The 72,089-nt window shown below is 46.5% G+C and overlaps 1 protein-coding gene across 1 annotated transcript; it reads right to left on the bottom strand.

Annotated features, from left to right (window-relative positions):
• Window positions 1-36,368: 36,368 nt before the first annotated feature.
• Window positions 36,369-63,664, bottom strand: Hhipl2 (HHIP like 2). The gene is made up of 9 exons (XM_051148376.1): window positions 63,279-63,664; window positions 51,509-52,161; window positions 49,213-49,356; window positions 47,362-47,693; window positions 45,575-45,701; window positions 45,186-45,328; window positions 39,495-39,576; window positions 38,282-38,364; window positions 36,369-36,655 (listed from the first exon to the last, which is right to left on the bottom strand). Exons 1-9 carry the CDS (start codon window positions 63,597-63,599, stop codon window positions 36,369-36,371), a joined length of 2,172 nt encoding a protein of 723 aa, XP_051004333.1. The 5' UTR covers window positions 63,600-63,664.
• Window positions 63,665-72,089: the final 8,425 nt, after the last annotated feature.

Here is a 72,089-nt window from a genome sequence, read left to right as displayed (position 1 = left end):
AGCCATGGCCCACCCTGGACTGAGGATTTCCCTGGTTAGAGCCAGAGCCTTAGGGCTTGATAAGGTCAGTAATGTGTGTGGCTCAGACAGAAATACACTGGAAGAAGACTTCTGTGGTAGCTAATCTCATTCTCAGGTTGATTAGCCTGGCCTCAGGGCGTGCCTGTATGAGATTATCTTAATAGGCTGGATTGAGCTGTGAACACCTGCCCACTGTGGGTGGCGATTCCAGACCTCTAAACTATAAAAAGAAGAAAATGAGCACAGCATGCACTGTCCTCTGCTTCCTGACTGCAGCAGCCATCTTTCCTTGCCACTGCTGTCACTGTGCCTTCTCTGTCTGGTGCCACGTCTTCCCTGCTATTGTGAACTGTATCCCTCTGAACTGTGAGCTAAGATGAGTGTTCTCTCCCTTAAGATGCTTTTGCCAGGGCATTGTATCACAGCAACAAGAACACAGCCCACATCTCTTCAGAACAGTCACCGTTGGGCAACAGCCAATGGAACAGCCAAGGTGCTTATCTAGCCGAGAACAGCCCCAACCCAGCCCAGATGCCTTCACTCCATGTCGAAAGTTCTAAAACACCTGAGTGATTGTGTGTGTGTGTGTGTGTGTATATGTGTGTATGTGTGTGTGTATGTATAGGTCTGTGTGTGTGTGTGTGTGTGTGTGTGTGTGTGTGTGTGTGTGTGTGTGTGTGTGTGTAAGGGAAAATCTAGAAAGGATCTGTTACTCAGATCTTCCCACCCGTGAGCTGTCTTCATTCGGTGTGGTTTGACCCTGCATGACCTCCCAAGGGGAGTCATATACACAAATAAAATCAAAAGAAAGCATGTATGCTCTGAAGAATCTTTCCTCTTTGTGCTTGTACAGTCGATGCATTTGCTAATGTATTTGCATTTCTTGTTTTATCTCATTACGCTGGTTTTGCAGTTCGTTTGCTCTGCCTGAGTCCACACCAATTTATTCTGACAAGAGAAGCTGCTGGAACGTGCTGTTGGTGATAGGAAACTGTATCTGGACCACAGATGGATAATCAGGTTTTAAAAGTTAAAAAGATGAAAAGGTTCCACATCAGGACCCAGAACAAAAGCTCTGGTTTCCACAGGAATGTCGCATTCCTGTTCCGGGCTTGAACGCCTGGTCCCTAAAACCGGTCAAGATGATTCTTCACACTTTTTTGTTTGTTTGCTTGCTTGCTTGTTTGTTTGGGTTGCTTTGAAATAAAATTTTCTTTGCATTTCTTTGGGAAAAAGAGTAAACACTGAGTGAAGAGTGAAAGGTCTGCAATTAATGAGCTGCAGCTAAACTCTGAAAGCTCCAGTCTGACAGACCAGAGAGCTCATCTAAGTTAAATTGCTACTCAGCAAGGAGAAGCGGTCTGCAGTCTGCTGCTATGAAAAGTCAGAGGGGCTCAGGGCTGGGGAGAGAAAGTGAGGAAAACCGCTTGCTGGAATATGTACACCCGAAAGGAGCACATTCAGTCTATGAGTAGAAAAATTCTTAGGCTCAAACAAAGAACTGGGACCTTAAGTGGTTGTCAGCCTTTCCAGAGATGGCTCGCCACACACATCAGAGGGCAAGGCTGAAAGCAAGGTAGAGAGCAAGGTGATAGCCAGACCTCCTTTCTCTGTAGTGCAGCAGGACTCACTGCATCAACGGAGAGAGCATGTCCCAGACTGCTTGCTGATGACTGCTTCAATCAGATGAGCATCCATCCCCACTTGGGTGGCTCCACTGTCACAGAGGCCAATTCTGGTACTGGCCATCAGGCGGAGGCTCAGCATCAAATATCAGAGGTCTAAAGATCCTGCCGTCCAGTAGTCCTAGGGAAGGCTTCATTCAGCCTGAGATCCGAGAGGAACCGAGGCTCCATGCCTGGCTCCTGGGAAATTAGGCACATCACCCTCTGCACAGTGAGATGTTCATAAACAAAACAGCACCAACAAACTCTCAGTCCAGAGTTTTACTGTGGTGTCTTTGCGCAGGTAATGATTATTATGCCACCAGCCAAACAAATGAATGTCATCTCCACCACCTTCAGAAGTGGAGCCATTCAAATACCTAGCCCAGCAGTTCTCAACCTGTCATCCCAGTACTCAGGAGGCTGAGATAGGAGGAGTTCAAGGCCAGCCTGGGATATACAATGAGTACAATGCTTGGAGTATGTAGTGAGACCCATCCTTAACAATAATAACAGATACATATGTGTGTATCACATACATACATACACATACATACACATATATCATGTTATTATATATCATATATGTTATATGCTAGAGGATAGATAGATAGATAGATAGATAGATAGATAGATAGATAGATAGATGGATAGATAGATAGATAGATAAGCATTGGGGGGGGGAAGACCCAGTCAAGTACACAGGCAGGGAGAGAGAGAGAAAGAAGAAACACAGGAAGAGAGAAAGAGAGAAGAAAAGCAGAGAGCAGGGGAACCAAACTGTCTGGGTTATATAGGGAAGTACAGCCCCTGGGCTGCAAAGTTCAGAGTAGAGGGTGGGGTACTCCAGACACATCCTGTAACAGGTTGAGACTGAGGAATGCTGGGAGAACCTGGAGGTCAGGACCACCTTGGTCAGAAAGGCACCTCAGCCTCTTGTCCCAAGTCTGAAGCCTGACATATATCATATATAACCTGCCCGGTAAAGATTTGTGCTATGTGATCAGCTAATAAATTCTGTTGCATGTTTGTGTGCCTCCCTTGAACAAGCTTAATTTGTGTTAGAATTTATTCACGTTACATTCCAATTGTAATCCTCTTTCTCTTATCCTGCTTCCACCCTCCCTCCTTTTTCTGCTTTATTCCCCTCCCCTAGACTTCTGACAGATGGGGTCCTCCTCCCCCACCTCTGACCCCAGCCTATCAGATCTCATCTGGTTACCCTGCACCCCTTTCCTCTGTGTTCCCACAGGGCCTCTCCACCAAGGGGCAGAGATCAAATCTCGGGTATCAGAGTTCATGTCAGAGGCAGTATCCTGCTCTCCTCTACCCCAACCCCCCTTCTCCATGTGGAGAATGATCTGTCCATTGGCTACATCTAAACAGGGAGTCTAGATTCTCTGCTTGCAGTTTCCTTGGTTGATGCATCAGTTTGTACAAGCTCCTGGGTACAGAACTGCCAGCTTTGATAGTCTCCTTGTGGAGTTCCTGATAACTGCCCCGCCCTGCCCCACCCCATCCCCATCCTTCCATCCCCAACTCTTCCAAAAAACTTGCAGCTCTTAGCCCAGAGTGTGCTGTGAGTCCTAGTATCTATCCCAATCCCCCATTGGATAGAGTTTTTCAGAGGACATCTGTGTTGGGCTAATATCCACTTATAAGTGAGTATACACCATGCATGTCCTTCTGGGTCTGCGTTACCTCACTCAGGATGATCATTTCTAGTTCCATCCATTTGCCTGCAAATTCCAAGATTTCCCTGGTTTTTAATAGCTGAGTAGTATTCCATTGGGTAAATGTTTCCACAGTTTCTTTATCCATTCTTCAGTTGAGAAACATCTAGGTTGTTTCCATATTCTGGATAATACAAATAAGGCTGCTATGAACATAGTTGAGCAAATGTCCTTGTCATATGGTGGACCATCTTTCGAGTATATCTCCAGGAGTGGTAGAGCTGGGTCTTGAGGTAGCACTATTCCCAATTTTCTGAGAAAGCACCAGATTGATTTCCAAAGTGGTTGTACCAGTTTTCACTCCCACCAACAATGGAAGAGTGTTCCTCTTTCTCCACATCCTTGCCAGCATGTGCTGTCACTTGGGTTTTTGATCTTAGCCATTCTGACAGGTATAAGATGGAATCTGAGTCATTTTTGATTTGCATTTCCCTGATGAGTAGGGACATTGAGCATTTCTTTAAGTGTTTCTCAACTTAATTTGTGATTAGATGGTGTCATCAATAGAATTGTTAGCGTTAGACCTAGGTGAGACGGCACATGCCTATAATCCCAGAAGCTAAGGGTTTTCAAGGCTATCTTGCACTACACAATGAAAACATCCATTTCCTGAGCCCAACTCCCAGACTTGATATCACACAATTTAAAACATAATTTATAAAACCACAGGTATAATTTTACTCCTAAAGTTCATAAAGAAGATGAATGCCCAAGGTTATATGCCTGTCTGTGTCTGACATAGGAAACAGTCATAAATGTGAGGAGTTTTCTAATTCTTTCTATAATATTCTTATTCATTCTTTCAAATGTTTCATTTATTTCACAATGTATTTTGCTCAAACATATCCAGCATTACCTCCCTCTAGCTCCCTCTGGAGCACCCACCCGGCTCAATGTCCTATTTGCTTATTGCTATTAATAATACCCTGAGTACAAGTACCATGCCCATATGCACATGGGTGTGCAACCATCCACTAGGGTAAGTATGACCTGTTACCTGCCACATTCCCAAAGGAGAGTGACCCTTCTCCCTCCACACCCCACCATCCCACCCCTCACGCCCTGCAACCATCAACTGCCAAGAACTCCTTTACAGTAGATAAAGCCTTGAGGACCCCTCTTTCTACCCATGCTAGAATTTTGACTGAAGATACTAACACCCAGAGATTAGTGCAAGTCTCTCCTGTAATATAACAGGGATTTATGGGACAAACTATCAGGTAGCCCTCATCCTTCAGAGCCTTATGGCCCGGGATAGAGCTGAGGGGCAGAGACTGTCACAGAGGTGAAGCCAATGACCAGATTGCACATATGTCCCCTCCAGGGAAAGCAGGTCCAAGCTGTAAATAGATATCAAATAGGGCTGTCAATCCTGAGGTTCTGGCTGGCAAGAAAGGAGAGTAGTGGGGAAAGAAGGAATGTCACTCAAGCAGCAAGCAGCGTGCCCAGGCTGATAGGAGCATCCTGTTAGTCAGCAGCATGCGTGGCCAGCATGAGCCAGGTTCACATCTACACGGACGAGGAGAACACAAATGCTTTGCTGGTTGTTCAGCTCTGGAAATCTGCTCATTTAAATACCTTTAAACACTGTTTTTAAGCCAGAGGCTCAACTCTTTAACATGGAATTAAAAGGTAGTGATTTCCTTCTCAACCCCCTGCCTGCCAGCAAGCCTTCTTCACCCATCACAGATCTGTCTTCAGAGGGTCCAAAGAAGACAAAGCCATGGTTGTCTCAGGTGATTTCCCTAGAGTTTCCTGAATTGACCAAAATTCAAAAATTAGGGCAGAAAAAATCAAGCAAACCTCTTTTCCAGACGAGTCTGCACTTCCCAGTTTTAAAATCACCTAGTCAGTTCCCATCGGGCCACCTCCACTTGGCCTGTATTAGCCCAAAGACACTTTCTCCTGAAGTGTTTTTGTTCTTTTGAGGCAGGGTCTCATGTGACCCAGCATGCCCTTGAACTTGGAATCCTCCTGCCTCTACCACCTACATGCCTGGGGTTACAGAGACTACAGGATACATCCAGGGCTTTGTCTGTTATTAGACAAACACCCTACCAACTGAGCTATATCCCCAGCCTTCCACAGAGCTTTCCTAATAGAGCCTGATGGCTGATTTGTCTGTCTCTGTTTATTTGTTCGGAGCCATCAAAACAGAAGTTATATATGTTTTAAGTGTATTTATTAGGTGCTATGAAATATTCAAGTCTAAATGTCACTTTAACTCCTGAACTAAAGAGGAAGATGCAGCTCCCTGTGTCTCCTCAGGATAGGTGCACAATCGAGCTGACTGTTGTGGGGAGCCCAGCTGGACACATGGGGTGACTCAAGTCAGGCAGGCAGAGTGCGGTCCTCAACGCTTGCAACACATTGGTTCTTACAAGTGGGCTCTTCTTCCCAGCGCACCCTTGTCCTCACACCAGTCACCCCGTTGTCACCCCCTCTCTCCCCCAAGCTCTCCTCTCTTCCTCTGGAAAGTTGGTCCCAGCAGAACCTGGATTACTTCTCTAGGTCAGTCTAAGAAAGGTTCTGCAGTGCTAGAAAGGAAGCCACTCCTCGCTCTTTGTCACCTTCACAGGGCTCGGAGCCCATCAGCACAAAGCCACACACACGAGCTCCTTGCTGACAAACACCTTCCACCCGTCTGCAGCGCCACTGAGGCCTCATTTGCATTTTTAATTATTTTAAAGCAATCATTTATTAAGAGAGGAGCATTAACGTGTCTGCATAAGCTTGCAAGTACTACCTCTATTGTGCAGACCCATTAACCAGGGAGCTCGACACAGCAGCTAAGTGACCATGGAGGGCTTATGTGTTAGATGCCGCACTAAGGACCCTCCCAACCCTCCTCGCCTTTGACCTACAGTTTTGCCTTTTCTTCTATTGAGGCTGAAATAGAGGTTCCAGACAGCTTGGATGCAAATTCAAGGTCATGCTGGTCACCTGCAGGGTGACAGAGCCAGGCTGCTGGCCCAGGGCCATCTTGGTGCAAAGCCTAGGTTCTTTGCCCTGCTCCACATCCAGCCCCAGCCTTAGTGAGAACACAGTGAAGAAGGGAACGCGGTTCCAAGCTCACCGAGTCAGCTAGCTAAATCTCCTCGGAAATAACTCATAGCTCAGGGCATTTGGTCAGAAGAGAGTTGGCTCTTTTTATGACTTTTTCCCCCTGGCAGACATTTGGGCTGTCCTCTCAGAGTGCCTTTCTCTTTTCTTAATCCACATTTTCCCTGAGGGCATCACACACGTTAATAACATCTCCACTTGTACCTCACCAAGACAGGAGTCAAAATGCTCTCAGCTTTGTTGTTCAGCACCCACCGTCTGCTCTCCTCTACTCAACCACCCACACCAGTTAGTTAGCTAGTTCCCTAGCTAGTTAATTAGATAGTTAAGTTGCTAGTTCCACCAGTTAGTTAGCTAGTTACCCTACCTAGCTAGTTAGTTAGATAGTTAAGTTGCTAGTTCCATACTTGATGATAAATACAGAGAAAAGTGTAATCACATAGTATGTAAAGAATGCATAGCATTTCTGAGAAGAATTCTCTCCGTGAAGATAGGAACCGGGTTGGCATTTAAAGGTTTTTAATTAAAATAACAAATGGGGCCTGCTATACGTGGTCAGCATTAGCATGCTCCCGGCTTCCACTTCAGCTTAGCTGTCACTCTATAAACCTGCAGACTGGGTAAAACATGGCTCAACAACCCTCTACATAGAAAACCCTGACCTTTGTCCCCACCTCTTGTCCTTGCTCCCTCTCTGGCTCACTTGTCTTATTACCCTTCAGCAGTATGCCAGCCATCGCAACCCCCAGACCTGACCATTGTTGCTCTGGATCGAGACGCTTCTGTGGATCCCCAAGGTGTTGGAGTATCCCCACCAGAGTCCCTGAGACCTCCTCTAACACCCTGCCTTTCACTCTCCCTCCTGACCAAATCCTGCGAAGAAAAGCAGGTGACAGTCCACCCAACACCCAGAGCTTGCAATCTCTGGGTCTCCCAGGCACTGCTCACAGTTAGCCTGCCTCATCCCCACAGACAAACTCAGGGGTTTCATTCCTCAGAGGCCTTGGACTCTGATATTCCATTCTACAGCCCTATTCTATGGTCTTCATCTCATTTATTCCTGCACCTGACCTCTGACCTCACAGAGCTCAATCCCCTCCTCGGCTGGCTCCTCCATCTATACCTGGCCCCAGTGCTCTGCAGACAAAAGCCTGGCAACTCCCAGGATTGGCTCCTCTCCTTGTTCCTGGCTTGGCTTAGGCACTTGTGTTTAGTCAGCACCTGCTGTTGTTCCTAACCCCACCCCCACCCCACCCCCACCCAGTAACCTCTCCAAGTCCATCCACTTCCTTTATTGATGAAACTGGGGATCCAGAGTGAGCCTCATCTTTTCTACAACTAACTACACTTAGATGTAGCCTGTTAGTCTATTATGGCTACCAGAACAGACTAGCACAAGGCTGTGTGGCTGGTAAGTCCAAGATCAAGGTTCTGGGCAGGTTCCATGTCTGGGAAGGCCTGATCATTAGGCCTTCCTTCAGTGTGTGCACAGAGCGGGGATGGTGGTGGGCAGTCTACCTGATTCACTTTCTGTAAGGACACCAATACTGCTGGATCAGGGCCCCATCCTTATGACTCCATTCAACTTGAAACCACTCCTTATGCTCATTATAGCCACCCTGGGGTTAGAGCTGCAATGTATAGATGCTGGGAAACATATAGAGCAGTCCACAACGTGAAGTCACAGCATCCTTGCTTCTTTAGGTCTAAACTTGGAGTACTTGGAGTCATTTTTTTTTCCTTATCAGTATTCAGCCTTCTACCTAAGACCTTGCCCCCCCACCTCCCCCTCAAACCCATCCCCCCACGCCCACCCCATGCCACCCCACTCCACCACCCCGTCTCCTTGCATGCATCCCTTCCAGAACCCTGCCTCACTAGTTACATTGACCCTCTTTCTCTTCGGGGGAAGGAAAATATAATCCAATGCCAGACCTCGAAGAGTTTAAAATCTGCCTGGAGAGGCAAAGTGAAGAGACATTGAGCAAAATATTAAAGCAGATGCAGAACAGCCTAATACACCCACGCGCATCTCCCACCCAGTCATAAAACGCCAGCCTTGGCCTCTTCCACACAGCTGCAAGGTCATCTGATCCTCCTGTCCCAGGCAGTCGTCCAACCAAACGGACCAAGAAGGAGAGCTGTCGGGCCTTATATTAAAAACCCTCCAGAGAAAAATTCCAACAAGATTTCCCTCCTGGATTGGCAGAGGCCCTGCCTTGAGGAGCATTCGGAAAGGATATGTTTTGAGGTCGAGCCAACCCTTTCAATTTTCTCCTATTTCTTAAAATGCTTCATTCAGAAAGACCACAGGCAATCAACCAAAATTACTTTCTGGAAATGAGTAATGTGAAACTCTGGGAAAGTACGGTTATCCCCAAGACTACCCAAGCTCCAATAACTCAATTTCTTCCCAAGGACTTGATGGCCCTTGAGTGATAACCTACAAAAGTTGGATCACCTTAGACTGGCTGATAAGGGAAGGTTGAACTTCTGGGAGGGGCGCGCGCGCGCGCGCGCGCACATACACACACACACACACACACACACACACACACACTCACACACGGCATTGCCTTCACCAGGTCTCTGAAGTCCCTCCCTTCCTCTTCTTTTCCACTTCTCCCAGGAGGCATAGCTGAGGCTTTAGGATTCGCCTGCTCTGGGTAACGAAAGCCATCCAGTCTCAGCGACTGACAGAGGCTGTGCACAAACTCTTGAGTCCACGGAGAGTCGATCAAACCATATTGAGGGATCACAGGGCTGTTGCTCTTAATGTGGCTCTCGCCTATGACATCTCAGCCACTGGAGCCCAAGAGGGAGGACAGCATGGATCCAGCCACATTCCCAAGAAAACCCTGCAATAGCCATTAGCAAAGCTCCTGCTGATAAATATTTCCCTATGATGAAGACAAAACTTCGTGTCTAAGATATATAGCCCCAAGATTTTCCACAACTTGAACAGTATTTCTTCTTGGAAGGATTTAGTCACTAAAATGCCTTGAAGAAGACTTGAAGTAAGCAGTGTGCTAATAAAGGAAGGGAAAGAGGTTAAGGATAACACTGAAGATGCAGACCTGCCTCCACGCCTGATGACGCAACAACAAGCAAGTCCAAGGCCGCAAAGCAGAAACAAGAAGTGGGAGTACAGTGAGGCTGGTTTGAAGTGATGGTGCATATTTTTATGGCATTCTTCCTGCTGCATACTCATAAAGTGAACTGCACTTTAAATTAAAAAAAACAAAACAAACAAACAAACAACACAAAAAAAAACTCCAGGCCAGCTAGGGCTACAGAGTAAGACCCTGTATCAACAAATAAATAAATTAATTAATTAAATAAAACAAAGTATCTTAGTTCATTCATTTCAAATCCTTAGCTTCTGCCATCAATGTTAAGAGATAGCACAGCACAGAAGAAAAGAGCACCCTATAGAAAGAGACTTCACATTTCAATACATAAGAAACCAATGCCCATGAAAGAATACAATTTAATGTTTAAGAAAATTGCTAGGGGATAACAATTGAGATATAATCTGAATACATTATTTAAATAAAAACAGTAAAAAGAAAGTTGCTGATTGTTAATAGTAAATATTAATCATTGAGAACAAAAAGAAAGAAACTAAAAGCCCAGAGAGGTGAAGTGACTCTTTCAAGATCTATAGCTTTTAAATAGACCAAATTCCAACTTCAGTCCTCTAGTTCCAAAATACTATTTATTCTCTGGAAAGGGTTACGATAGGTTGTGCACAGTTTGTGTTTATCCAGGGCTTATCTCTCTTCCTAGACTATTTTTTTTCCAAATTGCAAAATCCCATGCTTCTCTTTAACAAACTCCACATCATATTTAAAATGCCCCAGCAGTCTCCCAAGCCGTGCTTGCTCAGGTCTTCATAGTGAACACACGTGACTCTACAGAAGTATTTGCATGCATGACTACTCAAAAAGAGCAACGCTCAAAGAAACTGCTAGTGTAACAAGTAGCATTTGGTCATTTTGCTGATAACTCGATATTTAATTAGGAATGTGCATTTTGCTCTAGTTAATGATGCTTTGCTTGTTTTGTTTTGTTTTGTTTTGTTTGGTTTTTGTTTTGTTTTGTTTTTTTTGTTTTTAAGAAAAATGGCTGTTTTATAGACTATTCAAGTCAAATCCCATTTCTGGAAAGAGTTTCAAGTGAAATATTTTTTTGCTGTCAAAATGGGCAGTGAGAGGCATGGGGAGATGCTCAGGTGGCAAAGCTCCTGACGCACAAACATAAAGACTGAAGTGTGAGCCCCAGCCCCTGTGTACAAAGCCAAGCTATACGGGGTACACCTACAACTCCCATGCTGGGCAAGGCGGAGAGAGAGCTGGCTACTCTCCAGAGATCACTAGCTGGTCATCTCAGCCAAAGTGATGAGCTCCAGATTCAGCAAGAAACCCCACCACCCAAAAACAAAGTTTAAAAAAATGGCAGAAGACAGCCAACATCAACCTCCATCTTCACACCCATGCATGCACACCCACACACACATATGTGCATACCACACAAGCACGCAAAATACATAACTACCAGTTTCCAAACGTTCACATGAAGTCCTGCGGTTTATGATGTACCTGTTAAAGATTATGGTTCTAGGGCTGGGGTGTTGGGAGGTGAAGCCCAGTTGGCAGAGCACTTGCCTAGCATGTACAACGCTCCCCATAGGCCAAGCGTGAGTGCGGTGATCCATACTTAGGATCCTAGCACTTTGAAGGAGGTATGAGGACCAGAAGTTTAAGATCACTGGAGAAGGTAGCAAGAGGCCTGCTGTCTGCTATGCGTGATAACGTGTGACTATCTGCTGCTCCATGCTGTGTAGGACACACAGTAGGGAAAGTGCTGCCAGCATCATTTGGAGTCCTGTCATCAGTATCTCCCTTTGGAAGCATCACTGAGGCCATTTAAATCTCCAGTGGTGTCCCCATTTGATGGTATGATGATTCTTGACGGTAACATGGTTTATTCCAATAGTCCTTGATGACCTCAATAGCCCATTATGATTCTATCACGCTTTCATTTGCCCAAGGCCTGAACTTTTATATCATGTTGGTCTGTGCTACATTTTAGGGAATGGAAGGTATAAAGTAGATTCAATAAAGGTGCCCCTCCTATTTGTTTTTTGTTTGGTTTGGTCTGGGTTTTCAAGACAGGGTTTCTTTGTGTAGCCTTAGAGGTCCTGGATCTCACTCTGTAGACCAGGCTGGGCTCCAACTCAGAGTTCTGCTTGCCTCTGCCTCCCAAGTGCTGGGATTAAATGCATGCGCTACCACCGCCCGGCCGTCCCTCCTATTTGTCTTGAACTATTTGTCACAGACTTTCACAGTTGCCTCTAAACTCTGTAGTTGTGAAACTTGAGCCTGTATGTGCCAACCAAGTCCTTCATAATATTGTTTTAAAAGGGAGGGGGATTGACCGTCCCTGAATAGATGAGCCCTGTAATACAGTTCTACGTGCAAGGACCTTGTTTAACAGCCTATATATGTATATGTTAAAAAAAAAAAAAAAAAGAAGAAGAAGAAGAAGAAAGAAAGAAAAGAAAAGAAAGATGATGAGCATCAAAGAGCCTCCTTATGTACATGGCTTCAAAGGTGGCAAAATAGCCACTGGGCACAATGTCCTTGTTCCTGCCACAAACAGAATCTGCCTAAAACAGGGCAACTTAGATGCAGGCAGAGTCAACAGCCACACTCTGCCAAGTCAGGGTAAGCAAGTCCTCAATAGTTCCTGGCCTACGAACAAGTCTGGCAGAGATATTAGGCCAGAAAGATGAAGATGAGGCTCCAGCGTTATAAAGTGTATTGAGTGACTGGTCAGGCAGTAAACTGTCTTCAGTCAATTTGTATACTTTGGAAGCTGCTAACCCACACTGCTGGTTCACTCAGGAATTTAAGTTTTATAACTTCTCAAATCTCTGAGGGGCATTGAAAACAAGATAATATAGTTTTACAACCAAGTTTAGTTGGTTAGAGGACAAGATCGTTTTAGACCAAGATAAAGAAGTTAAGCTATTAGAGTTGAGATAGGATAGATATTGAATCTCATTCAGAAATTTAGACCCAACAAGACAGGAAAAACACTTACGTCAAACTAGATGAACGCAGATGGCCAAGTCACTGTGAATGTAACATGTATAGAACTCATTATTCTCATGATTGTTACATGCTTCTCCCTGCTGTATGTAGTTTGTTTTATACATGTGTAATAAAATTAAAGTATTAAAGAAAAGAAAAATAATAATAAAATAAAATAAAATCCAATAAACAGTCTCTATATCTTGATCACACCCTACCACCTCCAGCTTCCTCTAGACACCCTTTAACACGTCACCACTCATCTTCACACCTGACCCTTTTTGTAACCAATTTGACTGATCTTGTGAGTTTGACCTTATCCGTATCTTGTGCAGGTAGCCACAGCTGTAGTGGCGTGCAGAACGCAGCATTTCATAGCACTCCTACTTCTCCTCCTCCTCTTCTTCTTCCTCCTCCACTTCCTCTTCCTCTTTCTTCTCCTCTTCTAGTCTTAAACTCTTCCATCACCCTCTTTCACAACGTCCCTAATCCTTGGTTAAGGGAGTTGTTGATAGATTTGTCGTACTGAGGGCTGAGTGATCTGATGTAATATATAGATGATATATGATCAATAGTCCCTTGTTCTCAGGATTTGACCAATTATGAGTCTCCACATTGCTGCCTACTGGATCTATGATCCTTCACAATATTCTTATCTTACACTGTCTCTCCCTTAATTTATACATAAGGGACTTCCCAAAAGTTCATCATAGTGGTTTTGTTTTTATTGTCATAATGTTTATTTTTATTGCCAAAATTGTTTATTTTCATTGTAATAATGGTTTGGTTTCATTCCCTAGGAAGTTATGTCAATCCTTTTGATCTACCATAACAAAATATTTTAAAAACTAGATGGCTTGTGAGCAACAGAAATCAGAATCAGGGATGAAAGTCAGTGATAAAGCACTTATCCAGCACTACAAATGAAATTTAAAAAGAAATGAGAATTCTATTTTCACATTTGTAGAAGGCAACCTGTTTAAGATCTAGGCATCAATGAGTCTGGAGCCTGCTGAAGGTGCTCACAGCCTACATTGTGTCTTCTCTTGGTAACACAGACAAATGAGCCCCATCTAGATTCTTTCATAAGGGTGCTAAGGCCATTTGTAAGGGATCCAACTCACCTCTCCAAACCTCCTTCTCTTGGAACCTTAAGCTTGGCATCTGGGAGTCAACAAATGAATTGGGAAGAGACACACGCGTTTAGCCCAGGGAAGTGACTTGCGTGGTCTTATCCTCATATGGAGCCCCCACTTCGTACCAGCAATCAGGCCGACAGGACAAGGACACTCCCAACAAATGAAACAATTCAAACAGAAGAATGACAACACATGCCTAGAAACACAGGCACATGCAATAAATTGCTTGCTAAAATCAGGGGCATTATCCAGCTGTTTCCAGGGGTTTGTCTTTGCTTATCCTCTGGTTTAAAGTGTCAATTCTCTCAAAAACTTTGTGACTTCCGAGGTCCAAATTATATACTCTCATGGGCTGCTGCACACACTCCTGCTTATCTTTTTTATATATATTTTATTAATTTATTCATATTACATCTCAATTGTTATCCCATCCCTTGTCTCCTCCCATTCTTCCCTCCCTCCCATTTTCTCCTTACTCCCCTCCCCTATGACTGTGACTGAGGGGGACCTCCTCCCCCTGTATATGCTCATAGGGTATCAAGTCTCTTCTTGGTAGCCTGCTATCCTTCCTCTGAGTGCCACCAGGCCTCCCCATCCAGGGGATGTGGTCAAATATGGGGCACCAGAGTTTGTGTGAAAGACAGACCCCACTTTTTAACCACACCACGTTGCATCTGCTTTTTATTTACCTCCCTTATGCTCTTCCCACCACAGCCCTACTCTGTGATGGTCCCTACTTCCAAGTGTGGGCCAAACACCTGTCACACGCCCAGGACAGCATGATGAACACTTTGACCACAGGAAGCTGACCTGTGCACTGTTAGGAAGATGGAACAAAGTTCCCAGGAGGGCAGGGAGCCACACCTATGCTGAAGATTCTGATTGGCTGATTAGAATTTGTTGACTGTAGATGCTACAGTGTTACAGGTCCACAGCCAAATTGTCTTGGGCTGTCTTCAGTCCTTTCAATATCTGTTCATCGACTACCTATGCCTCTGACCTAACATCCCTGTGAGCATCAGGTCGAAGACTTTTGGAATGCATTAGCTTAACAGACCATTAGCTACCACTGACCCAAAAACTAACAAAGTTATTAGATAATTTCTGAGGTATGTAACAGAAATTCCTCCACTACGATCTGCCTTCCTGCTATTTCTACCAACAGTTGTGAAATGCCTTGACTTTTGATTTTCCTTCATGTGGTAGCTACAAAAACTCTGTGACACCCTTCCCATGTGCATGACATTTGAAATCACCTGAGTCTATGTTCCTGGGCCATGGCCACTCCTAATTGGCCCAAGAATAAAATCTTACTCCCCTGAGGCGAGACCCGTCACTACAGTTTGCAGCAGCACCCCACTGTGGCAGCGCCCCTTCCAGTTGTAATGAGCAGACATCACCAGTTGGAGACATAACTTTGTGGCAGAGTGCTTGCCCAGCACACACAAAGCTCTGTGTTCAATCCCCAGCACCTCAAAAAAGGATGGAAATAGAAGAAGGCAAGGAGATCAGCATCCTATTGGGGTACAGTGTTATCCATCTCCTTCTGTGAGGCCCCCTCAGCCACCCCTTTACCCAGGCAGCATCTGTTTATCTTCTCTTTCCCTCCACAAGCCTGGGAATAATGCCTTGGCTATCTTCTACTGACCACTGCACAGTCTTTCCGTGTGCCACCCTCTAAATAGAATTCCATTGCAGGACTATTAGGTGTTCCATAGCAGTCTACTTCCCACATGTGCCTCGGTGCCAAAAACTCTTGTTTGCTTCATGCTTGTTGCAAAATAATAAAACCTAAATTGAAAAAGAAAAAAGAAAAAATCTAAATTGTAGGCAGAATATACCATTTGTCAGGCATTTTGTTAAGACACAGTGAAAATATAAATGATGGATGAACAAATGAAAATATAAATTAAGCTATATAGTATCCAATATGTCCATAATTGCAGTAATCCGTTTTATATTACAAGTATCATAAATATACAATACAAAGACTATGACTTTCAAAAAGTTTGTATACCATAATATGCATTTTGCATGACAATTTTAATGAAGCTCATTCATCCGTCTGTCATGATAAAAGGATTCACATAAGATGGTTCTGTCTTTAGGAATTATTTTTAAGACCGTCAACTAACATTTTTCACAGATAGAAAAAAGAACACCTCAATATTGAATATTTATTGACAGAATGCCAGGTGCGCGGTCTTTTCTGTGGTATACACTAGATTTAACATAAACTCAGCCACTTTGAATGGCCCCATGTAAAAGGATCATAGAATTCTTTCTCCCAAAAGAGGCAGTGAGCCCAACAGGACATGTTTGGGATGTAGGCTGCATCTAACGCAAGGAAAAGACTACGATCCATTCTAACTAGTGAACCTTTTGCACTTTATGTTCTTGTTTTCCATCACACATGCTCACCAGTGACCCCGTGAGCCCTCCCTGTCCTGGGGGCGCCTGGGAGCTCAGACACACACTTGTGCGTCACTGACTCCTGGCCCTGCTACCAGGAGCCCTGGTCCTTCTGGGCAATCCAATTCAGGACCTGTAATTGGGGGGAGGGGGAGGGCAGGGGAGAAGTGCCAAGCCCACATGATTTACCCAGGCCCTATTCAGCCTCAACCCTGGCCCCACAGTGATGGAGTGACCTCACAGAAATGGACAGGTTTACTCTGGTTCCATCCTCAGTGGCCACTCTGAAACTACATAAGGAGAACAGATGGAGCTGTAACCTCAAATGAATATTCATAAAAGGAAATCAATTAGCCACCTTCTGTGCCACCTGCCCTCTCAACCCGCCTTAGCCCGCAGCTGTGAGAGACAGGGCGGTTCATACCCATGTCACCTCGAAGGCATTCACAGAGGCCAACAGCCCAGTGCCAACCTGGAGTTTTGGCATGCCTGACCTGAAAAGATGGAACGTTTCGTTGGTTTTGACCTTTAAAGCAAGAACCAATGCCACAGCAAAGTGGCACATGGCAACGGAAACCGCAAGATCTTCCAAGCCGAGCTGCTGAGCCTCAGAGCCTCCCCCGGGTTCTGAGGACCCCTACTCTTGGCCTTCCTCACCTCACCCACAGGGTGAGAATAACATCCCATTAGGTGGGGCTGATAATACCAAATCTGAATGCCTTGTGCCACCAGAAATGAACAATCATTGCTTCCTCCTGCCCAGCTAGGAGCGAGTCCTCATACACAGCATGAAAACAAGTTCAGGACTCTTCAAAATGGCTTACTGGGTAAAGGCTCTTGCTGCCAAGCCTGACAACCTAAGTTTGATCCTTGGAACTTACATAATGGAAGAAGGGAACTGACTCCTGAATATTGCCCTCTGACCTTCACATATACTCTGTCGATCACATGTGTTCATATAGATATACATGAACACACATGCACATATATATACATACATATATACATAAACACATATGTGTATACATACATACATACACACACACACACACATATATATAAAATAAAAAACTGTTTCAAGGTGGGTGAGACAGCTCAGTGGGTAAAGCACCTGCAGTGAAAAAGCTTGACAACACAAGTTCAATCCCCAGAACCCACATAAAGGTATGTGTGGGTACACACTCCACAAACTTCGTGTGTACTCACACATATGCCATACGCAGACAATAATAAGTGCTTTTAAAAAGTTGTTTCAACCCATTCTGTGCTAACGGACAAAGATATGGGATTCCTAGAGAGATCTGTAACTTTCCAAAGAGCTGAGGCATGTTTAAAGAATTGATGCTGCCATATTTCTTGGCTGTCAGTTGTTTTAGTAATAAAGCTCTCTTCTGTATATCCATCCGCCTAGAGAGCTAGCGTGGACCAAGCCACCCGGGCTTGCCTAGCATCACAGTTACAGACTGTCCTTGAAAGGGGGCTTTGCCGAACAGCAGAAATGAATGGAGCCGCAGCGTCAAGGTCAGTGATGGAAAACCCCATTTGCACAGGGGCTTCAATTTTACCTCAGATGACAGCAGGCTCCCTTTTCCATATGCTCCTTCATGTACTGCTGTGTCTCTCCTCCTATAACTCAGGCCCCCACTCCCAGTGAGAGGCAAATAAATCAGTTACAGCTCTGCTGCCCCAGGCTCATAGTTCTATAATGTGTGTGCATAAGTGTATGTGTGTCTATGTGTATGTGTAAGTGTATGTGTACGGATGTGTGTATGTGTGTACGCACATGTATGTGTAAGTGCATGTGTATGTGCACGTGTGTGAGTATCTTCCACTTGTTTGCTGATGTCTGCAGAGGCCAGAAAAAGGCACACCAGAGCCCTTGGAGCTGGAGTTACAGGTGGTCATGAGCTACCCAATGTGGGTGCTGGGAACCCAATTCAGGCCCTCTAGCAGACCAACAATGCTCTGAACTGCTGAGTCAACTCTTTAGCCTCCTGAGCTCATGATTCTCCATCCCCTGCTCCCAGCCTTGGCATAAACCATCCTAACATGGGGACTCCCAACTTCCAGCTTTTAATCTAATCCCCTCAGTGTAGAGAACAGTGAGGTTAGGGAACCTGACAGTAAAAAGAAAAGAAAAAAAACAACAACAACAAAAAACAGTCCTGTGGAAAAAAAACTGCTTCTGGGGACTGGAGTGTGAACCAGTAATAGAACACTTGCTTAACCAAGCACAGGGCCCTGAGTTCAAGCCACCACACTGTAAAAGAAAAGCAAACCACATCTACCCTTCAGTGTTTTCAGTTTGTACTCAGGCTGTCTCATTTTTTGTCTTCTTTCTTTCTTTGCCCACTCTGTCCATCAGGGTGTATGTATGAAAATGCAGCAGGTGGAAAGAAGAGTCTGTGACTGACTCCCACCAGGGGACAACCCTTAACTCCTGACTCAAGCCTGCAGAAAGAGAATTGCAGTATTCTAATCAAGAGCTCCAGGACAGCTCTTCTGTGCTGAACCATGACAGGAAGCAATTTGTTGGAGTCACCTGGGCCCCTTTTTGCCTTTCACACTGTCACCAGCTCAAACCCTACGAGCAAGGACAGATCACAGACACCCTGGGGCCCCCTAAGTTCTGGATTCTGTTTTCATGTCATTTCTCACCCTCCTCTTGAGGAAGAACAAAGCTTGGCTGAGTGTTGCATGTGACACACCTGCCCTCCCACTCACCCAGGGAGGCTCTCCTAAAGCCTCATAAATAGAAACTGGATGCTGAAGAAAAGGGGGCAGAAAAAGAAACTCTACTGGTCTCCATTAAGGCATATCCAACCCGTGGCCCACAGGCTGTATACACCCCACAATATCTAGGAAAGACTATCAAGGCAAAATCAAAAACATTATGGGAAATTTTCTGCAGTTTTTTAAAACTCAATTGTGTAGTTCTCAAGTGTGAATTTCATCAATTCCATGTCATGGTGACAAAAGTGGTAGACACGAAGCTGTACACCACTAAAACCCCTAATGTGTCTACCTTGTGTTAGAAGTGGGAACAAACAGCAAAATCTTCCCTCAAACCTGCCGTTATAAAGGCGGGCAGTTTAGAAGAGAGAGGGAAAGATGGGGAAAAAGGAAAGTTTGCCTCATAAAACTACCGCGTCTGGTGGAAACCCAGGTGGGTCTTTGCTCAAGTTCCTGCCCATACGCCTCCATCATAGCCTGGGGCTTTAATAAAGAGTCCTAAAAAAGAAAATGTACTGCCTTCTCCCCACACCTGGCATTCTGGAAGCTGCCCTTCCCTTTACCCACTAGGGCCATACAACTTGAGCTCTGTACCCTTCTTTCCCACCTCCTGTCTGCCAGCCACGTGGTACCCCAGCTTCCTCCCTCTCTCCTGCCTTTAGTTCACAGCCTGTATGATCGCTGCCTCTATCTACCCAGCCTCAATCTGCTCCTCCCCAATGGCCTTAAGAACCACTGCTATTTAAATTGCATGAAACAGTCCATTAGGCTGTCCAGCTGCTGTGTGCGGACCTGGTAGCTGGCTCTCTTTGCAATACATTTTCCTATCATTGTTGTTCTAGAGAAACCCTGAAGAAAGTCATGAGATGATTAAGACAAATAAGAGAAAGCAAGCAAAACGCCCATGCCTCCTACACCAGAGACACAAGCTCCTTGCAGGCCAGGCTTCTCATATGACCACCAGAGCCTGGCCCAATCGGAAGGCCTTTGAAAGGCTGGGGATTTCGTGAGGCAAAGATGGATGAGGCCCCTGTGATCAGTTTGAAGGTCAGCGAGTCATGCTGTCCAGCTTTCAATCCATGGGGTGTGACATCTTGGCAGATATGAAAATCTCCATTATTTTCTTTTTGATAGCTACCCTGGATGGATTGCAGCCTACCTCACTATATATATTTGGGTCCTGACAGTCCTGGAGAGCGGCTTTCCCTACACAATGGAGGCATTCTCCATCTCAGCCAGTGATCCAAAGCTGGGACAGGGCTGACATTCAGGCCCAGCAGGAAGGCACTCAACCATTGCTGGGGAAAGGGGGCACTTGTTCTGATCTGAAGGTTCAGGAGAAGCAAGCATCCTGCCACCCTCTCTCTGCTGGCTGCTTTGGATGCTGGCCACTTTCAGCACTGCTGAGCTTCAGACACCAGCCCAACTGTGATGAAGAATGACCACACACACACACACACACACACACACACACACACACACACACACACACACACACCCATCATCCCTCCCTGTCTGTCACTCAGGGAAACAAAACTAAAGGCTAGACATGGTGGCATAAGCCCATAATTCTAGCACTCTGAAGAATGAGGTAGAATGGTCACAGGTTCCAGGCCAGCATGAGCTACAGAGGGAAATCTTGCTTGTGGGGAGAGGCCACAAAAAAAAGAAGAGGGAGGAAGAGGAAGCTAGGACATAAATTCTAATCCATATTCCACACGCAAAATCACCCACAGATTTTCTCCAAAAGATAATTGGCTCCCTACCGTGACCCCAGGTACCGCGGATTGCACATTGGCAGCCGATGTGCTCAAGCTTTTTTCCATGTACTATGTATCCTTGACCAAGGGTCTTCCCTTCTCCTTTCCTACACGTGGGCTGACCTCAAGGAGCTAGTAGCCACCACCCTCCCCACCCTCCCCACCATCCCCAGAGGAAGCCCCTCCTGACTCAGCCTAGACTTAGAAACCTAACTGCTCTTGCCCACTACATCTGTCTGGGGTGTCCTTTCCCTGTCCTTGCCTTTTTACCCAACAAGAAATTTCCTCTGTGAGTTTGAGGCTGGACTAGTCTACAGAGCAAGTTCCAAGCCAGGCCCTACATAGTGAAGCCTTGTCTCAAAATAAATAAATATGAGAGAGAGGATGAGAGAGAGAGAGAGAGAGAGAGAGAGAGAGAGAGAGAGAATGAGAGAGGGGGAGGAAGAAGTAAAGAAGGAAGAGGAAGGAGAAAGGAAGGAAAGAAAAGAAGGGAAGAAGGAAGGGAGGGAAGGAAATGGGAAGGAAATATTAATTCCTGCTTCTGCCTGGAGAGATGACTCGATGGGTGAGAATATGGACTGTTCCTGCAGAGGACCAGAGTTCAGTTCCCAGAAACCACACCCATTGGCTCACAAGAGCCTGCATCTCCAATTCTAGGAGATCTGGCACTCTCATCTGGCCTCCACAAGAAGAGTGCTAATGGGTACAAACCCACAGTTCACACACACACACACACCCACAGTTCACACACACACACACACACACACACACACACACACACACACACACACACTTTTAAAAGCTTTACAAACTACTCCTTTAAAAGGCCACATAAAGGAAACCGTTGTCAACTGTTCTGCAAGGGCAGATTTGACAGGAAACACCCTTTTAACACAAGGAGTGTCAAGAATGTGCAGAGAGGAGCAGGGGTGAGCACAGTAGGGCTTCAGATTCTGACTTCATGATGACGGTGCTGTCCTCAAATGTCTGGCCTCCGTCTTCATCCTGAGGACCCAGCCCTGTAGGCAGCGCTATGAGCCCCAGATCAAGCCCTACCCTGCTGGCAACTCCTGGACAGAAACACCCCTAATATCACAATCTGGGGGCCGGTGCCCGCAAAGCCCTTCATCAGACATTTTTCCCGTTGGGTTACAGTGGCACTCTGTTACCCCAGTAGAGCACGGAATATGTTTCCTACCCCTCCAGAGCTCCAACAGACACAGAGGGGAAAATAGTCGGATGGAGGACCTCCTCAAAGTGGGAGTGCCATAGAGAAGGCTGTAGGCTCTCCTACCCTGTCTAAAAGTCACTATGCACCAAGCCCAAGGGCAGCCAACTCTTTCTCATAGTCACCTTTGAATTTATGGCTACGAGCCTGGCTGCTTTTCAAGCATTTCTCTTGGCAGAGACAGATCCCTGCAGGTAGATGATCTTACTATGTCCATAGGAAAGAGGCTGCTAAACTTGCACCCGACTTGACTGAGCCCCTCTGTTTCACACCCCATTTGCTCCTGCTTATTGGTTGAAAATGGAAGAGGCAGACCAAGACTGAAGTATCAGAACCACCATTTACTAACTCTGTACGCTTAATCTTGACCTTGCTAAACTGCAATCCTTGATCTGAGAAACAGAGATTTAAAAAAATAAAAAATAAAAATAAAAAAAGCGCGTTGCTTGGAAAACTAATGCCCAGAAGGTTCTCTCTATAAGTGCCTGGCCAGGTTCCTGCAAAAGAGCTCAATTGTACATCTTGTTATTTATTTCAACTTCCCCAAATGTAGGTGCTGTTTGTGTATAAGAGAAAATTGGAGTCAAGTTTTAAAAATCCTGAGTTAAGCTAATTGACGCCTGGTGTGACAGCAAAGTGCCTACAGGCCTAGCACTCTCCGAAGGTGGAGGCAGGGAAATTAGATAGCTCCAGCTGGCCTGGAACGCACAGGGACCTTGAGTGCTGAGATTAAATGCCTGCTCCATTGCACTCAGAAGAACTCAGAACTTTTAACTTGTCAATATATTATCTGTGATGTTCCAAGAAGTGCCCGTCTTCAGGCTTTTCAGGCCACCGCCAGCACAGCCTTAGCACCACAGAGCATCACTAGGAGGCAGTGGGTGATGACGGCCTTCAGAAAATGTTGCTTAAAATGAAGAAGAATGTATCACTTCCGTGTCAGTTTCCCAGATAGCCTTTGCTCTGGAGTCTGCATGGCCCTTTTCCCCACCTTGAGAAGAACCATCACTAAGAATTAAACCCAAATCACATCCCTGCTTCAAGACAAAAGGCCCGCTTACCCCCACTCTCCCTTCTTTCTAGCATAGACCCCAGCATTACCCATGCCAGCCACCCTCACTATTCTCATTGCTGAGAAAGACACCTAAAAGAAGCAACGCAAGAGAGAAATAGTGTCTTTGGGATCGTGGTATGAGTGGTGTGAGGCTAAAGCCCATCACGGAGGCATAATGGGTCCCCGGTAAAATCAGGTCTCCCAGAAATCTGCCTCCCGCAGATAGGCTCCACCTCCCAAAAGGCCCACAACCTCCCAAAACAGCGCCACCATCTGGCAAGCAAATGTTTAAACATGTGAACCTGTGGGGATCATTCCAGCTCAAAACCCAGCGGCCCATTTTCTGGAAAGACTTGAACCAAAAAAATAAAATAAAATAAGCGCGCAGGGAAGATTTGTTTGGCAGTCTATCAGGTTTGTCTGCCTGCGTCTATGCACCCTTCAAATTTACACTCAATAGGGGTTCTTGTGCCTACTGTGGCTGTAGAACTTTTAAGCATTTTGACTAACTTCGCATGCTCCTATCATGGGAGCAAACTGACGACTCCCATTGCTTTCTGCCAAAGAAAGAAACTGAGAACAAGGACATTCGAGCCAGAACAGAAACAATGGTCAGAGTTGTTCCTGGCCTCCACCCCCACCCCCAGACTGAATTCTGTGATCCTGGCTTCACTTCCTCACGTCCTGGCAGACTGCAAAACAAGCTGATTCTGCTTGCAAGGGGTTTTCAGACTGCCAAGGGAAGGAATTAACGGGCATAACGGGCATGGCCGGCAGGCCTTCCAACTCGACCTGGCGTGAGGAGGCACTTCAGACACTTTTGCCCAACAAAGCCTCACCTAGAGTCCTGCCTAGCAGCTCTGTGCTTCGGTTTTCGGATTATATCCGAGGACAGTTTATCCCTGCATGCAGATGAGGAAGTCAGCGGACTCCCCTTCACACCTGTCTCCTGGACCTTGTGGCACACTTAATCCTGCTGCTAAAGTCAAATGCAAAACACAAGAACTAACCCAGAAGCAGAAAGACTCAAATGGTATATACTCACTTATATCTGCATACTAACCCAAGGGGCATGCCCATGAAAGCCTTCACTTACCAGGAAACTGAGACAGAGGGGAAGACATCCTATTGGGACTCTAGATGAGAGAAGCATGGGAGAATAGCAAAGTAGAAGGATCCAGAAGGTCCTAGAAACCTACAAGTAGAACATTATGATAGGCAGATTTGGGCCCTGGTGTCCTGCTCAAACTAAGGCACCAGCCAAGGACAATACAGGGGGTAAACTTTAAAGCCCTACCCAGATCTAGCCAATGGGCAGAACATTCTCCACAGTTGAGTGGAGAGTGGGGTCTGACTTTCACATGAACTCTGGTGCCTCATATTTGACCATGTCCCCTGGAGGGGGAGACCTGGTGGCACTCAGAGGAAGACAGCAGGTTACCAAGAAGAGACTTGATACCCTATGAGCATATACAGGGGGAGGAAATCCCCCTCAGGAACAGTCATAGGGGAGGGGAATAAGGGGAAAATGGGAGGGAGGGAAGAGTGGGAGGATACAAGGGATGGGATAACCATTGAGATGTAACAAGAAAAAATTAATAAAAATAAAATTTAATTTAATTAAAAAAAAAAAACACAAGAACAGCAACTCGGAGGGGTGGCCATGCTGGAGACAAGGAGCTGTGAGAGAAAGAGTTAACTTCCCCTCGACTGTTCCCTGCTACTTCCAGCTGCGGTCCTCTCCTCTTCGGAACACCTGGCTGCAGCCACCTGTCTCAGTGAGGCAGCTGATTAGTGCTTCAGAGCAAAGAGCCATCTTCTGGGGGCCAGCCAGATGGCTCAGAGGGTACACGTGTGCGCTTCCAGGTGTGGCCATTGGAGTTCAATTCCCGAGACCCATGTGATAGCAATAAATGACACTGGTGGGCTATCCTCTGACCTCCACATGTGTGCTTTGTACCCACACATAAACTCACACAAATAGACAGATAAGTAAATAAATACATAAATGTAAAGAAATATTGTTTAATTTCTTTAAAGAACCACTTGCTGAGAGTCACACACTGAGAAGCTTGTGTGGAATTATGACCTCACACCACCTCTGGGAGTTGCAGCTCTCCATTGGCCAGAGATAAAAAACCAAGACCAATAGGTTAAAACATACACAGGAATGCCCAGGGACAGCACTCATCACCCAGGTGAGGCCAGAGGTGACTGAGAATGACACAGCTAATCTGAACTAGATGGCACGAGGTTCAGTCATTGTCATGGGGCTGTCCCAGAGCCTGTTATTCCACCGGACATGAGAGGTATGCTCCTGGCTCTGTCATGATCTTGTGTACCTAAATGCTCACTCACACAATTCTTGCTGGCACATAGCAAGCATTTGGATGACGAGAAGCAATCTCTGTAAGACTCTCAGGATTACGTTAGGCCTCTGTAGAAGCAGGCATGTGTATTAGTCACTTTTCTTTTGCTGTGATAAAATTCCATGACCAAGGCAACTCATAGAAAGCTTATTTGGACTTACAGTACCAGGGGCATAAGGAGGCATGGTAGCAAGCAGCAGGCTTGGTGACAGGAACAGGAATCCAAGGGCTCACCTCTTCAAACCACAAGCGCAAAGCAGCAGAGAGCAAACGGGAAGTAGGCAAGGCAGGTTTCCTCTTAGAGCCCACTTCTAGTGTTCTACTTCCTCCAACAGGCCACACCCCCTATACCTTCCCAAACAGTTCCATCACCTGGAGATCAAGTGTTGAAATTTCTAAGCCTCTGGGGCACATTTTCATTCAAACCATATCTCGTCAACTGCCTCATATGTACAATAAACTAGACAGTCAATCAAAGCCTCACATCCGTTCGCTTTTCCCCAGTCAGGGCCTCTGGATAGCCAGGCCTTATCCTCAGACTCCACATCAGCGTTCCTGAGCATTCTTCGCCCATCTCTGACGTGTGAGTAATTCATTGCTATGTCTGTCTCTTCTGGTCAACAGGAACCGTCTGGACCTGATGCAGGGCTTAAGCTTCACGCTTCTCCAGCGCATCACATCCCTAGCCTATCGCTGGTCTGAACATCAGTGACCATCGTTAAAGGCCAATCATATAACCAACCTGAACAGCATTGCCCGGATCTTCAATGTAGCCTTCTAATGGTTGAACGTAAGCTGTTAAAATAGACATCAAAATATGTACAGCCATCTCCCTGCTTCCCTTAGCACGAGGCCTTAGACGCAGCACTCCAGGTCTCATTTCTTCCTCCCACACTTATCTATTGATTTTACACACTGTGGTTGTACTGCAGGAAACATAAGCCTCCATGTCATCCCTGCATGTCTGGCCCCTGTGCCTCAGGTTCTGGGCTACGGATACATGATAAAGCATCTTCATCCTCTGCTGCTTCCTATTAATGCAAGCAGCCAGAGAGACCTGCTCATCTCTGTGGGTGGAGAACTAGACATGAAAACAGAAAACTAGCTCCCAGCCCAGGTGGTTCCCGGGGCTCTGCGCTACCCAAAGCACACTGCCATGTGTCCACAAAAATCTACATTCAAAGCTGGAGAGAGGCGGAAGGTGAGGCCCAGAGCCACCACTGCTGCCGTTTGTTGTTCCAACTCAGTGCCCATGTCTGTACTGCGCAGGGGTCCTAGTGCCACCCACAGGCCACGTGCAGCCTCAGGAAGAAGACACTGGCCACCAAGTGGATGGTGTGGGCTGGGAGGATACATGTGACAGTAAGCTGAGGTGGAGGCCAAAGCTGTAGGTACAGGCTGATGGTAAGATATGAGGCCCTGGAACTCCTTTATTTGTCCTTCCAGAAAGAGTAGGCAAAGCTCAAAGCGTAGCTCCCCTATTATAAGCTGTGAAACTTGAGACAGCTCCTTCACTCTCTCCAGCTCTTTCTTTATCTGTAACTGGAAGCTGGTGGCCCCTTGTCACAGGACTGCCATGAGGATTAGGCTAACAAGTATATATAAATGTGTTGGGGCAAGACCTAACAAGATGTGGTAAAACGTATCATCATCATCACCATCATCATCATCTGACCAGGGGACACGCCACTCCATCCACTCTCATTCACCCGACTCTCAGCCATTTCTTCAGTGAACACCTGTTGTGTACACCTTGACCTCTGTGTGGCCCAAGTCAAACTCTTTCACAGCCCCGCTGTGTCTTCTGAGAAGTCCTCCTGGCTGTCGCCTGTCACCAGCAGGTATGCCCACCCCTCCTTAATCCCCAGAGCACTCCCTGTTTTCCCTCTTACAACATTCTATACTTTCTAACTCAAGCCATTCTTCCAAGCTCCCTCAAGAGAAAAGCAGTGGCCAAGCCATAGTCGTGTTTCCCACAGCACAGGGGAACCAGGAGAGGAGAGCCAGGCTGCTCACTAAAGCCTGCTTGAGAAAGATAGACAGGAGGCTCTCAGTCAGCAAGGCATTGTGTTACGGCAAAGATATTTACAATTTTTTTTTAGAATGTGCGTCTGTGTGCGTGCGTGCGTGCGTGCGTGCATGCGTGCGTGCGTGCATGTGTGTGTAGGTCAGAAGACAACTTGTAGGAGCTGTTCTCTCTCTCTCCACCATGTAGGTTCCAGGGACTAAACTCTCAAGCCATCAGTTTGGCATCTTTACCTGCTAAATTATCTTGCCACCCTCTAGAATTATTTTAGTCAAGCAAGCAAACAAACAAAAAATCCTGTCACTGTAAACACAATTGAAAGAAAGAGGAAGGCCCCAACCCCAGTACTCTCCTCAGCCTTGAAAACCTCTCTCCCACCTGTGATCCAGGGTAGGCAGGTGAATATAAGTCATCAAACCTCCAGAGAACGCGCCCGCACCCAACTGCCGCCCTGATGGGTCCTTCCTGCCTCATAAAGTCTCCTGTTGTCCTCCTTAAAATGTCCCCAGCACCGCCAAAGCCAACCATCTCATCCCACACTTTGCAGTGACCTGTGAGTGTTCTCACCCCCTGCTCCACCCCCACTCTCTGCCCATCTGACACCTCAGTAGAGAGGCAGGCCCTGCCTTCCAAAGGCCAACTGTCCTGCCTCAGGACTATTCCTTTCAGATCTCGATCTATTCATTTAATCTCTTCTACACTAATTAAGTTTGTTTGAGAAGAACTCGCTTCTCAGATCATATGTGTGAGAGGGTCCATAGAGTAGAGGGCCTGTTTTCCTGAAGGCAAGGCCCCCACTTTTGGTCCTGCTCAGATCATCCTCGGTGCCCTGAGGTAACATGGTGTAAAGTGGGTATCCACAGATGAGAGAAACATCAGAAAGATGGTGGCAACAGCCCAGGATGTGGGACTCAAACGCCCACATGGATGTCACTTATTAGTTGATTTCTACATGAGAGTGGGCGACTTGGGCACTCCTCGCTCAACCAGGCATAAAAAAAGGAACTCTGATTCTTAGAACAGAGGTCTTTTGGGACCACGGCTAATGTGGCACGACCTGGAAAACAGCAATCCATACACACACACACACACACACACACACACACACACACACACACATACATGTTCGTGGTAGCTACAGCTGGAAGCTGCACTGTTGGGTGTAGCTGAGAGGCACAGGCATCATCAACTTGTACAGACTTGCGTTATGATCATCCACAAGGCAGCACTTGTCACCCGCAGAACATGAAGTGTATGCTGTTGTAGAATGCAAATTTACTGATCCAGTTATTCAGGTATATAAATCCCATTTATAGTTTGCTGTACTGACTTACTGCTTTCACTTGTCTGTGAGCAGTGGGTCTCTCCAGAGACTCCAGGGAACAGAGCATGGCATGCACCCAAAGGTCACCCACACTTTTAGGGAGCAAACTTCTTTGTTTTGGAACACTGTCTTCTAGGCATAGCATGGCAGTCACATGCCAGAGCTCATAGCCATTGTGATGACCTGCACAGGACAAGGCCATCAGCCTCTCAGGAGAGAAGAGGGCTCCAGAGGCTCAACTCCTCCTCAAGAAGCTATGAGCAGCTAATGGCTTCTGGGGTAGGGAAAAGTCTTTCTTCAGTGTACAGCCACTACCAAGTTGCCTGTGCTCCAGCAAATAACCTTTCATCCACACTTCTGTAAGCAATCCCAGTGAAGCAGTCCCTAGGGCAACAATAGCAACAACAACAACAAGACATGAAAGTTCAAGGGGAATATATTGGGAAGAATGAGGGGACCAATAATATTGGGAGGGAGACAAGAGAGGGTGAGTATAGTCAAAATGCTTTAAATACATGTGTGGAAATATAATGAACCCCGTTACTATATAAAATTCACATATGCTAGTAATAGTCATTAGTCATTTCCTACCACCCTTCTGTCTACTTAGCCCACCATCTTTCTCCATACTTTTCTTTCAGTCAAATCTCTGCCACAGTGACCTTCACTGAGGCCAGTATTTAACACTCCCAAAATATCAGATTCTGCTCAGCAGCATTTTCCAGCAACATAGCTCTCAATATTGGGGGGACTTTTTCTGAAACATTTCAAATTGCTACCCAGCCCCTTTTTTTCTTGAGTCTTTTGCTCAGCTCCCAGGCAAGGAAGCAGAGACCAACTATCAGAAACAACCCAATCGTGTTACAACTGCACTTTGACAAAACAGCCACAAGCTGGAATCCCAGCCCCAGGACTGACAGAGAAAACAGGCCTGGGTGATAGGGTCATTCCCTCTGAACCATCACTTCTGACAACAGTCACCTGGGCACCAGATGGCTCAGATTCACCTGTGAGGCCAGGCCTGCTGCGTGACTTCATTTAATTATGTGTTTTGATCATTTGGAGTCTGCCCTCAGAGCCTCTGGCAGCAAACATCCTTTCCACCAGTTCAAGAATAAAAAAATGGACCTGCTGTGGCCATGTTTGCTTCACTGGGCTGCTGGCTTATTTTAAGAACGAAACCTTTCCTGTCACTCTATTTTTCTCTCTCAGGAGTATGTGTACTCCAAGATTGACAGGAATAATTTGTAGCCAGGGCAGGCATCCTTTTATGTGGTGATCTAGCGCCACCTAGTGACTACTCATTTAACAGCAGCCAAGAGGACAGCAGGATCCTCTTGGGAAAACAGTTTTCTCCGAGGTAAGTTTTATGTGAAGTTTTCTCTACTTATTCACCAGGCACACTTTGCCTGGCAGCCTTGTGCTTTTTTATCTTTAATGTAAATAAACTAAGACTCATGTTACCAACAAGGAAGCCTAGCGGGCTTTTTATTTGCCAGTCCTGCCTCACCCTTTCTCTTTGGCAGCTGTCATGTATAAATGATGAGTTCATGACAGACAAGCTAATGCTGTCTCCAGGTGTCCCAAGCACAGATGTGAAGAAAGATGGCCCTCCCAAGGGACCTGATGCAATCGTCTTGTCTTTATTTAACCTTTCAGACCAAAGTCTCTAAACTTGGAGTGCAAGATTACCATCTCGGTACCAGGTGACCATAGCCTGTCACATCCAAGAGGTAGAAAATGTTTCCATGGTAGCCTAGAATAGATAGGCTGGCCCATGCAGGAAGCACAAGCTGGTAGCCCTCAGTTGCAGCTCCAGAGCCCCAGCCCCTGACAGGCGTTTAGAAACTGGGATTTCTTGCCCTTGGCACCACCAGGACAAAGCAGTCTGTGGGACTGACTGTTGGCCTGTCGTTCACTCAGGAGATACCAGTAGCATCCCCTATCTCACCACGTGTGTGGAAGCAGCTTTGGCCACAGCAATGGAACTATGGGCCGGAGTCCCATGGTCTCTGTCCCTTCCTGTGCCTTCTGTTGTCACTGTTTGTACAAGTGACCCCCTCCTCCAGCAGGATGGCTCCACCTACAGTTTGCAGGAACAACTAATAATAAAAGAATTTCATGACCCATGGTTCACTAGGACCTATACAAATGGCTCCATGAGCATCTTCATCATCTTCCATCCCAAAAGCATTTCGATTAGAGGGGACAGTGAAACACAGGTGACATGAAAAGGTGCAATATAATAAGGGTTAAAGAGGTCAGGGAGTGAATTAGCCAGAAAGATAGGTACATAAAAACACCTCATGAAATCCCACTAATATAAAAAGTATATATTTGTATATATATTTAAAATCTTTAAATTAGTGGGATTTCAAGAATATATATGAAGTATATATAAGATATGTGTATGTATGAACATATAAGAATGTATATACAAATATATATGCATGTATATTATATATATAAAACAAACATACCCTGCATGAGTGAATAGTGCGGCTCCCAGAAGACATCATTTATAAATGAAGGTCTCTGTTCTGGGCAGGCCATCCCTCCCTATGAGGTGTTGGCTAAGGAGGCCCCAGGGGCACCCAGAACAACACGGGTTAAGACCATCGCTCTTGGCTGCTCGCCAGAACTAGCCGGCAACCCTGTTGCTGAAGACACCGTTCGCTTTCGATGCAGAACGCAGAGAAGGCGACCTTGAGCTGACTGGGAAACTGCTGGCTAGCCTACACCGTGCCAGCGGTGCTATGCAGGCCTCGGGAGGAGAGGCGGCGCCAGAAATCTCATACATTAGTGAACCTTGCAGGCAACAGCGCTGACCTGGTGGCTGAACGTGCCCACTGGAATATAACAGCACAACAGCTAAGCAGGTAACCAGCCACTTCCTGATTGGATGCGAGGCCTGCTCCACAAAGAGGGATTTCATGCCTGGTGCCGTAAGGCTGGCCCAAAGCTCGTGACTGAGGAGATCATAGGCCCTGTAGAGGGGTGGGGATGGGGTACTCACTGCTGGGTTTTTTGTTTTATTTTGTTTTGCTAAATGGTCATACTCTCAAACTACCCTCTAAATGTGCTCGTGCCCGTAGATTTGTGCTGCTCTCAACTTTAGTCAGAGACGCTTCCTTTTGCAGCAGATCATGGTTCATGTAGAAACATACAACAGGTCAAAGTGCTAAGTATAAATATCTGAGTGCTCAGCTGTGGACAGTTCATTTATACCAACCTCCTCCCATGAACCAATGCTGGGGTGGGGGTGGGGCTTCGCAGAAGGGGCAGACAGAATGTAAGAGCTGGCCACTGGAAGGAAAGCTGTGTAGCATTGACTTTGAGGCACGGCATGGCTGTTGCATGCATCAAATCTCATTAGTTGTGATTACCTGTCCAAACTTAAGCCAGTCAAAATAACAGCATGGATAGGGAAGGGGTCCCCAAGGCCCCACCACCCATATGGGAGAGGTTATGGGATAGCTGCTGAGAGAGGAGGCATCATTCTCCTGGGGGACGTGGCCACTGACAGGTCACTCATGCCCTAGTGGATGGCCCCACCCCCATGTGCATACTGGCACCACTAATTGGGTTCAAGGGGTAGTCGATAACAAAAAATAAAAATAGAAGACTTGAAGCTGGCAGGGAGAGTGGTCAAGGCACTGTAGAGAGCTGGAGGCAGTAGGTGAGCGGGTGTAAGCAACAGTTGCATACGTGTATGAAACTCCCCGAGAATAATGTGTCACTTAAAATAAATAAACAAACAAAATATGCAACTGGAAAGGGACTCCTACGATGTTAGCTAAACTGGGGGTGCTTCTAGAGAAATACACATGGTTGCCAGGCATCCTCACTATGTTTTAGAAGTGACGCGGGAAAAAGAAAAATCCTGGAATGCAACGAAAGCAAAAAGAAGAAGGCAGGAGACGGGAGGGGGCGGGGGGGCGGGGGGGATTTACCGGTGAGCTAGGGAAAGTTCTTGGCCTCTCTGGCAGCCCGGAGGTTTCCAGAGCTGCAGTTACGCGGATTTGCCGGAGGGAGGCGCTGTGGAGCCGCCCTAACGGCAGCTGGGAGGAGGAGCCGCTGAGCCTCCCACAGTCGGCCTTGGCCACGTGGCACCGGGACCCGGACACCGCCCTGCGCTGTGGCCGACACGTGGCAGTCTCAGTCTGCCAGCCCAGCCTTGGTCCAAAGTACTGTCCTCCTCAAGGGCCAAGGCGTGGGAGGGACTCCCGACTGCTTTCCTGGTTAGAGCCGTTCTTAACCAGGATGCAGAATGCTCTATGAGCAGAGGCACTTGGGTTAGAGGACCAAGACTCTTTCCTGAACTCATGAATTTTTACCCAGATTCTCGGGGCCAGGGCTTGATAATTGACTGTACTCCGGAGACACCGACTGAAGGCCACTTGAAGCATAACTGGACAGAATTGAGATGTGTACAAACACACCTCCGCTTAGAAAACTTAGACCCCACCCCACCCAGATCTAGCCAATGGACAGGACATTCTCCACAGTTGAGTAGAGAGTGGGGTCTGACTTTCACACGTACTCTGGTGCCTCATATTTGACCATGTCCCCTGGATGGGGAGACCTGGTGGCACTCAGAGGAAGGACAGCAGGCTACCAAGAAGAGACTTGATACCCTATGAGCATATACAGGGGAAGGAAGTCCCCCTCAGTCACAGTCATAGGAGAGGGGAGTAAGGGAAAAATGGGAGGGAGGGAGGAATGGGAGGATACAAGGGAGGGGATAACCACTGAGATGTAATATGAATAAATTAATAAAATAAAATTAAAAAGAAAAAAAAACTTAGACACAAAGACGAAAAGGACTGTAAACCGTATTGTCTGGAAGGTTTAACTGCTTAGACTGTTTGAACATGCTGGATGAAATAAAAGTTATAACTATAATTAATTTCCCCTATTTCGTCAGTGCGGTTTTAGCTTGTCAGAATGTAATGCTATCCAAGGTGGCTCTGAAACTCTGTGAACACTTTTACCAAACGGAGAAGAGAAAAAAGAAAGTTCCCAAGAACACTTTAATGCATTTTCAGGAGCCACGGCAATCGTAAGCACAGCTGTAACTGACACACCCGAGCACACCTCTCTTTCCCTTCTCCTGTTAGCACCAATGCTTTAAGCTGTGATTTTAAAACCTCTTCATAATAAACCCCAGCTCTGCTTCATAGTGTCCTGTCCAAGCAGCCTGGCTTCACCTGAGGGGTCTCTAACCAGAACTCCGCGAGGCTGCTGTGGGTGGCATGGCAGCGCGGAGCCACCATGCCCTACACCAGCGTCACCACAGCTGTCGTGACCAGCTTTTCCTTCTGCCGCCGCCCCGCCCCCACCTCACCCCACCCCATCCCACCAGTTGGTCTGCAAGCACCTGTGCACGTGTTTTCGTTTTCTTTCCTTTCTGGGCCTTTCGACTCCATAAATTACATGGAAGCTGGCCTCACTGTGCATTTTAGGTTTTTAGCAGTCTTAAGACCTCTGTTCCATGAAAGCTTACTGCTTGGCTAGTTCTTCCAGAACTCTGGGCCAGGAGAACTCTTCTGCCCCTCCCCCAGCTTCCCAGAGTTTCAGAGTACCCATTCACTCCTGCTCTCTAGACCCACCCACCATCCTGCCATTCAAAAGAGTTCAGAAAGGGGCTACAAATGACCCAAGTTCAGTTCTCAGCACCTGTAACTCTGACAGCAGGGGCTCTGACTGCATCTTCTGGTGTCCATGGGCATTGTATTCAACACATACGGGTAGACACACATGCCCATAATTAAAAATAAAAGTAAAAAATAATTTTTTAAGTAGTTCAGAATGCCTAATATCTGGTGAATGTGGTCTGTATTTTGATAATACGAATTCTTAACGCTTAGTTTAAACACTACCAACCTAGACTTCTGCTGGTTTTGTTGCCTGCTTTGAACAGAGACTGCATGGGCAGGATGAAACAGCATCAGCTCAGATGTTCACTTCAGGGGTCTGAGCCAATTCTTCCGAACAGATCCAAGACCTTCAGCCATCTTCGAACCAAAGGGCACAGGGTTTGAATTCCTTCCATCTTTAAGAGGAAGTGGTGAGCAGGTGATGTGCATGCCTGCAATCTTAGCACTCTGGAGGCAGAGACAGGCAGATCTCTGCGAGTTCAAGGCGAGCCTGGTCTACTAAGCAGGACCAGAGCAGCCAAGGCTACACAGAGAAACCCTGTCTTGAAAAAACAAACAGAAAGAGGAGGCGGGGGAGGGGAGGAAGGAAGAGGAATAGGAGGCTGTCATCTGAAAATTAAGAAGATTAATTAAGAGCTACACCCTAAAGTCTGCAGAGTTACTAAGGAAGGGGGTAGGGATGAACCTATGGTGGGGGAGACGGGATAAACAACCCCTGAAAATGGACTTCCAGAACTGATGGGTCAAACTGTGAATCTTCCATAAAGATGAAACAGCAAGAACCAGAGAGGCTCAAGGGTGTAGATCGAGTGAGTGTACCTACAGGAAAGAAAAGCGCAATGTGTTTCTGTCAGGAAAAAAAAACAAAAACAAAACTGGGCAGTGCCCATTCAGCCCCACTAGAGAAGTGCCCACTTCACCCCCAGAGCCCTTCGCTGCCCCGGTGGCTTTGTTCTCTTTACACCCACAGTGTGCTAGAACTTACTCATGATTTGGAGAACTGTCAGAACCTCACTTCCTCTCTAGGTTGTTGTTGTTGTTGTTGTTGTTGTTGTTGTTGTTGTTGTGTTTTTTTAATGGCTATGGGTATTTTTCCGGCAGGTATGTATATGTACCACACCGGTACCTGATCCTCACAACTGGAGTTATAGGCAGTTGTAAGCTGCTTCGTGGGTGCTGGGGACCGAACCCAGGTCCTCTCGAAGAGCGGCAAGTGCTCTTGGTTTCTGAGCTACCTCTCAGCACCACCATCACCCCTAGACACTCACACTTTTAGTTCTTAACTCCTCCTGTGGGTCGGAAGCCACGGCCCTTCACTGAGGCTCCAACAAGGGCAGGTGAGATGGAGCACTGGTTGGCTGGGCTGGGCCATTTCCTCACCACCAAATCAGGTCAAGGAAACCCCACCTTCCTTATCTTCCACAGAGTTGTACAGCAAGGCTACGAAACAAGGCCGGGAGATTGCAAGATGGAGCATACAGAGGTGGTAAATGGAGGGCCAGATGGAGTGTAGTTGTGTTCGTTAGCCATTTGCTGAGCTGAAGTAACAGGTGCTGGGGATCAGAGCTGAGCCTGCTTGTCTTCAGTTCCTGGGCTTCTGTCTGGGGGAAGGAAAGGAGCCATCCATCTCCATCATCCAAAGCTTATTAGGAGCTTACAGGCAGGAGTGCGGGGTGGGCTGCAGAAGCAAGCTGCCTGAAACATGCTGGGGTCCCCACCATTGAGATCAAAGGATGCATCCGTGTAAGCCAAAGGTAATTTATTGCCCCGGGTTGAAGGGATGTCAGGTGAGATTCCTGGCAGGTATGCACATTAGAGCGTGTCAAAAGCCAGGTGTGGGGTCGTGCAGGCTGTGGTCTCCCCACAGAAACGCTGCCCACAGACCAGGCTCGTGTTTCTTCGGTAGACAGCAAGATTTCCCAGAAAGAGAAAGACCACACATGTGGGAGTCAAGCTCCCCACTACCACCACCACCACCACCACCCAGGCTTCCTGCGGGTCTGAGACCCGCACTCAGCATCCAGTTCCAGATTCTGTGAGGTCTTCCCTTATCTCAGGTCTCATTGGTCAGCTCCACCAACCGGTCATGGGCGACTTCCGCCTGGCGACTTCCGTGCTGCCTGCCCTATCCCACCGCGACGTCTGTGGAGAGTCAGCTTCCGCTTGCCGTGGGGCCCTGGGAACCACACTCTGCCTTTCTTCTTGCTACCAGGCCCTTGCAATGTTTTCTTGCTGCTTGTGGGAGAAGCTGGCTTCTTGGAGGAGCCCTTCTGAGATGCAACCCGGCCTGAGCTAGAAAGTAAAGTTGCATTGGATGATCTTCGAGCCGCCGCTTTCTGTGATTCCTCCTTCAGCAAGTCCAAGACCGTGGCTGGAAGGTAAGTTTTGTTCAGTGAGAAAGCTACACCCACGAGGAAGCTGTGAAAGAGCGCTAAGGAACCTCACAGCCTTCTAAGAGATGCAGCCCGCCTGAGTTCTCCCAGTTGGCCTCCAACTCTCTGGCTCAAGCAATCCCCCTGCCTCGGCCTCCTGAGGAGCTGGTACCTTAAGTGCCACCACATCCAGCTTGCCATGAGGGTTCTGTGATATCACTTCTTTTTTTTTTTTTTTTTTTTTTCCAGCACTTTTTTTTTTTATTAATTTATTCTTGTTACATCTCAATGTTTATCCCATCCCTTGTATCCTCCCATTCCTCCCCCCCCCCATTTTCCCATTATTCCCCTCCCCTACGACTGTTCCTGAGGGGGATTACGTCCCCCTATATATTCTCATAGGGTATCAAGTCTCTTCTTGGCTACTTGCTGTCCTTCCTCTGAGTGCCACCAGGTCTCCCCCTCCAGGGGACATGGTCAAATGTGAGGCACCAGAGTACGTGAGAAAGTCGTATCATACTCTCCACTCAACTGTGGAGAATGTTCTGACCATTGGCTAGATCTGGGAAGGGGTTTAAAGTTTACCTCCTGTATTGTCCTTGGCTGGTGCCTTAGTTTGAGCGGGACCCCTGGGCCCAAATCTGCCTATCATATTGTTCTACTTGTAGATTTCTAGGACCCTCTGGATCCTTTTATTTTGCTGTTCTCCCATGCGTCTCTCATTTAGAGTCCCAATAGGATGCCTTCCCCTCTGTCCCAGTTTCCTGGTAAGTGAAGGCTTTTGTGGGACATGCCCCTTGGGCTAGTATGCAGATATAACCAGATATCACTTCTTTTTATTGATACTGTTTTAATACCCCGCTCTGGCTTTGCAGTAAATGCCTTCCTTTGTGCATTGGAATCACTCTAGAGGTAAGTGGTACTGGGACATCTGCCTAAGACTGTATCCCTCCTCTTAGAAGCCTTCTGTGACGCCCGTTTTACCATGGAAAGGAATTCCTCACCTTAGGCTTCCTCGTAGTGCCCTGCATGTCCTCTGTACCAGAACCTCATAGCTATACTGTTTCTCTCTGTCCTTCCCCCTCCCCCATTTGACTTGGAATTTGTATAGGTCAGAGGTGTTGAGCACCTGTTGCCGCACCCCCAGGCTTAGCACAGAATCTCCCACAAAGTGCGTGCTAACTAATTATCGCCAGTGAATGAATACATAAACAATCACACGAATGGATGGATGAGTGAAGAGAAAACAACAGATCAAGGTAGAAGCAGTATCTGTCCCGTTAATTCTGGTCTGCAGAAAAGCTGTATGCACTGAGCTACAAGTTAATAACCCTCATAACTCTTAAGAGAGAAACTGTGAGCCTTGGAGCTCAAGACGGCTAAGCCATTAAGAGCACTAGCTGCAATCGCTGAAGAGCCAGGTTCAGTTCCCAGGACCCACACAGTGACTCAAAACTAGCAGGAACTCCAGTCCCAGGGGATCTGAAGCCTCATTCTGGGCTCTGTAGTCTGCACAAACACACACACACACACACACACACACACACACACACCGGGTATTGCCATGTATTTGCTAAGGATGTGACTACACCAGTGACTAACCCATAGCTCAGGAAGGGACTCACTGGCAAGTGGCCGGAACTGGATCTTCTTGCTCTTGGTTTTCACTGGCACTGGCTTGTATTTGCACTTGCCTGGCGGGGCTCGCCTATAAACATGGGCAGAAAGAGTGATGACACAAGACTGGGAAGACACAGTCAGGAAACCAAGGTCACCTCGGGGTGTATATTTATAAGAGCTGGGCTTGGCCCTTTCTTGTCCACAGAGCTGGGTAGCTGTGGTAGGAATGTAGTCAGTGGAGAGAAGAGAGGGTACCCAGTGCCTTCAGGAGGCAATGAAGAAGGGATGTTAGCATGGCCTTGGTCTTCTGTCTTCTTGGTATTCTGTCAGTATGTGTGTGGGTAATGTTCCCTATGGTCCCTGGCACACAGCGATAATAATGACATCATGAAAATAGGTGGAAAAAAGAAAGCCCAGCTTTGTTGCTCACACCTACAATCCCAGCACTCAGGATGCTGAGGCAGGAGGACTACTTTGAGTTTAAGAGTACATAATCATAATGAGTTCCAAGCCAAGATAGACTATAATATGAGACTCCCCTCTCAAGAAAAGCAACCACAAAAGTTCACCACTGGTTTCTGTCTGGTTTCTCAGGGATATTCTTGGGAAAGAGGGGGCTTAGATCACTTCCTAGCCAAACTAATCATAAAAGCACCAAAGGATTGTGGGCTGGAGAGATGGTTCAGAGGTTGAGGGCCCTGACTGCTCCTCCAGAGGTTCTGAGTTCAATCCTCAGCAACCACATGGTGGCTCACAACCACCTATAATGAAATCTGATGCCCTCATCTGGCATGCAGGTGTACATGCAGGCAGAGCCCTCATACATAAAATAATCTTTAAAAGTACCAAAGCAGAGAACTCCATCTCCAGGCATTATCACCTCACCCAGTGTGCTCTAAAGGCTGGACTACACCAGGCCAGAGGACAAGAGCTATGCACAGCAACAGAGTGCAGTGGAGGCCGCCCAGACCAGGCTCCCCCTGTGCCAATCCACACGCTACCCTAAGGTACAGCCTTGGGGGCCAACTAAGCCTCTCCCAGGAACTTCTGAGATCACACAGACAGACAGCCAGTTGTTAAGTGAAGCAATGGCTAGGCCTATTTGTCACACATCCACTGACTGCCGCCCCAGATTGGGAAGCAGCCTCAGAGGGAAGCACCACTCTGTAAGTCCATCTGTGAGCTAATTCCTGAGAAGAAAATGACACCAAATCTCACCTTGAGGGGTCGACAAATTTGTAAATCGATCCATGTGGTGCATAGGCACTTGGGTAGGAGGTGGCCAGGAAATACAGCTCCCCTAAGGAAACAGGAGTCGGGAACAAGAACACCATATCATCAGAACTGAGGCACGGCTGGACACACAGAAAACAGTGGAATGAAGCAATGGTGGCCCTAGAACACTGTGAGCACATAGGACTCCTGACAGACAGACAGCACCTCCCTGGGCTGCGGGCTTCTTGAGGGGAAAGTTCACCTTTGAACCCCCAAAGACTGTCTCAGACAAGGCCCAGTGGAGGCCACTCCACACATGTGCTGCTGGACCCAGCAGGCTTTTCTCTATCACCTCAGTGAAGCTCCGCCCCCTTTGCCAGCCATTTCACACAAGTGAGGCTCTGGGGGGACAGGGCGCAGGCTGGGGCCATCTCCAGTGACTTTACTGCTCCTTCATCCCTTTGTCCTCTCAGCCTAGCTTTGGCATTTTCTTCCTCGGTGACTGGGTTGTTTACTTCTTTGCGACGATCCCCACACTTTCGGCCTTCATTCTTGGTCTTCTCCACACACCCCCATCCCAAACCCCTCCATCCGTACTGACTCGTCAGTTTCACTTTTGGAAAGAGCTGTGCTTCCTCCCAGTCCTTCCCTCTTGGATTTTAGGAAGCATCACCATTCCTGTCTCAAAGACTCTACCTCATTTCTCCTGGCTTGGTAGTTGTCCCTAGGAGGCACGGCTGTGTCTGAGGATGTGCCTGGGCTCCAGTGTTACAAGGATATTTCTAGACTTATACTCTTGTAAAAGCTGTTCTGAGCTGTGATATCCTGAGAGGCCTCCCAACCCACATAAACACCCAGACACTCAGTCATCCCTAAGAGTCACAGTGCCTCCAGGAAGCATGGAATAACAACTAGTTACTAGTGCTTTGTGTAGGAGGGGCAGGGAGGATATGTATATGTTCATATATGTGACATGCACATGTATAGATCAGCATGCAGAGGCCACAGGTTGACTTTGAATGTCTCTATTTTTTGAGACAGGTTCTGGCTAGGCTGGCTAGGTCCACCTACCTCTGCAGCACTGGGGTTACAGCTGCGCACCACTACACCTAGTTTTTACCTGAGTGTTGGGGAACTGAACTCAGGTCTTCATGCTTGCATGGCAGACACCTGACTGAGCCATCTCCCCATTCTTTCTTGTCTCTGGTGCAAGCACCTCCGCAGCTTTGTCAACCTGACCCAGTGCTAGCAGGTTACATTCTATCTATTAAATTCACTTATACAGCATGACTTCTTGTCAGCTTTATGGAAGACAGTCATGAAGTTGCAAATATGACAGTTCCACAGCCTTATGCAACAGCTTTTGTCCTCAGATCTGTGGAGATTAGTGGCCATATGTTTCTCTGCAGAGTGTGAGGATCTTGGGCTGCCCAGCGTGGCAAGTACTGAAGACACTGTGGCTTCATATATTGATAAAATGTGTTTATAACTATTCTGGATTCAACTGTACTATCTGATTGGAAACACCAAACACCATCCAATATCATCAGATAAATGATCTGTGAATGCAAGGTACCATTGGCAGGGACCCTCCAAACCACACAGAAGCTCTAAAGTTGGGGATGGGGATGGGATGATAGGATGAAAAGTAGATTATTGAATCTACTAGTCTCGAATATTTTACATTGATATACTTTATTGTATATTGATAGAAACTTAAGATTATTTTGTTCAGCTCTTGCTTAATGTATTGTACATATGCAACTCATTTGAAAGTGTGATGTAAAGTTCTAGTCTTATGAAAACTAACTATTGCAAACTGTTCAATGTGATTAGAAATACAAGTTAGAAGTTAGTCACCTATAGGTAATCTTATTTGTAGTCTTGATAAATACTAGTTTAGTTAATTACAGAAATAAGCTTTATTTAGTCTCTTGTATATGTTTTCAAGGTTAGGCAGATAGTACATAGCCTGAAACAGGCAATGTTTGTCTATTTAGATACACTAAGATAGACAGGTGGTCTTCAAACACTTCAGAGGTCTGCAGAGTACGGCATTTAAAGATGCTTTAATAATAAAAGGCTTTTCTGACAGAGACACATATGCTCCTGGCAGCACCCCTAGTATACTTCAAAGAAAGTGATGGGCATCAAGAAACAAGTGTGGCAAGATAGTCACTGGACAAAAAAAAAGTTCTTACTTCAACTTCTGGCTGTCTGTCCAAACTGTGAACAAGCCGGACATTGGGAAATTGACTATCCAACTTTGCAGAGTCAAGGTAGGCCAGTTAAAAATTCCTGCTTCACAGAAAAGTCTGTCAGATACTCGGCTGGTGGGCTAAAGATTGGGTGCCTCAATGACACAGAGAAACCTCTGACGACTGTCCAGGCAGTCAGATGTCTCTGTCACTTCTATAGTTCTGGAAACTGCTTGCTCTATGTGTCCTACATATGTAGCTAATATTATTTCCTTCTCAAGTCTTTGATGGGTTGAAGACCAGACAGCCATAGTCTTACTACAATTAAGCTCAGTCGTTTGGGAACTGAGACAATGTTATAGGTCTAAAAAGGTGTTTCTAGGTTGATAAATGCAAGTTACAAAAAAGTGATTTAGGTACAGAACTTTGGCCTCACCAGGATAGGATAGATAGCAGAATACTTTCTCTCTAAGACTGCCAAACACACAGGGACTGAACATTGTAAATGCCATTTTTACCTGACAATTCTCATAGTTATTCTTATTATATATAGTTTATTGATGTTAAAGAAAAGGCCATTTTTTTTTATAAAAAGGGGGACATATAGTAGAAGTTTTGGTTTCTTTAAAAAACTCAGTTATGTTATGTAAACAGGTTGTTGTTTTTAGTCCCAAGTGTGGGATATGGGACTGACTTAGTTTGTCCACAGCTGGTAATTGCCTTGTGCTGCTCAGAGAGGGTCCTAGTCTTGGCCAGCTGCAGTTACTTTAATTCTGAGGACTCTGAGAGGGCATAAATATCAGAGCCCGGAGAAGGGAAGGACGCTTCAAGGAGGCAGATGGAGAAAGAAGAAGGCTGCTGCTTCTGCTGGACACTGCACATCCTCATGACAGAGATTGGTGTGTACCCAAAGAACTTGACAACCCTAACCAGCCAGAGCTAGATCTAAAGATGTCTATGTCCCCCTTTCCTTCTAACCTTCTTTCACTTCTGCCTAGGGTTGAGGGTTTGGAAGGGAGGTAGAGGCATAAGATACCCAAATAAAATAGAGTTTAAAAAGTAACACCTACAGGTGGGGCTGTCTTACTGCGTGTTTACTTTACATGACTACAGCTTGTGTAATATGTATGTTTGAAGATGCCATAGACTTCCGGCTCTATATTTAGGAGAAAAATACAAAAGGAAATTTTTATCTGGTCCCCAGCTAACATTTTGAGTATCTGGTTTACATCTTACTTGTATGAGAGAAGTGTGCATGCCACAGCACATCTGTGGAGGTTGTAAGACAAGCTGCAGGAATCATTCTCTCCTTGGGTCCCTGGATGGAACTCAGGTTGTCAGGCTTAGTGACACCTTTACCATCTTTCCAGCCCCTTAATATCTATTTTATGCAGAAAGGTAGCTCTCCTGCAGTGGGACTTGCTGCAAGCATCCTTGCTTAGGCCAGCCCTTACTTGGGTCAGCCAGCAAATTGGGCCATGGATAAAGCTCTGAGCCAGCCATTCACTCAGACTTGCTTCAGTTACACCAAAAGTCACGTCTAAGAGCTCCACTACTAAAATGTGGCAAGAGCCAAGGCAGTCTCGTTCCAGTGAAAAAATAGTATGTTCAGAGCTAGCAACTGATGGAGGAAACAGTATTCTTATCTGGAAGAGTACCTGTGGGAAAGAATAGCAAAGAACACAATGTGGAGCCTGCTTTGCTAAGGTACAAGAGGAAGGAGCTTACCTGGGGCAGCTTCTCTGCCTCAGGGATGACTCAGGGCAAAGCCTTGGCCAAGTCCCTCTTCCCAGAATTCAGCCAGGGATACTAACTAGCTTTGTTGACTAGGAGTGACTGTTTTCCCTTCTGACAGATGCCTATAGGCTCTGTAGCCAAACCTCCAAAGCCAGGGATCTGAGCTCTGCTGCAGAGAAGCAAGCCTCAGAGATGTGTCCCTCTAGGCAGGCCAGGTCTGCGCTTTCCAGCTCTATCTACCTTTTGGGGGGTCCAGCAGAGAAGCCCCATCAGGTTGCCCTGCTCCATCCTTCTTCCCTGAGCAACCTCTTGGCAGCCTGGGGCTTCTCTGCTTCTTTATGTGTTTGGATTCCCAACTTGCAACTCACAGACCTCTTCTATTTAAAATTCTCGAATTTTCCAAAATAACCCTTTGCTCATATAGAATGTTCCTCTCAAAGTGTCTATCCAGTAGCGAGCTGAGAGGAAAGGAAAGGGAGCAGACCGGATTTCTTTATGATATACTCCTGGGCAGCCACCTGGAGGCTCTGAGTGGAGAAGCCTAAAATCAGGGACTCGCCCACCCCTGGCTTCACACCTATAGAGAATCCCAGGTGTCTGGGAGACTCAGATACTGGGTTTTGCTCTTTTTCACTCTTTCTGTCTCTGTCTCTCTGACACTCTCTCTCTCTGTCTCTGTCTGTCTGTCTGTCTGTCTCTCTCTCTCTCTCTCTCTGTGTTTGTGTGTGTTTGTGTGTGTGTGTGTGTGTTTGTGTGTGTGTGTGTTTGTGTGTGTGTGTGTTTGTGTGTGTGTGCGTGCCTGTATGTTGTGTTGTGTTTTGAGATAAGGTCTCATGTAACCAGAGCAGTCTCCCCTAGAGCAATGATGACCTTGAGTTTCGGATTCTCCTGCATCCACTCCTAAATAGCAGCACTGCAGGTCTGGACCGAGGGCCCTAGGTACTCTAGCAACTGAGCGACATCTCCAGCCCAAGACACCATCTTGTTACTTTTTGCTGCTTAAGCATGACTAGACAAAACGATCCTATGCATACTTAGGTAAACAAAATGGAATTTCTTTTGAATTTGAAACTTTAACCTTTCTAAACAAAGCATTAACTAATGGGATTCTGATATTTAAGATGAATCCTCTGGCTACATAATTTTAGGGCCATACATGTTCCTCAGAGATGAGTACATACCTTGGCTTCAATGGTCAATGCTACCCTTAGCATGTACCTGGTGTCTTCTCTTAAGTAATCATATACCTTGCTGCATATCCCCTGCCTACCCCAACCCATACACCTTTTACATCCGGGTCTCTTTCCTCACAAACTCTTGGCAGAATCAGGAAGACTCTAACCCAATCAGTGACCACACACCTCTTCCTAAACCACCAAAGAGCCTGAATGTTTAGTCTGACCCCTGGGGCCCTGCTCACACTCTTATCATTGTTTTAGAATAAAATCAGCACTCGGGGAGGACATGAGCCACTCCGAAGTTAGAGACGAGAGCACAGACCTTGAGGTATCCCTCACAAGGCCAAGTGCTCTTTCACCACGGCAGGGCAAAATCAATAATCAATGTTTCCTCCCTTGTGACACTGGAAATACGACTGCATCACCTGGGCACTGTGGTTACTAATTACCCCATGTGTTATGAAACTCAGCTCAAGGATCACCGTGAGAGAAGCGACAGTGACTGTTTAAATGGCAAGAAGCGTGTCGCCAATGCCCGTGTGGTTATGGAAGAGCAGTCAAACAGGACTCGCACACGTTACCTGCTTCATCTTCAGCAAAGGAGATGATGAACTTGTTGTACGCGCTGATCAGCCCAGGGAAGGCACAGGACGAGTTGCCCAGGCAGATGTCTTGTTTCATCCATTTGTTGGTTTTCCTATCTTCCTGCAAAGCCATAAGTCGGCTAGATGAAAAATAAAACCTTAAGTTGTAGGAATCTGAATTTCCACTCCACAAATTATTTTCCCACCTACAATCAGGGATCCTTGAGTACCAGCACTGAGCCTTAACTGAGCATAGTGAGGTACACCTCTAAGAGGCAAGGGGATCACCACAAGTTTGAGGCCATTCTGTTCCACATATAAAGCTGCAGGTCAGTCAGGAACAGCTGTACCCTGTCTCAAAAACAAACAAGCAAACACTTCCTTACCCACTCATGAAGTCCCCGAAGATGTAAAGGCCATTGAGATTGGGAGATTCACATCCACGGTAGACATACCCTCCAGTGACCGACTTCCCCACAGCATGGCCATAAGCATAGATGGGCAGAATGTCATCTGTCAGGACCGAGAAAAAAAAGAGTGACAATCATGGCCCGAGTGGAGAGTTCTAAGGAATCAGACATGGACTTATTAACTCAGTTGTGGAGAGTTCTAAGGAATCAGACATGAACTTATTAACTCAGTTGTCTGATTTAGCTTTTAAACACTTTTTCTCAACAGACTAGCCACAGTATGCAAGCTTCCCATTAGACCCCCAAGTCCCCCAAATCCCCTCCTTGACACCAGGTTCCCTGCTTAGGCTCTCAGGACAGATACTCAGGTGTTATTGTATGGAAGTCTTGAGACTCAGGTGGAGGCAGAAGAATCAATGCGCATAAAGCCATCCTGGGTTATGTGATACCCCATCTCAGGAGGAGGAGGGGGAGGGATAGGTGGAAGAGGAGGAGAAGGAGGAAGGGTATGAGGAGAAAGAGGAGGGGGAGGGGAGGAAGAGGAAAAGGAGGAGGAAGAGGGGAGGGGGAGGAAGACAAAGAGAAGGAGGAGAAGGGAGAGGGATAGGAGGAGGAAGGGGAGGGGGAGAGGTGGGGGAGGAGGTGACCGACAGTCCTCAACTTTGAAACAGGTGGAGCTCTTCAATACTCCTTGATTATTAATTTTCAGAAACTGCTTTCCCCTTCTTGCATATGTGGAATACCATTTTAGTGGACTGTTCCAACTGGGTGACTGTTTTTAAAGCCTGAGCAGCCACCAAGTTTGCTTGCCCAGTGGTTCTTAAAATACTATGCCTAAAAGCCACTCAAGTAACTTCTTTAAAGTCCTAGTTAGTCTCTGTGCCCCAGATTGCCCAAAATGTAAATGCATTATGTCTGGCATACACCATATAAGTCAATCTTTAAATTGACTAAAAAAAAAAAAAAAATATATATATATATATATATATATATATATATATATTGCATTTATTTGTGAGCATTTGTGAGAATGGCTCTCGGGAGTTGGTTCAAGCTTTCCACCACGTGGGTCCCAGGATCAACTCAGGTCATCACGTTTGGCATCCAGCAGCTTTGTAGACTGAGCCATCTCACTGGCCCCAAATCAATATCAATTGCCTTTATTTTCTATTCCAGAGTTGGTCAACATTCCATCCCAAAGAGCAGGACAAGTGTTCCAGTGCTCAAAGCAAAGGAGGTAGCTACAGGGAGAAGGGTTTTGTGAAAACAGAAAAGGCTGGGTGTTCCCAGCAGTCATTTGGCTGAGGCTGGAGGATCATGGGCTCAAGGTCAAGGTCAATTTAGGCGTGTTCAGACACTGTCTTAAGAAGCAGAAACAAAAATGAGGCACACAGTAGCAGTCAAAGCTCCTCTTGCTATAAGGCAGCCCCAGAGAGAGAGAAAACAGCTGACCCGCTAACCTTAGGGAGCTACTCCCCGCCCCCTGCAGGGTATGCACTGGCCTTGAACCACTTATGGAGCCAAGGTTGGCTTTGAATTCACATTTTTCAGCCTCTGCCTCCAGCACTGGGATTTTAGCCAAGTACTACCATGCCCAGTGGGGATCAACTTTCAAACAAGCATTGCCCAAGTGTCTTTGCTGTGACTGTCTAGGGCAGTATAGGGGTACCATCCCACAGCTCACCAACAAGCCACCATGGAGACAACCTTCAGGACACTCAGCTTGGCTTCCCCTATCTCCACCCAGACAGCATCTTACTTACCCAAGGAAGCGTTTTGACAAAGTTTCTTGTCATAACAGGCAAACCCTTCCTTTGCCCTCCAGCCATAGTTCCCGCCTTTAACGATGAGGTCAACTTCTTCAAACTTGTTCTGCCCCACGTCCCCACAGAACATCCGACCTCGGCCCTGCCGTGTGATGGGGTCCCCTCGGTCCACAGCACAGCGCCACATGTTTCTGACCCCGTAGGCATAGACGGCAGGGTGAGCGCCCGGCTTAGAAATAAAAGGATTGTCCAGGGGCACTCGGTACCGTTGGCCACCCATGCCTGCCCCATTCACATCAATCCTTAACACTTTTCCCAGCAGAGAACTTCTGGAAGACAAAAGGCCAAGAAATAGGCCCAGGTGAGCAAGGGCACAAGTAAGAAAGGCAAAGGGCCAGAAAAGAGAACCAAGAAGGCCGCTGTGAGCTGATGCCAGGAGACAGCTAGGAATCCCACAGGGCAAAGTAACCCACTTGGTCCTTTTAGATATGTACAAGATGTTTAAGAGTTCCTCATCTCTGGCTCAAGAGGACCTATTAGAAAATGTGACATGATCCTGTACCATGTGACCCTAAGTAATTTGAAGCTTCTGATTTCTATTTTAATGGTGGGTGGTCTCCAATTTGATCTAATGTTATAAATCTGAAAGTAAATAACAGTTTTCTTTTTCCCCAGATAGCAGTGTGTTCAGGAAAAAGAACAGTTTTTTTTTTTTTTTTGAGAGGCCCTCCAGTGGGTTTGACTGCTGGGCTGTGATGCTGTGACGCTGCTGTGACAATACATTTTAATGAGCTGTTATGCGCTCAGTGACATCCCTGAATGACAGCATCCAGCAGATACTACATTAGTGTGACAAGAGTTAATATTTTACTCCTAGGAATAGTGAGAACAAGTGCTCCCAAGAACAAAGGAGAGAAGGAGTCTGTGACCCTGACAGGCTGCACAGATGGCATCGATGGACTCTGATGCCAGCGTCCAAGTCCCAGGCTCTGCCACTTACCTACTGTGCCCTTTTCCCCACTTTAAATGGAACCCATGATCCCTACACTTCATAGAAGAGAGATCATTAAAACAGATTAAAATTGTCTTGCCCTTTAAGCGTGCCATACATTCTCAAGTATAGTATAAGTGGCAGGCACTGTCAACACGACAGGCACTCAGTTTATATCAGCTCTTATTAAGTGACTTCTCATGTGTCTCTGGGCCTAACACAGAGACTATGATGTGCCCATTTATGCAAATTCAATGGTTGTTGTTGTAGAGCGTCCTGCTAACATACATTTAACTTTTAAGTTTTTTTCTACACCGTACTGTGACAGTTATAATAAGCATTTCTTTGTGTATCTATTTATTGAGACAGAGTCTCACTCTGTAGCCCTGGCTGTCCTGGAACTCACTATGAAGACCAAGCTGGTCTCAAATATGCAGAGATCTGCCTGCTTCTGCTTCCCAATTGCTGGGATTAAAGGTGTGTACGACCATGCCTGGCCACATTAATCGTTTGTTTGTTTGTTTTATGTATCTGGGTACTTTGTCTGCATGTACATCTGCACACCAAAAGATGGCATCAGACAGTTGTGAGCTGTTTTGTGGGTGCTGAGAATTGAACTCAGAACCTTTGGAAGAGCAGTAAGTGCTCTTGACCATGGAGCCATCTCTCCAGCCCATTAAGCATTTATATTAGCTGATACATTGATCCGTATGTATTTTGATAGGACAGTAATCCAAAGGCTCCTCTCATTGGCTCCAGGGGAGGGATTAGATCCTCTATGTTTGACTCCGTGAAGAACAATGTACCAGAGATGCTCTCAAAAGAACAGAGAGGGGTGCAGCCTCCATCCAGCTTACAAGTTCTGCGCATTTCCAAACTTGCCGAAGGGATCCCCAGCCTGGCCTCCATCCCCAGTGAATATATACAGATAGCCATCCAGGCCAAAGAGAAGCTGTCCACCATTGTGGTTTGAGGCTGGTTCATCTATCTCCAAGATGACCCTGGAAGAGAAAAGGAAATCTCACATTGGCTTTGGCATGGCTAAAGCTGCATGTTCTTGAGACACCCAGAAGTTGCTGATCCTTGCCACCAAGGTCTGCAAAGTTAACCAAGTCAGGCTTCAGTCTCCAAGGACCACAAAGTAGGAGGTTTGGGGCTCTGAGGGGCCCCAGGTTTCTTGGTGTCATTCTTTTTTTTTTTTTTTTTTTTTTTTTAATTTACCTTTATTTTATGTGCATTGGTGTTTTGCCTGCATGTATGTCTATATGAGAGTGTCAGGTCTTAGACTTAACAGTTGTGAGCTGCTGTGTGGGTGCTGGGATTTGAACCCAGGTCTTCTGGAAGAGAAGTCAGTGCCTTAACCACTGAGTCACCTCTCCCACCCTCTTGGTGTAGTTCTTCTGTGAACCTTTATTTCTTTTTAGTACTGGGAATTGAACCCAGTGCCTTTTCACATGGCAGGCAAGCAGTCTACCACTGAGCCACATCTCCAGCCCTTTGTGGATCTTTCTCCTTTTGTACCATGAGCTCACAAGCTGAGTTAGGGCCAGGGTAACAGCCACCCCTCTCTACGGTTTGCCTTTACCCTCTGTCCCACCAGAATTCCATGTTCCTTCCTTACTAGCCCTTTAGCCTGTCTATGATTGTGTGGTGATTTAAATAAAATGGCCCCATAGCTCCATAGCAAGTGTTGCTGTTAGCTATTAGGAGGCGTGGCCTTGGTGGGATAGGTGTGGCCTTGTTGGAGGAAGTGAGTGACTGGGGGTGGGCTTTGAGGTCTCAGAAACTCAAGTCTGGTCAGTGTGTCTCAGTCTACCTTCCTGTTGCCTTCAGATCAAGATATAGAACTCTCAGCTCCTTCCCCAGCACCATGTCTGACTGCACGCTGCCATGCTTTCCTGCCATGACAACATTGGATTAAACCTCTGAAACTGTAAACCAGCCCCAATTCAATGTTGTCCTTTATAAGAGCTACCATGGCCATTGTGTCTCTTCACAGCAATAGAAACCCTAGCTAAGACAGATGAGAAAAGAGCCAGGACCAGAAAAAGGGGAGAAGGCAGAGTGAGAGAAAGACAAAGGATGCTCTTGGAGCCAGCTAGAAAGCTAGCGCCTCATCTGTCCTGGTGATCAGCTTGACACAGTCTAGAGTCATCCGAGTGGAGAGTCTCATTTGAGGGACTGACTCCTTGGATTGCCTTGTGGGCGTGTCTGGAAGGGACCATCTAGATTGTTAGTTGATGTGGGAGAACACAGCCCACTGTGGACAGACCATCCTTAGACGGCCGGTCCTGGGCTCTATCTGGAAGCTTGCTGAGTATAACCCAGCTACAGAGCAGCGTCCACTATTGTCCCTGCTGGACTTACTGCCTGTGAAATGAGTTCCTCGGCTGGAGGTAATGCTGTATGGAACAGCAAGCAGGCCTGCCTTTAAGTTCCTGCCCTGCCTTCCCTCAGTAATGGACCATGGCCTGAAGTATAAGCCAAGTAAAGCCTTCCCTCCTCTAACTTGTTTTGGTCACGGCCTCTGTCACAGCAACAGAATGAAGCTACAGCGCCATACACCAGCACTCTATGGTCTTGTGCCATTGCTCCTATGCGGTGAGAAATCCCACATGCACCTAGTGGCCACACAATTAATTAGAGGCTAGTACTGTATTTATGATCTATACTCACTTTTAAATCCCCTTAGGCTGTCAGTCCTGGCTTCTCTTTTGTAAACACACAAGCGTGACTCCACCTAGGCTAGGTAAAGTGAGAACTATACCCATAGCAAAGCTTTATTCTAGAGTTATCCAGGTTGTCCTCATTCATCAGAAGTGACTCTTTCCTCAACATTTTTTACATGTATTAGTTTTTTTCCTGTAAGTAATGTATATTCACCACTTGCATGCAGTACCATTAGATGCCAGAAGGGAGAGCCATATCCCTAGGACTGGAATTAGAAAGGGTGAGCTACTGTGTGGTGCTGGGGACTGAATACCAGTCATCTGCAAGAATAGCCACTGCTGTTATCCCCTGAGCCATCTGTCCAGCCTGTTTTCTTACCATTTTAGGCAAGTGCTCGAACACCAGGCCCATCCCTTTTTTACCACCCCAATAGATGGGCATCATTGGGGAGCACAGTTCCAGGTTCTCATAAGATTGGCTCACCTCTCTGATTTGGGGTCTGCTTTGTTAGGGTCAGAGAGAAAAACCTTCATCTCACTAATCCGGATTTTCTCCACCTTCCTCTTGCCCAGGCATGAATAATAAATATAGAACTTGCGGTTGTGGCGGAATTTGGGATGAAAAGCCAGCCCCAAAAAGCCTCTCTCATCCCCGATCCACGGTGTGGTCAGCACCATGCTTTTGAGATCCAGAAAGGGCTGTTCCAGGCGGCTCCCATCAGGGAGGTAGACCCACACCACTCCTACTTGCTCCGCGACAAAGAAGCGGTGGGTGCCATCCCCAGCGTGGACCATGGACACAGGGTTCCTCAGCCCATTGGCCACCTCGGCCAGGCAGAGCTGCAGGCAGCCCTGGTGGTCCTCGGCCACCACTCCCAGGTTACGGTTGAGCTGATCATTCCTCAGCACATTGGGGAAGCAGTAGTCCTCATCAGGAAGGTTGAGGAGGTGGCAGAAGCGAGCACCATCTTTTTCATGGGACTCCTGGAGGCCGCGGTCGTTGGTTAGCAGGGAGATGGCAGAATGGCAGTTGTGATGGAAGGCAGAGCAGTAGTCAGAGCAGAGACCAGGAAGGTTCCGGAGCGGTGTCTGGGGGTTCTCGGCGTCGTAGAGATGGGCTGCATAGGGAGAGCACTCCTGCAGAAAGAACAAGAAGCTTGGTCTCAATTCGAGCAAGGGGAAAAAGAAAAAAGCAAAAAATGATCTTATAGATTTTTCTGGAGACTTGCATACAAATTGCTGTTAATCATTTCTCTAGAACCCAAATTTTTGATATAGTTAATGCGCCTGGAAAAAAAATCCTCACATATTCACTACACTGTGTCTAGCATTTCAATAACTTAGTTCTTTTTCGAAATGTGTATTGGCGTATGTTAAGCAGTATGTAATGATGGGTTTCATCATGAAATTTTGTGTCATATTTTTATCATAATTCACCAGATTACCTCTCCTGTCCCCTTCTCATTCTCACAGGAACAAGGCACCTTGTTAGTGATTACACCACTGAAGAAAATGCTTCTCCCTCTATGACCAGCCATTAGCCAGCTATGAATCCTCAGGGGCTGGAGTCCCCTGAGTCCATCTCTGTTCCACAACAGGCTGTTAGATCTTGTGCAAGTATCACAACTGTCAATAGCTTTGTTCTTGACACTTAAAATTATATTAAATGATAGATGAATATTTTTTAATGATTTACTTTTATGTATGTATGTGTGTGTGAGTGCCTGCGTGAGTTTTACATGCACCATGTGTGTTCAGGCATCTACAGAGGCCAACAGAGCACATCAGATCCCCTGAAACAGCTCTGAATCACCATGTGGGTGCTGGGAACCAAACCATGGTCTTCTATGAGAGCAGCCAGTGCTCTTAACATCTGAAGTACCTCTCCATCCCTGGAAGTACATTTTTTTAAAGACAATAGTGTCGGGGATTCCAAGATGGCGCCGACCATTAAGCCACGTATCTGATCTACTCTGTGGAGACCAAAGACATAGGAGGAGCAACAGATTGCTGGTCTTTGAGAACTGTAGGTGAGTGGGGCCCCAAAGGACGCAGACCAAACAGGGGGCCTACCCCCCTGGGTCAGGCAACATCCGGGAGGTGCTAAACGCACTCCCCAAACTCTGAGACGGAATCCACATGCAAACTGCAGCCTGTATATAAAGCACAGACTCGCTGTTTGGGGAGGGGTTTTCCCAGAGTCCCCAGCCAGAGCAATCTCAGCGAAGAGGGTGAATCTGCCCTAGGATTCCTCCTTCCGCACCACCCCAAACTGCAGAGGTCACCCGCCCAGGCCGACTGAAAACACAGGCTGTGGGACCCAACAGAGACAGTTATAGTGGGACTGCAGCTCGCTGGCCATCCGGGACCAAACTTAACACCAATCACAGCGGACTGAGCCTGCAAACAGCAGCAGTGAGAAATCACCTTGAGCTGCTTCCACAGACCCATCGGGAGACGTGGGTCTTGCCCAGAGCTATAGCTGAACTTATTTGCCCTGCGGGAAGACCTGGGTCGGCGGGCTTCCGCCAGAGCTCTGCAACCCTTTTGTCCCTACCCAACCGCAAGGCACTGGTCCTACGCTCTGCTCCCCGCTCCCCGCTCCCGGCACGTGAGCGCCCAGCTGGAGATCCTGGCCCGAGCAAGGCAGGCTCTCTCTCATTATCGGGAGACGAGAAGTGGATGGGTCATGTTTGCAGTGTCTAATTGCTGTCCCAGAGTGTGAGGGGGCCCACATACCCTGGCAGAAAGATTTGGGTCCGCGAGCAGCCGCCAGAGCTCTGCAGAGCCAGTCTTACTAACTGGCCAGCCGCAAGGCCCTGGCACTGCGCTCCCTGCTCCCCGAACGAGAGAGAGAGACCAGCTGAGCTGGCCCTGCGCTCCCTGTGAGCCCAGCGGGAGATCCTGGCCTGAGCAAGGCAGGCACTCTCACATTATCCGGAGATGAGAAGTGGATGGGTCGTGTTTGCAGTGTCTAATTGCTGACCCAGAGTGTGAGGGGGACCCACATACCCTGGCGGAAAGACTTGGGTCCACGAGTGGCCACCAGAGCCCTGCAAAGCCAGTCTTACTAACTGCCCAGCCCCAAGGCCCTGGCACAGGGCTCCCTGCTCCCTGAATGTGAGTGTCCAGTGGAGATCCTGGCCAAGCAAGGCAGACACTCTCACTTTATTGGGAGTCGAAAAGAGGGTCTTGCTTACAGTGCCTAATTGCTGACCAAGAGCGACCTTGGTCCCTCTAGGCATATAGTACTGGGAGAGGTTGGACACTGCTACAGGGTATAGAGGCAGAGCTAAAAGACAGTTACACCCCCAGAAGACCTGATCTACCTGGGGTCTTGACTGCAAATCCACAGGAAGGACAGGCAGCTGAGATCAACCTATGCAGCCAGAACGTTTGTGTGCGGACCTTATTCTAGGTCCCAAGACTGCTGATCTGAATTACAGCAGTAAAGTCCAAACAGATATCTACTTTGGCTGGCTCGGCCTGGAACCCAGGGGGCAGACGAAAACCACCAGGAGTGAAACCGGATCACCTACCTGTTCCACAAAAAATACCCCCTGATCCCCACAGAGAAGAGCACCTAACCTATAATCAGTCATCAATTAACCACTCTCAACCAGCGAAGGTCACTACAAAATACCTTCCAACACCAGAGCCATCAAAATGACAAGAGGGCAGCGTAAGAATGCTATCAAAAACCAAAACAGTTTGGCATCTTCGGATTCCAACATTCCCAATGAAAACAACCTAGAGAACCTAACAGCAATGGATAGGCAAGAAAATGACCTCAAGTCCTTAGTAAAGAAGATGATAATGGAAGAAACAAATAAAATCTGTAAACAAATGCAGGAGGAGGCAAACAAGAGGGCTGAAGAGTTAAAAGAGTCATATAAAGAGGCACTTGAAGAATTTCAGAAAAATATAAATAACCAGATGATGGAAATCATTAAAACAGTCCAAGACATGAAGATAAAAATGGAAGCTATGATGCAGGAACACACAGAAGAAAAACGTGATCAAGAGGCTGCAAAGAGGAAAGCAAGCATCTCAGAGGTGGCCTTATCTAACAGATTGCAAGAAATGGAAGAACAGATATCAGGACTTGAAGATACAATCACAGAACTGGAAACAACCATTCAGGGAAATGCTAAATCTGAAAAGTTCCTGACACAGAGCATTCAACAATTAAAAGACCACATGAAAAGACAAAATTTGCAAATAATAGGGATACAGGAGAAACCGGACAGCCGACCCCACAGCCCAGAACACATCTTTAATCAAATAATGGAGGAGAATTTTCCCAATTTGAAGAAAGAGATGCATACGAGCATACAAGAGGCCTAGAGAACACCAAATAGAATAGACCTGAAAAGAAAATCTTCCCACCACATAATAATAACAACACAAAATATACAGAACAAGGAAAAAATATTGAAAGTGGCAAGAGAAAAAGGCCGAGTAACATATGAAGGCAAACCTATCAGAATTACTCCTGACTTCTCAGCAGAGACCATGAAAGCCAGAAGGGCCTGGACAGAGGTGCTGCAAACCCTAAGAGAACACAGATACCAGGCAAGACTATTATATCCAGCAAAATTATCAATAACCATTGACGGAGAAGACAAGTTATTTCATGACAAAAACAAATTCAAACAGTACCTAGCCACAAATCCGGCTTTACAGAAGCTATTAGAAGGAAAACTCCACCCCAACTGGTCAAACTACAATCAAAACTACATAGTAAATAGGTAAATATACCATTGCAAAATCACAACCTCACAAAATCTCAACTGTTACAAATACCAAAAATGAAGGGACTTACCAATCACTGGTCATTAATATCTCTCAACGTCAATGGTCTCAACTCTCCAATAAAAAGACACAGACTAATGGAATGGATGCATAAACATGACCCAACATTCTTCTGCATTCAAGAAACACACCTCAACCACAAGGACAGACATTGCCTCAGAGTAAAAGGTTGGGGAAAAATATTCCAAGCAAATGGTCACAAGAAGCAAGCTGGGGTAGCCATTCTAATATCTAATAAAATAGACTTTCAACCAAAATTAATCAAACAAGATGAGGATGGTCACTTCATACTCGTCAAAGGTAAAGTCAACCAAGAAGACATCACAATTTTGCACATCTATGCTCCAAATACAAGGGCTCCCACATTTGTAAAAGAGTTATTAACAAAGCTTGCCCCACTCATTGATACCGACACATTAATAGTGGAAGACTTCAACACCCCTCTTTCACTCAAGGATAGGTCTTTGAATCAAAAAATGAGCCAGGAAATAACCTCATTAACCAATGTCATGAATCAAATGGATCTAACAGATATCTACAGAACTTTCCACCCAAATGCAAAGGATTATACCTTTTTCTCAGCACCCCATGGAACGTTCTCTAAAACTGATCACATAGAAGATTGAAATAATACCTTGTATCTTATCAGATCACCATGGTCTAAGGCTGGACTTCAACAACAACAGAAATAACAAAAAGCATACTAACACGTGGAAACTAAACAACTTTCTACTTAATGACACATGGGTCACGGAAGAAATAAGGGAAGTAATAAAAGACTTCCTGAAATTCAATGAAAATGATGGAGCAACATACCCAAATTTGTGGGACACATTAAAAGCAGTGCTAAGAGGAAAATTCATAGCACTAAGCGCCTTCAAAAAGAAAAAGGAATCATCCCACATAAACAACCTAACAACACATCTGGAAGCTATAGAAAAAAAAAGAAGCAGAAACACCCAAGAGGAGTAGACGCCTAGAAATAATCAAACTCAGGGCTGAAATCAATAAATTAGAAACAAAGAGACACATCCAAAGAATCAACAAAACCAAGAGTTGGTTCTTGAAAAATTAACAAGATAGACAAACCGTTAGCCAATCTAACTAAAAGACAGAGAAACACTATCCAAATTAACAAATCAGAAATGAAAAGGGAGAAATAACAACAGACACTGAAGAAATACAAAGAATTGTAAGAACCTACTTTAAAGGCATTTATGCCGCAAAATTCGGAAATTTAACGGAAATGGACAAATTTCTCGACCGATTCCATTTGCCGAAATTGAACCAAGTTCAGATAAACAAACTAAATAGCCCTATTTCACCTATAGAAATAGAAGCAACCATTGATAGTCTCCCAACCAAAAAAAGCCCAGGGTCAGATGGTTTCAGTGCAGAATTCTACCAGACCTTCAAAGAGGAGCTAATACCAATACTATTCAAGCTATTCCAAAAGATAGAAATGGATGGAATATTACCAAATTCCTTCTATGAGGCCACAGTCACATTGATAACCTAAACCTCACAAAGATCCACAAAAAAGAGAATTTCAGACCAATCTCTCTTATGAACATTGATGCAAAAATACTCAACAAAATTCTCGCAAAGCGAATACAACAGCATATCAAAGACATCATCCGCCATGACCAGGTAGGCTTCATTCCAGGCATGCAGGGATGGTTTAACATATGGAAATCCATCAATGTAATCCACCATATAAACAAACTGAAAGAGAAAAACCACATGATCATCTCTTAGATGCAGAAAAAGCATTTGACAAATCCAACACCCATTTATGTTCAAAGTTTTGGAGAGATCGGGAATACAAGGCACTTACTAAACATAATAAAGGCCATATACAGCAAACCAACAGCAAACATTAAATTAAATGGAGAGATACTCAAGGAAATTCCTCTAAAATCGGGAACCAGACAAGGCTGCCCCTTGTCCCTTATCTCTTCAATATAGTTCTTGAGTTCTAGCCAGAGCAATAAGACAGCAAAAGGAGATCAAGGGGATCCAAATGGGAAAGGAAGAAGGTCAAATTATCCTTATTTGCAGATGATATGATAGTGTATATAAGTGACCCGCAAAATTCCACCAGAGAACTCCTACAGTGATAAACACCTTCAGCAATTGGCAGGATACAAAATAAACTCAAACAAGTCTAGTAGCTTTTCTGTATACAAATGACAAACAGGCAGAGGAAGAAATTAGGAAAACTAGTCCCTTCACGATAGCCACAAACAATATAAAATATCTAGGAGTAACTCTAACCAAGCAAGTGAAGGACTTATTCGAAAAAACTTCAAACCTCTGAAGAAAGAGATTGAAGATGACATGAGAAGATGAAGGGATTTACCTTGTTGTGGATCGGGAGAATCAACATAGTAAAAAATGGCCATCTTACCAAAAGCAATTTACAGATTCAACGCAATCACTATAAAATACCTACAAAATACTTTGAAGATATTGAAAGATCAATTCTCAAATTCATATGGAGAAATAAAAAAACCCAGAATAGCAAAAACAATCCTATACAACAAAAAGATCCTCTGGAGGAAATCTCCATACCTGATCTCAAACTGTACTACAGAGCACAGTAATTAAAACAGCATGGTATCGGCAAAGCAATAGACTGGTGGATCAATGGAATCGAATCGAAGACCCAGAGATGAATCCACACACATTTGCTCACTTATTTTTGACAAAGAAGCCAAATCTATTCAATGGAAAAGGATAGCATCTTCAACAAATGGTGCTGGTCTAACTGGATGTCTACATGTAGAAAAATGCAATTAGACCCTTATTTGTCACCATGCACAAAACTCAAGTCCAAGTGGATTAAAGACCTCAACTTAAAACCAGAGACATTAATTCAGTTAGAGGAAAAAGTGGGGAAGAGCCTGGGACACATAGGCACAGGAAACAACTTCCTGAACAGCACTCCAACAGCTCAGGCCTTAATGTCGACAATTAATAAATGGGACCTCATGAGGCTGAGAAGCTTCTGTAAGGCAGGAGACACTGTCAAGAGAACAAAAGCGACAGCCTACAGAATGGGAAAAGATCTTCACCAACCCTTCATCTGACAAAGGTTTAATATCCAAAATATATAAAGAACTCAAGAAATTAAACACCACAAAACCAAACAACCCAGTTGCGAAATGGGGCTTGGAACTTACAGAGAATTCTCACAGAGGAGTATCAAATGGCCGAGAAACACTTAAAGAAAATGCTCGTCCTCGTTAGTCATCAGAGAAATGCAAATCAAAACGACACTGAGATTCCATCTTACACCCATCAGAATGGCTAAGATCAAAAACTCAAATGATACCACATGTTGGCGAGGATGTGGAGAGAGAGGAACACTCCTTCATTGCTGGTGGGAATGCAAACTAGTACAACCACTTTGGAAAGCTATCTGGCGCTTTCTCAGAAAAATGGGAATAGGGCTTCCTCAAGACCCAGCTATCCCACTCCTTGGAATATACCCAGAAGATGCACTACCACACAACAGGGACATATGCTCAACCATGTTCATAGCTGCGCTATACATAATAGCCAGAACATGGAAACAGCCTAAGTGTCCCTCAGTAGAAGAATGGACTAAGAAAACTGTGGTATATTTACACGATGGAATACTACTCAGCTATTAAAAATGAGGAATTCCGAAATTTGTGACAAATGATTGATCTAGAAATTATCATAATAAGTGAGTTCACCCAGAAGCAAAAAGAGACAAATGGTATATACTCACTTATATCAAAACACTAGTCCAAGGGATACGTACCATGAAAATCTTTACTTACCAAGAAAGTGGGTCAGAGGAGAGGATATCCGATTGAGACTTTAGGCAAGAGTAGCATGGAAGAAAGAGGAAATAGTAGGACCCACAGGGTCCTGGAAACCTACAAGAAGAACTTTATGACAGGCAGATCTGGGTCCTGGGGTCCTCCTCAAACTAAGGCACCAGCCAAGGAGAATATATGCAGTAAGCTTCGAACCCCTACCAAGACCTAGCCGACGAACATGATACTCTCCACCGTTGAGTGGAGAGTGAGATCTGACTCTCACACGAACTCTGGTGCCCCTTTTCTGACCACGTCCCCCAGATGGGGAGACCTGGTGGCACTCAGAGGAAGGATAGCTAGTTACCAAGAAGAGACTTGATATTCTAAGAGCATATAGGGGGAGGAGGTCTCCCTCGGTCACGGACATAGGGGAGGGGAGAAGGGGAGAAATGGGAGGGAGGGAAGAATGGGAGGAAACAGGGGAAGGGCTAACAATCGAGATGTAATATGAATAAATTAATAAAAAAAAGATTAAAAAAAAAAGACAATAGTGTCACATTTTTCAGTCCTCCCTTTTCTCAAGGGAAGCAACATGGCACATGTTCCATGTCTATTAAACCTGCATACCTAGTATTAATAGTTCATATTCTGTTTCTTCATGCTTAAAATATTTAACAATTCAACCTTATATAATCAAAATGGCTATTTGATGTGCTGCTCCCAGAGGCTAAGATGCTTAGCAACTTTTTCATATATTAAACATTTGTGCTTGGTGCAGGCAAAGCACTATGCTGGAAGCTGTAGGTTTCTCTTTCAATTTTGGCTTTTCAGTAATGAGATTGTACTATACAAAAGTATGTAAGAATTAAATGTCCAAAAGAATATATACTATCTGACCTCCTAGACCATAGCCGTTTCAGGAGACAACAGCATTCTGTGGGCCAACCCTCAGCTCCCTGCAGTGTTGACAGACAGGCCACTGAGACTTAGGGTCAGACAGGGAAACCTTCATCTCACTAATCTGGATTTTCTCCGCCTTCCTCTTGCCCAGGCACAAATAACAAATATAGAACTTGCGGTTGTGGCAGAATTTGGGATGAAAAGCCAGCATTTGAATGAGAATGGCTCCTACTGGGTCAGTCATATATTTGAATATTTGGCCCTCGGTTGTTGGGACTGTTTAGAATGGACCTTGCTGGAAGATATATGCTACTGGGGGTGGTCTCTCCCTCCCTCCCTCTCTCCCTCCCCTCTCCCCTTTCCTCCTCCCTCTCCCTCCCCCCCCTCTCTGTCTGCCTTGTGGTCATGGGTCAGGAGGTGAGCTCTCAGCTCTCATCTCCACCATGATGGACTCTAAGCCTCTGAAACCATAAGCCAAATTAAATGTCTTCTACTGTAAGTGGCCTTGGCCATGGTGCTTTATCACAGCAGTAGAAAAGCAACTAAGACCTCATGTTTAAAGGACAGAATTTGGAGCATTATGGATGATGGGAGTCTGTCAGCCAAGCGCCTCAGACCGCTGAAGCTCTCATAGACAAGCAGCCTGTGTGACTGGACCAGCAGCACTTTTTGTGTATATTAGAGTCTCACTGTTGTCACGTCCCCTTGTTGGACACTATAGAGCAAGCACTTGGTTACCAGGCTAAGAGAAACAAAGAAACCCAGAGATGGAAAGCATCTTCTCCCAGACTGTCTGGCTCAACTGAGGCTGTGTCAGAGGAGCTACTACAAAGCAAGATGGCCCACTTGCTTGAGTGTCAGCTTACCTCAGTATGAAAGAAAGGAAGCGGGGAGAGATAATGGTGAAATAATTAAATACTTGGGGACAAAAGCTGGCAGCAGAAGTATGACCATCACCCTGGAATACTCTTAGGCAGCCATTCAGAACTTGCAAAGTTGTTTTGACTGAGCTCAGGCTTGGACCCAGAAAGGGTTCTGCTGTATGACTGCATCATTGCACCTCTCCTGTATGCAAGCCCCATGAGCAAAGGGCACACTCAAGTCCTCATGGAGCTCACACTTCCCAGAGTTCAGAAAACTATTACAGAAATGGGTCAGACACAGTGCTGTACTTTACTCTGGTGTGATGTACTCAAGACGTCCTGAGACCTGGAGCCAGCACACGATTCCAGAAGGGTAAGGGCCATCTCGGGTATAACCATACACAGTGTGTGTAGGGAATGACCACACACGGTGGGAGGAATAACCACACATGGTGGGGGGAATAACCACACACGGTGGGGGGAATAACCACACATGGTGGGGGGAATAGCCACACATGGTGGGGGGAATAACCACACACGGTGGGGGGAATGGCCTTGTCTATTTTTAACACATAAACACAGCTAGGCTATATTAGTCTCTAAGTCCATGGTACAAGAGAGCAGCTGAATGTCGCTTTCTGAATCCAAGAGGAAGTGGGGAGGGAGGGAGATCATCAAGACAGGACATCTCAGAAAGAACGCTCCCATGCTACTTGTAAAAGCCCAACTTCTGGGCCTGGGAAGATGGCTCAAGTACCAAAGTGCTTGCTTACAAAATGAGGACCTGTATTTGGATTGCAGCCTAGTGTTGCACTCTAATTCCAGCACTGGGGCAAAGACAGACTGCCCGGAGCTCATTAGCCAGCCATCCTACCTGAATCAAGGGGTTCCAATTTCATAAGACCCTGTCCCAAAACATATGATGAAGAGAAAAAGAGGAAGATGACTGGCAGTGACCTCCAGCCAATACATACACACACACACACACACACACACACACACACACACACACACACACACACACACACACCATGCTCATCTCAGAGTCAAACCTCCAGGAAATAGCTGGGGGTGCCTGGCATAAGAGCACAGCCCTAGGGCAATGCCACCCAGGTGTCTGTCCTCTGTGTCATATTATACTGATTCCTGCCTGGGCAGTCTGTGCCCATAAATAGAGCTGAGGAGGCCCCATTACTTGGGAACAGTGGCCATGGTGGAAAAAGATGCCCTAGGACAGCCACACAATAGCACTAGGATGCCCTGGAAGGTGTCAGGTCAAGATCAGCCTGGACTTCTCTCATTGGACCCCTCTTCCTGCAGATTGGTGTGTGTATGTGCCGCTTGTACCTTCGGGGCTTCAAGCTCAGCTCAACTAAGGTGATGCCTCTTACATGTTGATTTTGGCTGCCAATGAGCCTGGAGATGAGAAATTCTGAGTCATTGCTTCCCAGCAACTTGAGGCTCTCTCCATCTAGTTCAGGAGCTCTGCAGACAAGACCCCAATCCACGCTGCCACCACTGTCACAAGAGAAGCCCCCTTGGCAAAGCACCCACTCTGGCAGGTGTTACCACTCCCTCCCTTGCATGACACATAAATGCCACAGGAATGCTGTGCCCAGCTCTCTGGTCCTTGTAAGGATGGAGCCGCTGCACTGAGAATTCTATGAAGACCTCTCTCAGTCTTTGCTGTGTGGGTGGGGGGGGGGACCCCCAGAGGGAAGAGTACAGGGAACCACTGTACACCCTCTCCTCCAGCTCTCCAGGAAGGCACTTGGCAGGATTATCCCACCCCAAGATCTGCCATTCAACCAGCATCTAAAGCCAGAAAGTGCTTTTCCAACCTGGGACCCTCTCCTCCTCATAAAACTATACTCAGACCCACCTGGCAAAGGATGTCTTTAATGTAACCTCCACACAGTTCGTGACCCTTCAGGTCAAAGTAGTTCATGATGTCCCAGTACCGGGCAGCGATGCGGTGGTCCTTGCGCCGATCGCAGCAGCCAAAGGAGTCATAGTCAGAGCAAAACTCCAGGTGGAGAGAAGGACGGAAGGGTGGTCCATAATCCAAGCACTGGGGGTGTCCCTGCAGCAGGCCCACCCAGACCAACAAGAATGTGAGGCCCAGGCAGGAAAGGCCAGGAGAAAGCCATGGGGCCCGATGACGACCAGGAACTGTGTGTGGGCTGGTATGTTTTCCCAGCATTTGGGCCTTGAAGATTCTCTGCTGCTGCCTTCCTGGGTTGGTCTGCCCAGTCTGCCCAAGTTCCCTCCCCCCTCCCCCCCTCCCAATTTCTCTTCCTTCTTTTTCTCCCTCACATCCTGCTTCAAGTTCACCGAGGTGGTTGGTCAGTGAAGTCCTTTCTCTGGCCTGGTGGCTAAGTGTACCTAGTGACATCTGTGAGAGGTGCCCTTACCTGTCTGTCAGTCCTGACTAAAAGCAAACTGGAGCAAGTCTCAATACTAGTGCCAAGTGGTTGGGAACCATGGGTGCTTAGCCAAAAGGTGTGATGGCGCCAATGACTGCAGTGCTATGATTCCTCAAACTCCACAGAATCCCCGCCATGTTGGGAGCAGGCCAGGAACTTCCCACTTGTTTACTGTTTCTCTGCAGGCTGGGCAGCACACATAGAGTCCCCACAGCAGACTGTGCGAGGCAAGCGTCCAGGTTCCTACAGTGCAGAAGGGCACAGAGAGCATCTGGGAACATGTCAGGGAGGGCTGTCCTGTGTGTATTTGGGTGGCCCCGATGGGAGGAAATTTCATGACTCTTGCATCTACAGCAAGAAAAAACGGGCAGTAAAGGAGAGGAAGGGTATCTCAGTCACAAACGGGGATGTGGCCTGCTTGGCAGAGTGTTTGCCCAGTGTACATAAAGTCCTGGGTTTCTTCCTCAGCCCCTCACAAACCAGGTTGTGCCGTGTTCAGCTGTCATGTTAATACTTAAGAGGTGGAGACAGGAAGATCAAAAGTACAAGGTCATCCTTGTCTACAAAGCAAGTTTGAGGCCAGTCTGGACTACGTGAGACCCTATCTCAAAAGCACATAAAGAAAACACAAATACCATAGACTGGTTAGCTTATAAATAGTATAAACTTATCTCTCAGTTTAGAGACTGAAAAATTCAAAATCAAGACTCCAGCAAGTACAGTGTCTGGTGAGGAACCTTCGTGGCTGTGTCCTCACAGTGAGAGACAGGACACATGCACCCTCTGAAGCTCCCTCCCAGACACCCCAATCTCCCACTAGCATGCCAGGGGAAGGGTGGTGGGTACATGGAGACCGAACCCAGGATCTCTCACACATACAGAGCATACTCTACCAGAGACCTGTATCCCTCAGCTGTTGTAGCTTAGGTAGGGACTGTTCTCTAAAATGCATACATTGAAAACTCGGCCTCCACCCTGTGGCACCATTGGGATGCTCTGGACCCTCTAGAGACAAGGCCTTGTGGAAAGAAATTAGGTGCGGAGATAAGCAGCTTTGCTCCACCACAGTCCCCACTGTGATGAGAGGTTGCATCACAGGCCCAAGAGCAATGAATGAGTGCAGGGCCATGAGCTCAAATTCGCCTTTCTTCTGATCATCCTAGACACTTTTATGGTGGTGGAAAAGCTAGCTAGCCCTTTAGCCCGAAGCCTGGCTCTTAATGCCCACACATTGACAGGTTTCAACATACAAATTTTTCATGAACAGAGTCATTGTGTCCCAGGGGCACAGGCCAGGAAGCATGGCACACATGATTCCCTTCTTGCCAGACCTATGGCCGCTGACTTTATTGTGCCTATTTAGTGTGTGTCTTTGTCGGGGTGGGGGAGTCAAGGGCACACCACAGTATGTGTGGGAGTCAGAGGACAACCGTCAGGAGCATATTTTCTCTCTCTACTACACTAGACCCAGGGACGGAGCTCAGGTTGTCGGGTTCGGTGGCAGGTAGCTTTACCTGCTAAGGCACCCACAGACCCTGCTTTAGAGGCAGTCTCGCTCTGTGTACATTCCATCAGTATTGAGGGTTATTTTGCTTCATATATGTCTCTGCCACCCAACAGGTTTTGGTTTTGTTTGTTTTTCTTAAGACCGGGGTCTCACTAAATAGCCTTTGCCTGACCTGGAACTCCCATGTAGATCACACTGGCCTGGAATTCAGTGATGCCTACCAAGGGCCAGGATTAAAGGTTTGTGCCACTATACCACCTGGCTTTTAATTAGCTTTTGAGTGGCTGAATATGGAATCCCAAAACCCCAAATCCAGAGGCGTGAGCAAGGGGATGGATTCATGCAGATATTTAGTACCTGAGCAGAGCCTCCTACTAGCATTTTCTGTGATCCCAGCCTATCAGAACGGTCAGAAATCTTTGATATGCCCTGCTGGCCTTGCCTTCGAAGGAGGACTGCCCAGGCAGCTTTCCCACTGACCACAGGGCAGCCATTGCCAGGAGGGCATTAAAAGTGTGAGCCTAGTGTAGCCAAGGCTGCACTCACAGTGCTCTGACTTTTAAAAGCCCCACAATATTTAAGATACAAATAAAAACCCCAAAACACAGGAAGTCAGAAGTGGGTAGTCAGGATGACTGTCAATGCAGCCCAGCTTTCCAGTTCGTCCAACACATCTGTGGCTTTACCTGCTGGCCTGTTGGCAGAGCTGAGAACAGGGCCAGATTCTCATACACACTAGGGAAACGCACGGTCATTGAGCCATATGCTCAGCCTCTGTTTCTGCAAACATAGGCAGGAGTCAGAGTCGCTGGTGACTGCGCCATTCCCACAGGGCTGGTTACTCAAGTCCATGTCTGTCATTGCTGTGGAAGACTTGGGTGGGATGAGTAGCACACAATGCCACGTCTGGCCGTGAACTCACAGCCACCACTGCCTGGCCTGAGAAGAGTGCATCTCTCATCCTGGAGACGATTTCTTGACCCTTTATTGGCATTTATGTCTTGATCTTTTTCCTTTGGCCACAAAAACCCATGGAACTTTTCCTGATGAGGCAAATGTCCTTGCAGAGATTAGTAGGCAAAGTTCAGCAGCCCACTGGGCACTCTGACACAAGCTCCTGATTAAAAGGTCACATTTCAGATATAAATATATAAGACAACTGTTTCCAATATGCTCTGAGAAGAAAGGGTAAGCTGGGCGTGGTGCAGCAGATACCTGTGACAAGTACCTGGGAAGATGAGGCAGGAGTATCAGCAGTTTGAGGCTAAGCTGGACAATACAGGAGGAAGGAAGAAGAGGAGGAAGGCACAAAACAGGGTCCAATAATGGATTAAAGTAATGGAGAGGAAGGGCAGTGCCATAGAGCATTCACAGGAAGGAATGGGGGCTTGAGAGCAGGGAAAAAAGAACAGGAAGTGTCCAGTAAGCCTGGGATCACAGGGCTCAATCACTAGAGCAGACTGAGCTTGGGAACTGTCTAAACCTATCCGCTACACCCAGATGGAGGGCTGAGGCTAGCACCCATCTTTGAAATAGACATTTGTAAATCACTGTTAGTTTGCCTGCGCTGCTGTACAAAGCACACAAACTGGAAGGTTTACATGACAGACTTACTGTCTCTCTGGTTCTAAGGTCATGGTGCGGGCTGGGCTTCAGAGGGCTGTGAGGAGTATCAGTTCTGGGCGTCAGTCCCAGCTTCTGGTGGTTCAAAAGCAACCTTCAGCAGGCATGGCTTAGAGCTGCGCTACCCCAACGATGCCATTTTTCCTGTATGCATGTCTGTGTCCCACGGCCCTTTTTTATGAAAACACAAGTCATATTAGATTAGGGCCCACCATAATGGCCTCAGTTCCATTTATTAATTTTGAGCAGACACCTGCAAATGAGGACGTCTCTCTGCAGCCCACCTTTGAGCCATGCTTCTCTCCGGAAGCCTGCAGGTGAGCGGTGCACCTGCTGATGCAAAGGAGCTCCCAGGTGAGGACTGTGCACTGAGTCTACAGAGCATCTTCCCACGCCTCAGTTCTCAGAGACAGAAAGACACACGTCCCATTACCAGCATGTGGACAATCTGTGGAGTCACAGAGGTTTGGGGAGATAAGATCCCACCAGTCAAATGGCAATAAAATCCAGGATTGCAAATTTACAGCTTGGCTTTACCAAACTCAGCAATGACTTTTAATTATTCTTTGTGTCAAAAAACTCCCATCAGCCGCAGCTGGTAAAGCCACTTTCCACATATTTTGCGAGGACTCTCATGTTGTAGTCTATCACTTCTAATATTACCCCTTACTGAGAAAAGCCACAAGCAGGCCCCATGCCGCCCACTTAGTCGCTCGCACTCTCACATCACCCACTGTCACACAACACAGGAACAGCTCCATTAGACAAGGCATTTAGACATGCTGAGGATTGTGAGCCAACAGGTCTTCCTGACTCCATGGTATTTTGGGGTTGTTTGGGAAGATTCAAGTACAATCATGTGATATGGAATATTCAGAATATATAAGGCAACTGAAACTGCCATTAACCTGATTTTAAAGATGAGCCAAGTCCTAAGTAGATGCTTTTCAAGGGAAGACATTAAAATGACTCACAGCAGCACAGAATGATGCTCATGGTTCCAGACTTCAGAGAAAAAGAACTTAAGACAAGGAGGTATTGAGGAAAAGGCAAGTGTTAGATATGGGGAAAGAAACCTTGTGTACCACTGATGGTCTTTATTATTGCTGCTTGGTGGGGGTGGTGGTGGTGGAGGAGGAGGTGGCGGCGGTGGTGGTGGCGGCGGTGATGGCGGTGGTGGAGGAGGAGGTGGTGGCGGCGGTGGCGGTGGTGACGGTGATGGCTGTGGAGGTGGCGGCGGTGATGGTGGAGGTGGCAGTGGTGGTGATGGTGGAGGAGGAGGAGGTGACGGCGGTGATGGTGGTGATGGTGGTGGTGGAGGAGGTGGCGGCGGTGATGGTGGTGATGGTGGTGGTGGTGGTGGAGGTGGCGGCGGCGTGATGGTGGAGGTGGCAGTGGTGGTGATGGTGGTGGAGGAGGAGGTGGCGGCGGTGATGGTGGTGATGGTGGTGGTGGAGGAGGTGGCGGCAGTGATGGTGGTGATGGAGGTGGTGGTGGTGGTGGTGGTGGAGGAGGAGGAGGTGACGGCGGTGATGGTGGTGATGGTGGTGGTGGAGGAGGTGGCGGCGGTGATGGTGGTGATGGTGGTGGTGGTGGTGGAGGTGGCGGCGGCGGTGATGGTGGAGGTGGCAGTGGTGGTGATGGTGGTGGTGGAGGAGGTGGCGGCAGTGATGGTGGTGATGGAGGTGGTGGTGGTGGTGGTGGTGGTGGTGGTATTGCTAGTGCTTGAGCTCTTGCTGGACAGTAGATTGCTGCCATCTACCCACCAGAGGTGCGGCAATATGGATTGACGACCAGCCGCTCTCCCGAGATCTGCCGGGTCTTCAGTGCTGGGAGGGGATTGGGTCCTGGACTGAACAGCTAGAACAGGGTTCTCAGCTTCCCCAGCGTGCAGACAACCAATGTTGGGCTCCTCAGGCCATCTGATTAGTAAGCCTACTTTGTGTTTTATTTTCGGTCTATGGCGTCTTCTCGTCTGGACAGCCCCAATACCGTAACCACACACATGTAACAGACTGCTTACCTTGCTCACACCAATCCTTTTACAGTGTGTACACTTTCCAAGCTTTCAAGTTGTATACCTCAAAGACATACATTCAAAAGTTTCTAGGAAGAAGCAAGAGACTTAAAGTTCTTTTAGTTCCTGTTCTTTAAAAAGTCATCATGTAATCAGGATGGATACTGAGCAGTTAACTCAACTTACCATTAACTACTATCCTAGGCAGCAAACTAAATTAAGTCAATTTTAAAAGAGAGAGAATGCTTGGCAATGTTGCCAAATAAGTCACATGCACTGAAGTGAAAAAGCCAGAGCTGGGTGCAGTGGACATACCTTTAATCCCAGCACTTCAAAAATAAGACAGGCAACTCTGTAAGTTCAAAGTCAGAGCTACATAGTGAAAGTCTATCTCAGAAACAAAACAATAAAACCCAGGATTCTAACCGTGGTGGTTTAAATAATGGTCCCCACAGGCTCATATACTTGAATGTTTGGTGGACTGTTTAGGAAGGGTTAGGAGGTGTGGACTTCCTGGAGGAGGTGCCACTGGGGGGCGGGCTTTGAGATTTCAAAAGTTCACATCAGGCCCAATTCATTCCCCACCCCCATGTCTGTGTGTGTCTCTGTCTGTCTGTCTGTCTGTCTGTCTCTGTTGGTTTTGTTGTTGTGTTTCAAGACAGGGTTTCTCTGTGTAGTCCCAGGCTGGCCTCTAACTCACAGCGATCCACCTGCCTCTGCCTCCTGAGTGCTGGGATTAAAGGCATGAGCCACCACAGCTGGCTCAATTCTCTCCTGATCTCTAGCTCTCTGCTACGTGTTTATGGACCAGATATGAGCTCTCAGCTACTGCTCCAGCACCATGCCTGCCGGTCTGCCACATGATTTCTGCCATGATGATTATGGACTAACCCTCTGAAACCTCTAATTAAATACTTTCTCTTATAAGGGGCCTTGGTCATGGTAACCATAGGACACTCACCCAACAGTTTCCCAAGGCTCTATGCTGGGCAAAGCTTGCTAAGGTATCTTCCAGCAGTGGACACCCTCAGTCACTCTCACACATTTGCATTTACTCAATGGTTATCTACTAAACAAGTCATTGTTAGGTGGCAGTACTATAAAGAGGCTTATGTGTCAATAACATACTGAGAAAGGCAAGCCCTACAAAAGCAATTCGATGCTAGTTTGCTAAGAAGCAGTATGGGGGAGGGGGTTCCTAGCACACAAAGTAGGGAGCCTACCAAAAGCCTGGGAGAGAGATTAGACCTAGTTTGTTTGAGCCAATGGCCTCGGGTCTGTGAATCCTCCCTCTTCTGATCCTAGCCTCCCAGCTCAGGGCACCACACAGGGCTCGGAGACAATAGGGGTACGGTCTGTGTGGTATCTTAGAACCACTCGATGTGGTTAAGGACTGACCCTGGGGAGGAACTCATCTCTGAGGGCAACTTTACCTTCTAGGTCAGAAGGGATATCACAAAAGTGTGACAGTATGACAAAACAGAGGTTCAAAGTGCCCACCAAAGCCTAGCCAGGGTCACTATCCATGAACCGGGCTTCAGGTTTAGCAGACCCAAAATAATTTCCACAAGGGTTAGACCACAGTGCTCTAGATGAATATGTGATTCAGAAATTCTGGTAAAGGAAAAACTAGACGTGGTAGCATGTACATGTGACAGCTGCAGCAGAGGATAGCGAGTTTAAGGCAGACCTTGCTTAGAGAAAATAAAGATTCTAAAAGAGTAAAGCTTTGTGGAACCACAGCTACTCAGCTCCCCTCAGTGCTCTCAGAAAGCATCAGAACACACAAACCCTAACTTAGGATTCCAGGAGCCGGTGCCCTGAGGTTTCTCTGGCCATTTATTCCTATGGTATTGCTCTTACACACAGAACTCCCATAAGTCCAACCACCCACCCTCAGTGAAGTGGGTCCTTTTAGTGTGGTAACTCCAACTTTTCTTACAGTGTGCTATGGAACATCCGTTTGTCTCGTTTGTCTACTATGAAGTTATTTGTTAATAGACTCCCCCCACCCCAAGTATAAAAAAACTGAGAAAAAAAATATTGACAAAGCATAACTTGTCCAAGTTCATTGTACATTCATTAAAACTGGTAGGGCTATAAGCCAATGGGGAAATGTGTGGTTTGTCACTTGAACGCTCGTAAGCCTTCCTGGAACCCAAATACCAGTCACTTCAACAATAATTGCACGAGAGCCAAGATCATTTTGAAGAAGCATTTACCAGCAAAATACACTACAGAGCCCAGTTTATGTTCCTGGAATGTGTCATTGGCTTCTGGTCAAGCTGTCCCACTGGGCTTACTTTGTACCTGAGGGACATTTCTGAGAGAGAAAGGAGAGGGAACATCTGAGTTCTAAGGTGAATCCTAGATCACCATGCCCCTTTAGTCTAGGCCATGGCCTCTTCTACCACTCTGACTCACATCAGTCCCCCAGAGTCAAAGGTTCCTCACTGGAGAGTCACATGGTCCCACTCGCTCTGCTTAAAATAACAGAGAAAGGAGGAGCGCTCCTCCTAGTGTCTCTACAGCCGCTCATCGCTAGCATGTCCTTCATGCTGGTGAATGTCACCTGGTCAGTTAGAATCTGGAAGTGTGTGTGCTCACTCAGCACAAGTCACACTTAATACACAACACCATGGGCAGGTCATCTGCAAAAAGTAACTATTCTAGAGCCATGTTCTCCATTAAACAAACACATTCTTCTGTTTAAAAAAGAAACATTCATTTAATCACTCCTCAGCCTTCTGGCTACAATCAAGTATAAGAATCGTCCTTTAAAATGTAGGTGTAATGTTATAAAAAAGAAAAACATAGGTATATACATTTACAAACAGCAAAGGCAGTAAGATTATTTCCTAGCTACAACTGACAGTAAAATGAAATATAAAAAAATACAGAAATAAAGGGCTGGAGAAATAGCTTAGTAAGCCAGAGTTTGAGCCATAGTACCCACATAAAGAGGGCTGACAAAATGATACGGTGGATAGAGTCACTTGTCACTCTGATGACCAGAGTTCAATCCCTGAGACCCACATGGTGGAAGGTGAGAGAACCAACTCCTGCAAGCTGTCCCTCCACCATGACACGTGCCAAGTCATGTGCACATGTGTGCACACA

Source organism: Acomys russatus, chromosome 6 (genome assembly GCF_903995435.1).
Source record: "Acomys russatus chromosome 6, mAcoRus1.1, whole genome shotgun sequence".
In the NCBI taxonomy this organism is placed as follows: domain Eukaryota; kingdom Metazoa; phylum Chordata; class Mammalia; order Rodentia; family Muridae; genus Acomys; species Acomys russatus.
This window is presented reverse-complemented; position numbering and strand designations above follow the sequence as displayed.

Bases quoted from the DNA above. Each gene is read 5' to 3' on its own strand.
- Hhipl2 (XM_051148376.1), bottom strand. From the start codon at position 63,599: ATGCTGGGAAAACATACCAGCCCACACACAGTTCCTGGTCGTCATCGG. The intron at 52,162-63,278 runs GTGGGTCTGAGT...TTCTTTCTGCAG, and splicing joins TTAAAGACATCCTTTGCCAG to GAGTGCTCTCCCTATGCAGC. The intron at 36,656-38,281 runs GTGAGTCCCTTC...CTTACCTTCCAG, and splicing joins CCAGTTCCGGCCACTTGCCA to CCACGGTCTTGGACTTGCTG.